Source organism: Pinus tabuliformis, chromosome 7 (genome assembly GCF_031772625.1).
Source record: "Pinus tabuliformis cultivar Carrire ecotype Pingquan chromosome 7, CPIR1, whole genome shotgun sequence".
NCBI classification, from domain to species: Eukaryota; Viridiplantae; Streptophyta; class Pinopsida; order Pinales; family Pinaceae; genus Pinus; species Pinus tabuliformis.
In genome coordinates, this window is record NC_142293.1 from 1,174,463,646 (window position 1) to 1,174,535,734 (window position 72,089).

Here is a 72,089-nt window from a genome sequence, read left to right on the forward strand (position 1 = left end):
TATCAGGAATGAGAAAAGGAATAGTACCAAACAAACGTTAAGGGGAATAAAATAATTTTGTTACGAACTAAAGTATATATTAATATATAAGTTGGATATGATTTAATGCCTACTATCATATATAAATTGTTATTGTTGAAGATTTCTTTATCTAAGTGAAAGGGAGGTACACATACAATGATAATTTATCTCCCAACTACTTTGTTATACAAAATATTTTATGGGCTTGGACAAGTTATTATCATTATATACGGTTCACTTGGCTTATAGTTAAGGAAATCATCTTTCAAAAAGGATATCTTTTATTCTAAATCCAAGAGCTATAAAAATAAATAATGCTACCGACAAAGTAGTTCGGATAAAAGGAGATGAGGGAGGAAACACAAAACAAATTTGTAGTAAATATTACACAGGCAATGGTGTGAGCTATAAGTTGTCGGAACAAAAAAAATAGATGTATATATTTTTATAACATCGAGTTGTTATCAAGAATTTTATTTGCAAGTGTTAAAAAGTCCTATAAGGATGTTACACCATAAATTTCCTACATAATACTTGTGTAGTTGGATTAAGTTGTGACATAAGTCTGGTAACAAAGAATATTGTATAAGATGCATAGCCTACGTAGAAGATGTACCTACTATATATAATATGGAAAGTGTAAAGATAAACTCTTTCATTCTTTACTTGGTGCGAACCTTAAATTATGTAGTATGGAAAGGAAAATGCAATATCATAAGAGTAAGAATAGAATAAATATTGAAGAACTAGTTGTTACAAACTACATGGAGTAACTACTATTTAATCATATCGAATGAGTAATGTAGTTCTATGATCATCAAAATTAGTAAATTATAAAATGTGTTTAATTGCTTAAGGGTAGAATTAAGAACATAATAGTGAAAGAATGTCAAAAAGAAGCTAAATAAATAAACACATATTTATAGTTATATGAAAGTAAGATACACAATTTTCGGTAATGATGTTGTGTGTGATTTTCTATTCGAGAAGGAGATATAGTGGAAGGGAAAATCGTTAGACCATCTCATTAAAAAAGGCTCAGGTAACTATTGTAGGCTAATAAGCTATATTAAAGTGGTACAAGAACCTCATAACAAATTGTTACATATAAACAAATTGTTCGATATGAAGTGTAGTTGAAATGAAATTATGTGTATAACAATAGGAATCCTCTACCACAAATTGGGATACTGTGAAAAAATAATATCCATGGGTAAATATACATAGTTATATATAGTTGTGTATGTGTGGAGAGAAATATAAGAATGAAAAAAATTAAATTATTAATAGAGAATATTTAGTATTCTTTTGTGCAAATAAATTCCAAAAGTAAGCTATGCACATATGCACTAGTGAATCATTCGAAACACATTACATACATGCAACTAGATGAGAAAGGTTGAACCGTGGAATTAGTAATGTGCTCTAGGTTGATCATAGAGAAACTCAAAAACTTAAATAGTTGAACAAAGGAACGATGGACCTGCATCAAAAATAAGTTAGTATTGAATGAGGTTTCTACCTAACAAAATAATCCATAATGTCATAATGATAAATTCAAAAGGAATTTTCAGAAGAATTAAGATTCAAACCTACTTGGATAATGGGGTATTGGTGGTGCCCTTGTAAATATATATCGATTACCAAGAAAAGAAGTTGGTAACCAAGAGAGTTGGTTGAAAAAAGGATAACTTAAGAATAGGTATGCATTCATATAGGTGAGAAACATAATAAACAAGTGATATGTCTATAAAATGTTATATAATATCCCAGTAAATTAAAGGAAAATTAGTCACAAAAATAACAATGCAAGTAAAGAAATTAGAGATTATCATATCGAAAGAATAACAATAATAATGATTCTAATTACTCGAGGGAATGAGGAAAATATGAAATAATCCGTGAATAGTTCATGAAGGATTCACAAAATGACATATATATGCATAAATGGGTAAGTGTGAAGTGGACTAAGTAAAAAATGAAGTGTTAAAACTTGTAATTGTTTAAAAATGAAATGGCATTACACCGTGAAATGGCCAGATAAATGTTTCATTGGTTAGGTATCGAGGATGAAACAAACATCAAAGTTGTATCGATTACATATTAGTATGGATAATTTGGCCATTTTGGTTATTTTATAGGTGTTGTGCATATACAAAACAATTAATCAGTTGATTGAACTCGCAGCTAACTAAATATTGATTGAATAATATGTTAGGATAAACATGTGGATGCTAAAAATATTCTTTGGAGCATGTCAATAGAAATGCAAAAAAGAAAATAGGCATGGGACAACCTAGGGATAATGCAAAAGTTTATGGTTAAATAATGCATCTATAACTATAAAAAAGAAATATTTAAACACAGATTTTTCTACTAGATGTATTTTTAAAATAAATATATGCACATGCGTAGATATAGATGTTAGAAGATACTCTAACATCATGAAGATAAATATATAAACATAATATGTGTTGAAGTAGCATATGTATGTAGGAATGTTAGGGAGCCACCCCCTTGGTATAAACCAAAATAAGATGCACAAAATCTTCATCAATAAGTAATGTAGGATAAACTAGAAAACTCAAAAGAGTGGGATCAAGGAAAATAGTGGAGGAAGTGCAAGAGGAATGTTATAGATCTATGGAGCTACATTTTTTTGTTTTAACCATGAAACTTGAATATCACAAGATACTTCTTATTACCCTATGTTCGTATTATCAATTCTATATTTTATGTTTCCTCATAATTTTGTGGTTTAGTAGTTGTGGCCATGAAGAACTATGAAAAAAGTGGAAAAAAAATTAGGATGCAATTCACTAAGTCTCATTGGAGTGGGAATTGATAGTAATATAATAACCATGAAAGGTGGTAGAGACAATAGGTTTTCCTACACTTTAGTTATGCATGATGAATTCATATTTCAGATTATGATAAAATATCTTGGAATGTTAACTAATATGACAAGTCACTAGTTGTGGCAAATAATCAATAGAAAGGTAAGTAATTGGATCTTGAACTTTTATTTCCATGAGGTAAATTACATTAAAGGAAATTGGGAATTTCATGTCTTTAAATTTTCCAGAAGAAACAATGGCTGTGAACATATTACTTGGAATACCTAGTATTTAAGCGTGCAATATGGGATTTATTATTATTAATGATATGCCATATCGGTGTTATTGAATTTGTTGTGTACATGCTAATAATTTTTTTGCGTTCAGGTCAATGATCCTTTCGATGGATGCATGAATGAAAATGGAAAGCACATATTTAGTGTGTATGGAAACATGCTATATAATGAGCATGAAATGAATACAAGAGTACATTTTACTTTGGAACTAAGCCATCACCCAAAGTAAGCACAATGGAAATAGTTTAGAACTGAAGAGGCTATATCGAAAAGGAGAAATGCATGGTGCATTTCCTTCCCATATTTATGAAATATGGAATTGAGGAAACGTTGAGGATGGAATTTACTTCAAGGGGGAGAATATTTAACACACCTGCGTATTTGTTTTTTAGATATGGATATTTTTATACTTTTAAATTTTTGTGGACTCAATGGCTATGTAAAGTTTGGAAACTAGGTGATGATGCAATTATATTATATTTTATGAAATTAATAAATAATATTTCTTGTGAATATTCAGGAAATAGAACTAGAGTATTAAATACTTCTTGAAAACTTATGGGAAATGTTGAAAAGTGTAATAGCAAAAGTGTCCTCAGACACATAATATTATTAATCAAAAAAATAAATTACATATTGTTTTTAGAAAGAGTTTACACCCGAACAACCAAAAACTCTTACAATGAGCTATTTATAAGCTCAATGTCCTAACTACCTCTAATTATGAATCACTTATGAAATAACAAGTGCCCACTTACAATAAAATCTATTCAAGAAACTTACTAAAAATTATCCTAAATGAGAGCGTAAGATACGACACATTTGTAGAGTCATATCTTTTACAACAATATACTATTTCTAAATGTCTCCATTAAATAATTAGATTAATAACTATTAATTTAATATCTTAAATTAATAATTATTTTATTATAACTTAATAACGTATGATAATATTTATTTTTGGATCATCTAAGATTCCCCCCTATGATCCAAAGATACATTACAACAGATACCAATTTCATCCCTAAAATTAGTAAATTTTATTCTGCCAAGCGATTCGTGAAAATGTCGGAGATCTGATCTTCTGAAGGACAATAAATTGGCTTGAGGACATATTTTGCAATGAGAGATATGATATGATGATACTCGGTGTCCACATGCTTCTTAATTGAATGAAAAACTGGGTTCGTGGAAAGCTTGAAGGCTGACTGGTTGTCAATGAATAATGACGTAGCTTCTGCCTGAAGAATACCCAAGTCTTGTGAAATTCTGTGCAACCAAACAATTTCACATGCTGAAATGTACTCTGCTTTTGTAGAAGAACTGACCATTGTAGCTTGTTTCTTAGAACTCGAAGGCATTTCTGCTGAAGCCATGTTCATTAAATAACCTAATGTTGATGCTCAACCATCAGTACTTCTAGTAAAGGCAACATCTGAAAATCAACCAAGTACAAAGTTTTTAGTCTTTGTGTAAAGAAGACAAAAATCCTCTGTTCCTTGGATATATCAAAGAACTCTTTTGGCTGCATTCTAGTGGTTGTCTTGTGGTTCCTGCATAAAACGTAAAAAGATACTGACAACATAAGACAAACCAGGGTGAGTTTTTGTCAAATAAATCAAGCTACCAATTAACTGTCTGTAAGTAGTGTTGTCCACCTTTCCCCCCCTTACAATTTTTAAAGTTTCAAGTTTTGCTTCATGGGGATAAGAATAGGCTTGCAATCTTGCATTCCAAATCGCTGAAGAAACTTCGTTGCATACTTACTCTGAGAAATGAAAATATGATGTGGACGTTGGAAGAATTCAACTCCAAGATAGTAGTGAAGTAATCCCAAATCTGTCATGTTAAAGCCTATATGTAACTCTATTTTCACCTCTGTAATATGATCATCATTGTTTCTAGTAATGATCAAATCATCTACATACATAAAAAGAATCACTAGATATTTACCCTGTTGTTGCACATACAAAGTATCATCAGATTCACTTTGTTGACAACCAACTTTCCTAAGGTATTCATCTGTTTTTGTATACCAAGTTCAGGGAGGTTGTTTTAACCCATATAACGCCTTGATCAATTCACAAACTTTATGTTCTTGCAACCACCAAATGAAGTTTGTAGTGGTCCACAAACATCACTTTGAACTAGTTGCAGTAGTCACTTTTCATGCCATGAACCTGTTGGAAAGCTTTCTCGACTTTGTTTTCCATAAATGCAAGCTTCACATTTTGCATTTTCCTTTTTGAAAGTTGGAATTCCCTTAACCATCCCTTTTTTTTGCAATTGATAAATACTATCAAAATTTAAATGTCTGTATCTTACATGCCATAATATTATAGGTGAAATCCCTGTAGTCACTGCCCCTACAAAGTCAGAATGCCTTGGAATAACTGTCCCTTTCATCTTTAACAATTTTCCATCTTCATAACCTATCATCATTGTTTGTCATCTCTGATTGACTAGATTAATCTTAACTATGCCATCTTTCATAATTACTTGATGTCTTGCTTGTCGAATCATGACTAAAGATAATAAATTTTTCTTAAAGGTTGGTACATACCATATATTTGAAATCATTTTCTCTCCAATGCCATGGAGAGAAACTTTAACTTCACCTTTTCCATAAGGAGTATGTTTTGTATCATCTGCAAGAAAAATGGAATTAAGTTGGCAATCTTGAAAATTCCGAAAGAAGTCACATCGACAAGTCATGTGCTGAGTTGCCCCTGAATCCAAGATCCAAGAATCTTCATAATCACTTTTATGATGGGATGAAAGTTGTACTCCTGGTGAAGAAGTAGACACATATTCTGAACTATCATCATCTTGATCATTTGGAAATTGTGTTGAGTGCTGATGAAACTTGGGGATTTTTTCAATAGAAGTTCAATAATCTTCAACATAATGGCAAAATTTCTTACACCTTCAGCACACACTTTGACTTAAGTCTCTTCCTCTTCTTGGAGAGCTCCTCTGCCTCTGTTTTGACTTCTATTTTGAGGTTGTCCTCTACCTTGATTATTATTTCCTCTTCCTTGTAAATAACCTCTTCCTTGTAAATAACCTCTTCCTTGACTATTTCCTCTGCCTTGAAAATTGCTCCAGCCTGAACTGTTGACAGTATTAAAGTTATTTCCTCTACTTTGGCTTTGACCTCTACTTTGTACATTATGTGTTGCTTGATTCTCATTGAAATCCCCTCCACCTTTGTTTCTAGAACTGTCAGTCGATGATTTACTAGTGTTGGCCTCTGTGAAAAAGACATCTTCATCAACTTTCTTTTTCTTCCCAAAGGTTTTATCATGTTGGGTCAACATTTCACCAAGCTCATCAAACTTCAGCTTCGCTAACTTTCCAATTAATTGTAGAGTTTCCAAAAGATGTGTGTAGGAAGAAGGAAGTCTAGCAATTAAAGTTGTGACGATAAAACTATCATATACTACTTGAAAAACAACAATAATGATTTCCTTCTTAATATTCTTAAGTCTGGAGATATATTCAAGAACATCACCCCCTTCAGCCAATTTTTTTTGCAACAATTTTAATTATAGATCAACTTTCTTTGATTCAGGCTGAGTATTAAAGAATTCTTTAAAAGTTCTCAAAGTAGACCATGCATCTATAGCATTTTCTATATGGACATACATTTCATCATTAACAAAAGATTTAATGAGAGCTAACGCTTTGGAATTCCTAACTTCCCACTTTTCTAGTACTGCTGCATCTGTGGGTTTATTTGGCTTAATATCACCATCACATATATCACGCCACAATTCATTATAAATGAGAGTGCTTTCGATGAGGCATTTCCATGTTTTGTAAGATTTTGTGCCTCCAAGTTTGCTAGAATCAGAAAAAAAAATTAACCAACTTTGACATTGTAGTGTTGAAGCTTCACACCAAGAATTAGGCTTAGCAAAAGTATAAAGATGGGCAACACAACATGCAACACACCACGGTAAAGAAAAAACGATCTATCGGGGCTTGGCCTTGAACCTCATATAGTCGTTGAAATAGAAGAAAAATGACTAAGCTTTGCACTTGGCTTTAGTCAATTTCTGAAATATTTATAAGGTAGCTTTCGAAATTTGACTTTTACAATGACTTGCAAATCCTGGTAAAAAAATTGTTAGCCCCACTCAAAGTAAAAAATTACTTTGAGTTACAATCTCATTCTTATCTCTCCAAAATAAAAAATTACAAATATAATCTTCTTGTTACTCCAAAAATATTATTTTACAAACAATAGAAAATTTCTTATCTCTCCAAATTACAAACAATAGAAAAATCCTTCTCTCCAGCAAAGACTTCTTCACTTCTTATATTCAACTTTAAACTTCCAAATAAAAAACTCTTAAAGAGGCTAGATTTTTTTTTTTTTTTTGTTTCAGGTTGTCCTCCACACTGGCTGCTGGCTAGCTCAATCTGGCTTCTTGCTAGCTTAGGTTGGCTTCTGCTGGCTTCATGCTGGCTTTGCTGTTATCCTTGCCTTCATATGCCTTAATTCTTTGCTCCATTGCACTTATATATTCCATTGCTACGCCAAGTGTTTCTTGCTTGCAAATTGGTGTCTCGGGCAATATGGATTGCAATAAATCCAGGTGCTTGTTGACCGCATCGGCTTGATCAAGAGAACCAGAAAAGGCATTGGAGAGATGCAGATAATCCTTGGCATCTACTTCATTCTCTGTAAGTCCACTCTTAGAGCTGCACACAAGCGAGCTTGCAGTGTCTTCTAGTAGATACAGATCTTTCTCAACAACAGTATTTGATTCCAGTCTTCTGCGTTTGGATTGCCTAATCTCAGCAACATCAAGGGAAATCAAAATTTTCAAATAGATCTTTTAATCATAACCAGATAGATCAACATATATTTAAAAATTAAATATCACAACCACGAAATCAGATAACCCTCATGTCTTAATGCGCCCTGCATAGGTAATCATTTTATCGGAATTCTCTATGATTCTACAGGTTTTAGCAATCGGGGATTGATTCATGCGAAGAATTTCTCAAGGGAGTTATTTTAGCAGCAATCCCAGATCAATTCCTGTGTAGAATTTCTCAGGGTGTTATTTTAGTAGATGCCATGGGCGCCAACAGTATGTCGGAGAAGTTGGTGCTTCTTGGTGACATGGGAGCTGGTAATTTTCCATGGTTTTGCGGTTTTTCAGAGGCCAATTTTTTTAATATCAGGAATCGACCATAGGACCAATGTTGTTCTTCTCTGAGACTTTAGTTTCAAATGAGACTATGATCAAGTTTGAGATATAGGACACTGCAGGGCAGAAAAGATATCATAGCTTGGCTCCCATGTATTATCATGGTGCAGCAGTAGCTACAGTTGTCTATGATGTCACAGGTTTGGATTCATTTAATCATGCAAAGAATACTGACAGGCCCAACTTGGTATAAGGAGTGACAATCATTTGCTCGTCAATTGAGTGGAGTTTTCCAAGACTTTGTTGAGATGGAATATCCTCCTCACATCAGTTGCATTACTAAATGTCTAATACCACAGTAAAGAAGAAGTGTCCTTAGACACATAATTTTATTAATCAGAAAAAGAAATTACATACTTCTTTTGGCAAGAGTTCACACCTGAAGAAGCAAACACTCTTGTAATGAGATATTTATAAGCTCAATGTCCTAACTACCTCTAGTTATGGATCACTTATGAAATAACAAGTGTCGACCTAAAATAAAAGTTATTCAAACAACTTACTAACAATTACCCTAAATTAGAGCCTAAGATACGACACATTTGTAGAGTCATATGTTTTATAACAATATACTAATTCTATATGTCTCCATTAAATAATTAAATATTCTAGACTAATAATTAACAATTTAATATATTAAATTAATAAGTATTATATTCTAACTTAATAACCTATGATAATATTTATTTTCGAATCATCTAACAAAGTGGTTAAAGTCCACATGTTGGACCTTCCATAAAACTCTCCTAAAAATCCATATGACAAAATAATTAAAAATATCAACATAGAGACGGAGAAAAATTATGTTAATCACATAATGGGAGACAAATATTAAGTGGAGTAAAAGTTGGAATAAATCAAAGCTGGAGGGAATAGCATGCTTTAAAGATAATAAAAATATTATTTTTTGAAATAGAAAAACTGAAAGAAAAACGCCTAGGAAAAAAGTTCGTAAACTTTAAATCAAGATACCACTAAAAATATGATGGGAATCAATCTACAAAATAAACCACTTAGAAATAAAAGAGGTGGTTGACTCCTAAAGGGAAGCATGACTTAGCTCGGAGAGGCTTGTTAAAGATATTTCATGGTTGGCTGGAACATGATCTATTCGCGAGTATTCCTCATGTGTTTTTCTTACGATTAGATTAAATTTTGTTCCTACTCTATGGATAATACTGAGGTATTTATTGTTATGGATAATACTGAGGTATTTATTGTTATGAATTGATTCAGTAGAAATATTGTTTAAGATTTTATGTAGAATTTACTATGAACTTCTATGGAACTCTTTTATGATATTAAAATGGTCTTATGCATGAACGAAGATATTCTAGATTTATATTATGTTTCGCAGTCATAATTAGTTATTCCTCCATGAGTTATGTGTTTGTATAAAGTTAACATCTATACAAATAAAATATGAAATTATTGACCAAGGAATAGTAAATAGATGATGTGCAAGTTCAATGATTTGTAAAATCAATAGATTCATGAAATTATCAAGCTATGACTATACTAATTGGAGTTTATAAATAATTTAGTTGTAATCCTAAGAAAAAACATATGTATTGATCATTTATTCCAATTGTATGTCTCACGATTTATTTTAATTGTGTGTTTCTTGACATTATAACGTACTTAATACTCTTAGATATAAACCAATTGATATAGTATATGTTATATGTTTATATAGTTCGATGCACATAAATCAAAGAGGATATTTGTTTCGTCTAAATGATTGAATGCATTAAATGGGAGATGATATCTAGAATAAGAGTGAATTATTTATGAAATTTGATACATGTACTATGTTTCAATGGAATAATTAATAGCTAAAGAAATAGACAAATTATTTCTATGAAAATGCATTCATGGATTATGCTCTTTTAATTGATGTAAACACTAAGTACAATTTAGCAATACTATTATCGTATTCAAGGTTTATGAGTAAAAAGATACAGATACAAACTAAGACATTTTAGAAAAAGAATATAGAGATGCTAAATGGTTTCTATCCATAAAAGAATTACAAATTTCTATTTGTAACTCTAACTGTGGGTTTGATTAAACACAATATATTTTTACATGCATGAAAGCATAGAATGAAAATGTTTTGTACTAGTTATGAAGATAGCTAGAAGAATCGAATCAAAATCTAATCTCTTTATAATCCTCAATAGCAAGTATCAAACTTATAATATGTATGCAAGGTGAAAAAGCGCGACAATCATGATTGTACAAGAAACATATCTTAAAGATAAAATGTAAGTTATTAGTAAGGAAATATTGATATCAAGAATAAGAGATAAATAAACACATAGTGAAAGTAAGACATCCCTTATTGAATATAAAGAAAAGGATAATAAAAGATTATTAAAATAATAAAGGTGGAGCTCGTAGCTCCAGAGGAACTATTTATTGTTTAAAGAAAAAACAACAATAATATTATTACTTTAATGCATATAAATATGTCACGAATAATACATATAAATATTTGAATACCAATCCATGAAGACAAAAAGGTTTACATGCCAGTAAGGCTTATAAGGTGTTGACTTTCCTAATTGTTATATAACGTAATGCAACTGTAAGGACAACTACACTATAAGAGAGACAACTAGTTCATAACAACTTTATTAATGAATTCTATTGAAATAAGAATGTAGAGGAGGAACATACAATAATTATCTATAACTATTATTTAATGGTAACCATCAGTATAATCAAACCATAATAACCAGTCTCTTTATGAAACAATCCAAAAGAGTATATAGATAGGAAAAGTAAATAATGAAAATGAACTGAATTACATATTTTGTATATATCAATTCAAATATATCTAGAAGTTTATTCCAGTATAAATGAGGCCCCATGTAATAACTTGAATAATACTTGATAAATAATAGATCCATAACTAGTATTACAACCCTATTAGGCTAAGCACAATAAAAACTATATAAATTTTATGAAATGATTGTTAGGATTATCTATTCATAGTTTATAAGTTTTAGATTACACATTCATAAGACGAGAGATTGTAGGATGCTGGCCTATAACATAGCGACACAAAATTCAAAGTGTTGAAAACGAGGTTAAACTCTAGTGAGAAATTATATATGTTTCAACCACAGCCATACATCCAACCATAAGTAATCGATTGGAGTTAGAAAATGTAAGTGGTGAAAGAAATAAATGGAAATTTACGTTGTGAAAATAACATAAAATAACTATACGATACCTTCCAGAAGAGAAATATAATTTTCACTCCAACCTTATTTACATCAAAGCACATGAGAGTTAGTGTAGTAAATATAGAAAATAATTTGAAAGAAACTATAGAAGTTTTTTAAAGTGATTTATTTAGTGCTTAGTTAGAAACCCAAGTGCTAACTCAAAGTCCAAACAGAAGAGAAAACTGGAAATGACCTCTTTAGAGTGTTTTTAGTGAAATGGGTCTAAACCCTCAATAGAAATTCATAATCAAGAAGTAGTGAATTTCTACATCGTAAAACACACGATCATAGAAGAGTCATGGCTAAATAAAACATAAATTTTACAAAACCCTCTCTTTATATACAAAAACTCGATTGGTTGAATGAAAGATATAAGTTAAGAAATGGGAATTTAAGCTTTCTCTCATCTAAGCCAACACGTGAAATATAACTTGGCCAAACATGAAATTGAGACAAGGGTTTGTGAGAACCCAAATAAAAGTTTCAACTGATGATATAAAATATAAATGTTTAACTCATATTGTCACAAAGATCCTAGAAAATTAACTATGTGGGATTATCCAAAACCACACAAGCAAAACTGAATTCAAATCCCTTATCCACCAAGAACTCACAACTCTAATCCAAAATCCATCATGGAAATATTAACATTTCCCATACTTTATAACCAAAACAAATTAGTGAAGCGTAATGGCATAGGATAAGTGATAAATGGAAATAAATAAATAATATTTACCAACACCACTGCACCTTGGTAAATAAGTTATAGGTGTAGCGAAGGCAAATTCACCATCAAAATCAAACATAAGAATTGATACCATGAAAATGTTGGTGTTATGATGTATGTGTTTGTCCTTGATGACAACTCACTTGTAATAGAACAGGTATATGGCAACTAGAAGAATCCAACGGTGAGTTTATAGGTGACAAAGTGATGGACCACAATACCAGAATGATGGGACAAAGGTTTACAAATTACAATAAAAAGTTTGATAAAGGTTAATATTTGAAGATCTATATGCGTGTTCATCAAGGCCAAGTCTCATATACACGCAAGTACAAAGAAGAAGAGTCACGTACATGTTGGCACACTAATTTAAAGATACCAAGGGTCCTTACGATAGTATTAGCCCAAAATATTTAGCATAGCAATGGTTACTTAATCTCGTCCAAGATTACCACCAAAACTAGTGTAATTTTGACTTTTGATATTGGTTAAGGCTCTAACTATATAAGGAGGTGAAGATCAAAGTGCCAAGTTTGCATGTTAAAGGGTTTTGATGAATACTTGAATATCAAGTATATTTGCACTGTAGGGGCCATAGTTTACACATAAATATGATATAATTACACACCAATGAATACAATGATGGATCAGGTTCATGAGACCTGAAATGACTTTCCATTGTATGATATGCTCATGTATTTCTTAGATATACCTATTGACAGATGTTTTTATCTCAAAATATTATGATCGCAGTGCTTCTGATGTTCTGAAGAGCTACACAATTTTAGGTCTAAATTTGTAGATTTGTATGCATGATGGTCTTGGTTAAGTTGCGTATACACGCAGGTTCGCTTCTTCAAAGTTGCGTACATAAATAAAGGGGTTTTGTTCATAGGAGAATGAGTGAAGGTTGTAGCCTTCCGCAGGTGGGTGCTTGCATACTGGCATGAGCCTACACCACTACAAGAATGTAATAAGTTTTGGATATTAATAACTTTGAAGACTAAGATGAAAACAATGGTGGTTTTCTCCCAAATTGGGTTTCCACCTTAAATCATGATGTTCATGTGCATTGCATATGTGTCATACTCTATTCTTTACTAACTGCACTTTCTTACTCCTTATCAAATGCCTAATAAATCTCTTACATTTTGGTTTTATATTAACAAATAGATAATTAGTTGTTTTATAGGTTTACTGAGAATACACTAGTTTCTTTTATAACAGTCATGTACATACGTTGGTTGGGTTCAACAAAATCGCTTAAATATTCCAGAAAAGAAAATGATTAATATGAGTTTCTAAAATAGACATCCATACCCCTTCCTAGTATTTTTCCCAACAATTGTTATCAGAGCAGGCCATTCAAGAGAAACTTGACCGTTTGAAGGAAGATCTCTGAAGATGAAAAATCAAGACAGAACGACATCTATCAGACCATGACTCTTCAAAAGAAATAATTTAATATATTGCAAGACAAGAACCAAATCCTATCTTTAGTCCCTTGGAGAAGATGTTTGGGAAATTATGGAAGGAGGATACCAATATCCAACCGTATTTCCCACAAATGCGGTAGAAAAGAAGACGTATGAAACCAATTCCAAAGTTGTCAATGCATTATTGGGAAGTCTAACAAAATAAAAATTTGTCAAATTGTGCAGTTAAAAAAAGAAAAATAAATATGGGACATAGTTTTTCAAAGCTATGAAAGTGATACAAAGGTAAAGTGTTTTGAACTCAAAACTCTCAGAATTCAATATGAAACTCTTAGAATGCATAATGATGAAAGTATTGCTATTTTCTTTCTACGTATAGATGATATTGTAAATTGTATGGAAAATATAGGTGAAGAAATAAAGGAAACCACTTTAGTAGAGAAAATATTAAGATCTCTAACTCCTAAATTCAAGTCAAAATTGTCTTCCATTTAAGAGAAGCAGGATCTACAGACTCTTATTATTGTTCAACTTCAAAAGTTAGAGGACTCAGAGAAGCCGCATTTAAAGTATCTACAAAATGAAAAGAAAAGGAAGAACACAAGGAATCAAGAATAATAAAAGGAACAACAACCACATGAGGTGGTATTCTAATGAAGAGAATGTGTGGTTCATGAACTTGACTAAAAAAAGACCATAATAAAAGGAACAACAACCATGAGAAATATATATATATTGAAAAGTGGCCAAGACCATTGTTACCTAGGCAAGGAAGTGGAAAAATGGTTATGACACATAATCTTGGGTCATCTAAGATTCTCTCAAATAAGAAAATCGAGTAGGCTCAAAGTTGTTTGTGATCTACCTAATAAAACCCTACCAGAAAGTACCATATGTAAGTCATGTGAATTCGATAAGAAAACCAATTCAATTCCAAAGAAGGATTAACAAGTAAGCCTCTTGAGATTATAGATAGTGATTTGTGTGGACCAGTAAAAAAGAAATCACCTTGTGGAGAACAATACTATAGATGTTTCATTGATGACATTTCTAGAATGTGCTAGATTAGTTTATTGAAACACAAAGATGAAGAATTTGATAAATTTAAAGTCTTCAAAGCATTAGTTTAAAGCGAATTAGATCTAAAAATTAAATGTGTTAGATTTGAATGAGGAGGAGATTAGATGTCAAATGAATTCTTTCATATCTATGAACAACATGGCATAAAAAGACAATTTTATGTAGCTAGAACTCCTAAACACAATGGCGTGGCTGAAAGAATGAATAGAATTGCTGAACAAATTGCTCATGCTATGCTTGATGAGTATGTAACTCCTAACACCTTCTGGGGTGAAGTTGCACATATCACAATAAATATTCTAAACAAGGCTCATGTTAATGTGAGTAGTGACAAAACTCCGTATGAACTTTAATATGGTAAGCCTTCCACTGTAAAGAATTCTAGAGTTTTTGGAAGAAAATGTTTCATAAAAAAAATGCTGAGAAACTTGGTAAGTTTAAAGCTAGATTAGATGAAGGAATACTTCTTGGTTAATCATCTACAAGAAAAGGATTGTTGATTCATAAAGCATGCACAAATCCCAAAAAGGTAAAATCAACAAAAGAGGATGATGACAATGAATGCTTTCCCACATCAAATCACAATGATATAGAAGAAGAAACTAATGAAGCAACATAATAAGAGACATCAGGCAAAGAAAAGGCTCTATCGAGGTGTGTTCAAAAGACACATACAGAAACTCAAATTCTTGAAGAAAAGGAATCTGGGGTACAAACAATAAGAACCCTTGTAGGGTCTCCTAGTTATGATAAAAATGTTATTGGGACAAAATGGTAATTCAAAAATAAGTTAAATGAAAATGGAGAGGTCATTAGGAACAAAGCTAGAGTTTATGCTCAACAAGAAGGTATACACTTTTACAAAACATTTTCACCAATAGCGAAACATGAAGCCATAAGAATGTTTTTTACATTTTCAATTTTTCTACATTTCAAAGTTAATCAAATGGATGTAAAATCTTCTTTCCTTAGTGGATATATAGAAGAAGAGGTATATATTGAAAAACCATAAGGATAAATTTTGGGTAATGATGAAAACCTTGTACGCAAACTCAAAAACGATTTATATGGGCTAAAACAAGATAAACATGCATGGTACTATCGTCTTGACAAATATCTTCAACAAAAAGGTTTCATAAAGGTATTCGCAGAGAAAGTGTGGTATACAAAAAATGAGGATGATAAACTACTAATTATTGTTGTTTATGTTGATAATATCATCTTTAGCAGTAATGAAGAATATATGAGTCAAAAATTTGCTTATGTTATTCAAAAATAATTTGAAATGTCTTTACTTGGGGAAATGACCAATTTTCTTTGTCTACAAGTGGGACAAGAAAAAGATGTCATCTTTCTCTAACAAGAAAAATATTTCAAGCAGATTTTGAAGAAGTATGGGATGGAATATTGCAAACTTGTATGTACTCCCATGATGACAAGATGTAGCCTCAATTCTAATGATGATTCTCTCGCATTAAACCAACTAGAGTATAGGTCTATGAATGTCAATATTATTTATCTAACAATTACTAGACTAGATATCATGCATGGAGTTGGGATTGTTGGACATTTCCAAGCCAATCGAAAGGAATCACATATTCAGGCAGTAAGGAGAATATTCAAATATATCCAAGAAACCCAAGACTTTGGTCTATGATATACTAAAGATGCATATTTATGCTTCATCTATACATAGATTCAAATTCAGCTGGAAATTTTGATGACCAGAAAATCACAAAGTGCATTTTACATGGGGCCCCGATTGGTATCTTGGTTGACAAAGAAACAAAGTTCCATTTTCCTATCTATAAGAGAAGAAGAATATCTGTCTATTGCATATTGTTGCAGTGAACTTCTCTGGATGATGTAAACATTACAAGAAATACAAATCAAATGTTATCTACCCATCTCCATCCTATGTGATAACACAAGTGCTATTAATATTTCGAAAATTCATTTATGCACTCCAAGACCAAGCATATTCCAATTATGTATCACTTTCTATAAGGACAACTGCTTGAGAAAAAGGGTAAGCTGAAGTATGTTCCCTCCAAAGAACAAGTTGTTGATATATTTACTAAACCTCTACTCATAGAACCATTTGAATATATGAGACAAAAAATCGGAGTTCTCTCTGCCTCATTTTGCTGTTAATAAAGTATACTGAGTCTACAGGTGAAAATTCATAAGGTTTCTTTATGTACACGAGTTTCATGAAGTATAGTTATGTATATACTTGAGTTTCTCTGTAGACATTCACATTTGTTTTTCTCTAATAAAAAAACTATGGGAGAGACTCAAGATCAACCTCTGACATGCTACTCACAACGATTATTTGAGTTTTCTTAGTCTGGTGTTGATGGGCAGAGTCTGCTGAAATGGTAGTAAATTATGTTTTTTGTCATTGATATTTATGTGATTGATTAAGATGCTTTGATCAATGAGTTGTTGACAATGAACAGGGAGCACAGGTTCAGGGGGGAGCATTAGCCTTGCAGAATATAATGCATTGTTATCACTATGGTTGCCGAGTTATGCTAATATTAAGATATTTTGGTCTCAGTTATTAATGTCATATTTGTCATTTGATGTTATGGAACCAGCTCACAAAAAATATATAGAAGATAGTTGAACGCCTTAGAATTCAACCTCTTCGAGGGGGCAACCTCCTTTACATTACAGAAATGAACAATTCTTGGACAATACAAATGGCAAGACCTCCTTTCTATATATAGGAGTCTAAGGGGTCATAATATAATCAAATCCGGCATAACAATAATAATGTAAGGCCACAATAATAACAATAGTGGGCTTCCATGGGGCACAATAATAGCAATATGGGGAATACATGGATACAACAATATAATAAGGGGGTTGTACTAATAACAATAAGGGGTTACACTAATAGTATACGGCCCTAACATGCCCCTCTCCTTCAAAAATTGTTGTCCTCGACGCTTGAGTAGTTATTGATGCTTCTGTATAAGATTCCTATTCTCCCATGTGGAATATTTGGCGCTTAAGTTCTCGCACCTGATGAGATACTCTGAAATTGATTGATTTCATAGTTGTCGGGTTCTTAGTTCTGTAAATGCTTTAGGTTCCAATATGCTTTTTCCTTCCTTGTCAAGTTCTGACAATATTGTTGCAACTGGGATATTCTACAACTTTTGAATGAGTGGCCACATTTCTTTGTCCTTCTTCCATTCATCCCTTGCTTCATTTATCCAATCTAGTTGGATAGCATAAATAGCACAAAACAATGCTTTGACATCCTCATCCTTTCTTGAGAGTGCATCTGCAACAAAAATTTTCTTCCCTTTTCTATAGATGATGTCAAATTCATAACCCAACATATTTGTGACCCACTTTTTCTGTTCTTCTAAAGATAATATTTGTTTTAAAAAGTATTTAAGACTATCATGATCCATTTTTACCTTGAAGTGTGTTCCCATTGGGTAAGGTCACCATTTCCTAAGTGCATGTAGTATTGCCAACATTTCCTTCTCATAAATAGCTTGCTTGAGATGTAACCGTAAAAATACCCAATCACCTACATCAAAACATCTTTCAATGTGGTGTTGATCTACCTATTTTTTCATTCAATTCTATGCCAAAGGGGTGTTATCCTTTAAAAGTTGGAGAACTTGTTGTTGATGCTCGATGTCATCTTTCACTACTTGAACCTTTTTCTTCTTGATATTTCCTTCTATCTTGAGAGTTTGAGGAGTGGTAATTTCTTCCAATGCTTTACGAGATATGGTCAGATTCATTTCTTGATGCTCGATGTGATCTTTCAATTCTTGAACATTTTTCTTCTAGATATGTCCTTCTATCTTGATAGTTTGAGGAGTAGTAATTTCGGTCAATGAAATACAAGATATGGTTGGATTAATTTATTCTTTATCGATGTGATCTTTCACTTCTTGAACCTTTTTCTTCTAGATATGTCCTTCTATCTTGAGAGTTTGAGTGGTAATTCTTCCCAATGCTTTACAAGATATGTTTGGATTCATTTCTTCTTTCTCTGGGGTTGGGTCTTGGCGTATATCCTCTTCTTTTGATGTTTCTTGATCCTTTTCTTTCTCCTCTTCATAGTCTATGTAAAATAATTTCTTCTCAGCACACTTATGACCTTTAGTGCATTTTCTATCACAATTGTAACAAATCCCTTTTTCTCTTTTTTCTTCCAATTTTTGTGGTGTGAGCCTTATAGGTTGTGGAAGGCTAGGAGAAGAAACACTTCCATAATTATAGTCATGAGTGGCGGGATTCCTTGTTTTCATAATTTCACTTTCAATTTTTCTTGCCAACTCAAATGCCTCCAATGAATCAGGTTCCCAAAAACGAACCTCATGTTGAACTTTATCCTTTAAAGTCCCTATGAATACATCAATCCTTTGCTTCTCTGGAATATAATTTACCCTTCTATTCAATTTTTGAAAGTCTTCAATGTGCTCTTCCATTGAACCCTTTTGTTTGAGATTTATCAATTGGCTAAAGAAGGAGTTTCTCTTTGTATCCTCATAATGTGCTATCATTTCCTCCGTGAAAATTGACCACGTGACAAGTGGTTTATGAGAACAAAGCCCTTTATACCATAAAAATTGATTCAGCTCTAAATAATTAGATGCAATACATACCTTTTGTAATAGTGGTACACTATGTAGATCAAAATATTTCTCCATTTGTAGTATCTCATTTACTAGATCCTTGCCATCAGACTTCCTCATCTCCCTTTTTCTTGATTTTAGGAGCTTGACCTTGAAATGACTGTAACTTTGTAATTTCAGATCTTTCAGTTCTGAAATCACGACCTGCAGTAGCCCTCTATGTCCTCTTTCCAATGCCACCAGTCTGATCCAAATTGGATTCTCCAAGGAAGTGTTATGCAAAATATCCCATGGTGACCTGATTATAGACTAGTTCAGTAGAGAAAACTTGTTCAACATGCTACGTGTCACTATTTTGACCTTTGGATCTAAAAAATGTACAAAAGAAACTACAGTTTGGCCTCTTTCTGTACCTTCTAATGAAATTTCAATTTGATGCCTGCAGAGAATGTTACGATGAGTTTCCCCAGGTCACTTGTTTGGAATGTAATTCAGGAGTCTACAAAAACACCAACTTCCTCAGATCATATCTCCACAAATATTGCATGAAAAGCTATAAACTTTAGAATCGAGGTTCAATGTGATTTTGTGTCAAATGGTTTTTTTTCACTTCTGAAACGCCATAGAAAAATGTTATAGCGAAAATTCCACGATGACCTATTTGGAGCAGTGAAACCCTAGAATCCAAAGCTCTGATACCAAATGTTATGGAACCAGCTCACAAAAAAAGATAGAGAAGATAGTTGAACGCCTTAGAATTTAGCCTCTTCGAGGGGGCAACCTCCTTTACATTACACAAATAAACAATTCCTGGATGACACAAATGACAAGACCTCCTTTCTATATATAAGAGTCTAGGGGGTCATAATATAATCAGAGTTGACATAACAATAATAATGTAAGGGCACAATAATAACAATATGGGGACTACATGGGTACAACAATATAATAAGGGGGTTGTACTAATAAAAATAAGGGGTTACACTAGTAGTATAGGGGCCTTGCATTTGATGTAAAGGACATGTGGAGACATATGATGTAATAATTATAATATTCTATCATGTATGGACGTTTTATGTCACGTCAAATATGTAATCCCACTCAGTTGGGTGGTAGTGTCAAAAATGTAATACCACTTGGTTGGGTCATTGTGTCCAATATGTATCCCCACTTGTTTGGGTGATTGATGTAACTATGAGTCCTTCGTGATAGGAAGGTCATAGTCAGTCGAGTTATAGATTCATGTTCTTCATTTGAAAATATTTCTAAATATTCAGCATGCTCAGCGGAGCATGGATAGTATAGGGAAAATCATATCTAAAGCGGGAGCTTTGGTCTGCCCTTTTCCCTTCATGTCAAAGGAGGAGAGTATATTGGTGTTTTAATAAAAGTTATATGATGTATCTAACACGTTTCTATAGGTTGAGGTGATCAACAACATGGTTTCCATCAAGTCGAGAGGGGCAGATTGTTGGAATTATGATCCCTGTGTTCTCCTTGATGGCAACTCAGTTATAACATAACACATATGGTAACTAGATGAATCGACAGGTCAGTTTAGAGATGACAGAGTGATGAAACAAAATAACATAATGATGGGAAAAAGGTTTATAGACCAGAATCATAAGTTTGAAAAAGGTGAATATTTGAAGATCTATATGCGGGTTCGTTAACGCTAGGTCATGTATACACACATGTACAAAGAAGAAAAGTCACGTAAATTCTAGAGCACTAATTTAAGAATACCATTGGCCCTTACCATGGTACTAGTCCACAATATTGAGCGCAGTAATAGTTACTTGATCCAGTCCAAGATTACCACCTACACTAGCGTAATTTTGACTCATGGTATTGGCTAAGGATCTAACTATATCAGGAGGTAAAGATAAAAGTGCTAAGTGTAGATGTGAAAGGGTTTTCAATGAACACTTCAATCTGAAGTATATTTGAATTATAAGGGCCATAATTGAAACACAGATCTGAAATAATTATGCACCGATGAATACAATGATGGATCAGGATCATGAGACCTGAAATGAATTTTTGTTGTATGATCTGCTCATGGAGTGACTAGATCTAAATATTGATGCATGGTTTTATCTCTGAATATTATGATCTGGGTCTTTGTGAAGTTATGAAGATATGCACAATCTTAGGTCAAAATTTCCAAATCTGTATGCACGTTGGTCTTGGTTAAGTCATGTATACATGAGGGTTTATTTCTTCAAAGTCACTTACATAAAGGAAGGGTTTATGTTCGTAAATGACTCATAAACCCAATCAATGCTGATTTATCTCCGCTGTATGTCAATCATTTCCTCATGTTTATTTCGGTTGAGTGATAATGTCTGAAGTAGAATTGATTGAATGACAAAGTTTAATTTGGTTACATGTTGATTAGGTGAAAATATTATTGATGTTGCAAACTGTTAAGCACTAGAGAAGGTATATAATTACCACTTATTTTGTCATATTTTCCTTAAATTCATAACTTCTTTACAGTATGAAATAAGTATATGGTGAAATATTATGATAAAGTTTAGAAGATTTATGTACAACGTAAGATGACTAATAATTACCCTTTTCCTATGCAGAAAAAGAAGAAAATAGAAGATCACCATTCCAAAGGAAAAGACAAGACAAAATTAAATGTTGTCCCTTTGACACAAAATTGCATCCAAACGAGGCAATCTAGATTGGAGCATATAAGCCAGGAAAAAGAAGAGGAGATACCAAATCAGTGCAAGAGAACAAGAAGATAACTAAGAGATAAAAATATGGCAAATCCCTCAGGATCGTTTGATCCTGAGGGATCGCTACCTTAACGATTATCTGTATCATTGATATTTCCGCTCGGCTGCTATAAGAAGGGACAACATTGTTAGCCCAGGGGACGGACTATTATTGTTTTTATGAAATTCACTATTGTAATTGAAACTTTGATCATTGAATCTCTTGAAAAGAGCGATTGATGTAACTATGTTTTGATCGTTAATATATAAACTCTGGTTGTTGTTTTGTCTTTGATTCTGGAGTAATCTTAAGCAGTGCATCCCTAGAGGCTAAGGGCTCAGCCCTAGTGGATCACTTGCTCCTGTACCATTATTTTCTCTTTCTAAGTAGCATGTGGTTTGTTCTCTCTTATTCGCTTTGTTCAGTAATCTATTGTTCTTTATCATTTCATATATTAGCTCTAGTATATTTCCTTCCTATTTGAATAGTAATGTTATTCTCTGCAACAGGAATGTTATACTATTCATTCTAAACTCATATCGTATTGTTGTTCCTTTAACGAACTGATATTATCATATAACATTGTTGTTCCTTCCAAATTTCCATTGTTGTTCGTTTATAGAGTAACAGTGTTGTGTATTTATAAATTGATATTATTGTTTATTTATCTATGGTTTACTTCCAAACGTGATTGTTGTTCATTTGGGATTGTTGTTCCACCGTGATCATAATTGTTGTTTCTTCATAAACGTGATTAATAACTATTGTATCGAAACTCAGATTACTTTTTCTTTCAATATAGAAGTGCTATGTGTAATATTCGATTTGGTTTGTTGTGAATTTAAATTTGATTCAGGTTTTTGTTCAACATTTCAATACTTCACTTTAGTTTGTTGTTCCATTTCCATTTACTATTTAAATCATTTTTGAGATAAAGATTGTTTCTCAATTCCTGTAGATTACGCTTATTGCCTCATCCATTTCTATAGATTAAAAATTTGTTGTTCAATCTTGTTAAATAGATTAGTTGCTGTTCCTTTTTCTGTTATTTGAATTATCAATGATTAGGTGTGAACAGAACGATCTAAAACTGTAGTGAACATTGACTATTGTGTCCAGTTCCTAGGTTGAAGATCTTTTCTTTAATTTCTTTTCAATTACATCAGTTTAAAAAGGGAAGAGTTGTCATTACTGAAACCTTGACTGATGAAGTACTGTAGTTTCATCATTGAGTGATTTAGTTACAAGCATTTCCAATTCTTGCCAATACATTTAGAAGTTTCTTTTTAGCATTTAGTTACTTTTGCAGAAGCACTATACTACTAGTATTACTCTGACAAATGACTGCCTCAAACTGAGTACTCTCTCTGAGATAAAAAATCATACCTAGATTGATAATTAATGTAGGGTAAATAGAGGTGAAAAAGACCCTTTTTACTGCTTGATATTTTTGGCGCCATTTCCAGGGAAGAGTGTAGCCATTTGTTTCTTTTCAGCGTAGTGTAAGTACCTGCTAGGAGAAAATTGGGTTTTAAAAATGGAAGGTAAGAACCTATGTACGGAGCATGTAATAGCCCTGCTCCCCTGCCTGCTTTCCTGCAGATTTATTGTTTTTTTGGGTAGAAATCAATATTTGATTTGTGTGCATGACTAAGCAGAAAAAGCATGAAAGGAATCCTAATCCAATACCCAAGTCTAATAAATCTAAGGGGTCGGTGACCCTTGGCCAATCGACCTTTATAGACGAAATCCTCAAAAAATAAAAATCTCAGCCTTCAGTAGCACCTAGAAAAGTTGCTTCTAGAAAACCTACTAGTTCCCTTTACGCCACAGGATCACCCCCCGTAGCCTTTGCTGAGGTGGATAGCCAAACTGAGGAGCAATATTTTCAATAAATTGATAATTTTGGCCCAAAATCATTGCAAGAAGGGAACCTTAGTAGTCTCCATGAAGGGGGAGGAGAAACAGGGAAAACTGAAGAACCAAGATCTCCTCTTGGAGTAATTCAGCCATTAAGTAACCCAAATAAGGGAAGTGCTACAAAAATCATTCGTAACGAAGTTGAAGAACCTCAAGAGACAAAATCCCTCCAGACATTAGGAACGCTCATCATCCCAAACGAAGGAAGTGCTGTTAAGGCCATTCTTGTTAAGGCCATCCTTGTTCCATCTAACCAACCTAAGAGTACCCTCCTAGAAATCCCGAAAGGTTGTTGGCACATATTTGACCAAATCGCACAGAACCAAGCAAACACTCAAACCTCCACACTACAATACCCCATTGTAGATACTGCAGTCAATGCACCTACGAAGGCAATTCCTCTGCAGCAGATCCATACATTTCATCGCCTAACATCGGAAGGAAATTCCTCTCCAGCAGATCTCTACATTTCATGGCCTAACATTGGAAGACCTAGATGCAGTTCTGTTTGAATTCGATGTGCTGTGTAGAGGATATGACTATACCACCAATCCCCAAAAGCCGAAACTATTTCCCTCTACATTGAAAGGAGCTACTTGACGATGGTTTATGGGGTTGGGTGGAGGTGCTATAAATGACTGGGAATAGATGAAAGGTGTTTCCTTGAAGAAATATCAAGATTATTGTAGATCCAGAGAGTTAAAAGATGAAATATTTCAGATGGTAGCTAGACGTAATGAAACACTTGAGGAATATGTTCAATATTCTAAGTCTAATCTTCAAAGATCTCCTTATGCATCATTACCCTTACCTGATAATGTATTAGAAACAACATTAACTAAAGGTATGAAGGAAGAATGGATTGAAACATTGAATATTATGGGAAAAGGAGACATTTATCAAGAATATTTTGCTAAAATTATTGATTTATGTATCAGGAGTTCACAAGGAAGCACAGGCTGAAACCAACGGAACATGACAGGTTTACAAGGGACAACAAGATCTCTGGAGAAGGAGTAACTCGCGCGGAAATTGGAAATTTATTACAAATTTTAAAAACTGATATATTGGGAACTCTGACAACGCAGCTCGACATTATGCAAGCAAAATAGAAACAAGCAGAGGCAGAGAAAAATATAGCAATATTCTGTCCTAAACGCAAAATGAAACACAGCCACAAAGAGTGCCCATTAGATTCAGTTCAAGTTTGCATCATTTGTACAAAAGACCACTCTATAGAAAGTTGTCCCTCACTTCCTCATTTGAAAGCAGTATACAAAGAAGCGGAAGAAGAACCAGAACTGGTGTACCTACTTAATAAGTGCCATCAATGGTAGCCATGATAATCATGTATGTTCCCTGATCCAGCTTCTTCTTTCTAGCCTTCACAATATCATGCTCAGTAATATAATGCAATGTGACTAAATCAACATCCCTTGTGAAATTGGTCACAATAACCATTTCCTTCACCATATTCGTGGCTGAATCAAGCAAGCCAATCTAATTGGCAAAATTTTCCCTATGCCCCCCCATATTGGCAAAACAATGCATATCTAGCACAATGGTCCCCTCCTACTTCGCAGAGCCAAGCCTGGCAGACAAGCTGGCAAAGACCGATGAATTAGCCAATAGGAACCATTCCGTTCCCTCAACCTACATTTCCAGCACTGCAACAAAACCCCCAATCCAACTTAAGACCACAACTCTCGGCCCGACCCAACCCAACCCAAACCAAAATAATAGATCGGTCCAATCTATTCAAATAATTGAAACACCAAACCTAGAAACCGTTCTAAGGGAGTGCAATGATCTTCAATTAAGATCTAGGCACATTATAGAGACCAAGAGAGATAAAAGTGTTCAAGTTGAAAATCAGTTACCTATAGAACAACCATTACAAGAGGAAGATGTGGCTAAAAAATAGACTCATGACCAAGCAAGCACATCTTCTCCCCCATTCCCATAACGATTAATTATAACACGACCTATAGAACATCCTGATTTTCATATTCTGGGAGAACTTAAGAACCTGTACATAAAAATCCCACTCCTCCAAGCCATCCAAGACATCCCAATATATGCGAATAGCATCAAAGAGCTATGTATAAAAAAACCAAGGAGGAGAATAAAAAATAACCCAACAGTCCAAGTAGTTAGCAACTTATTTGACCTGTTATCGGGTAGAGAAGCACCTGTCAAATATGAAGACCCAGGAAATCCAATAGTGATAGTACAAATCAATGGAAAAACCTTTTCAAATGCATTAGCTGATTTAGGGGCTGCAATTAATATATTAACAACCACCACTTCTCAAAAACTGGGCATTACATTAGTAGAACCGACCTCCACTTTATTAAAACTGGTTGACCGATCGGTGGCTAGGCCAGAAGGCACACTACATGATGTCATGGTATCCATTGATTCCTGGGAATATCCTACTAACTTTCTGATAATAAACCGCAAAAACCAACTTGATGGACACCCATTAATTTTATGCAGACCTTGGCTTGCAGCCGCTGATGCTTACCTTGGCTACCGACAAGGTAGTATGACCATAACTAGATGGAGTAATATCAAGAATCTAGCCTTATACCCTCCAGCCCAGCCAAGTGTCATAATAATAAAAACTAACAAACATCCTGTATCATACCTTACCGAAAATATTATATTTCCTTTAACTATAGAAGACGCCCTCGATTTCAAAGATCAAATAGAGGATGATGTTATTAACAACTTTATTAACCAAGATGAAACTAGATCCCACATACAATGTCACATGATAGAGGCAGCATTTAATAATGAATTGGAAGAAGATCCTCTCATAGACACTCATGATCAGATAATGCCTACTACCTCTGTTTCAAATAGAAAAATTGTGGAGATTGAGCAAGGAAAAACTTTAAACATCAATAGTAACCTGATTCCTGAACAAGAAGAGAAGTTGATCCAACCAATGAGGAAATACAAGGAAGCATTTGCATGGGATTACCCGGACATGAAGGGAATTGATCCCTAGTTATGTACGCACCACATTTATATAGAAAATGATGCAAGACATGTTCGCCAACCCCAAAGAAGACTTAACCCTCATTTAAAAGACATTTTGAAAGCTGAACTACAAAAACTTTTAGATGTAAACTTTATTTATCCTATCTCTGACAGCAAATGGGTCTCTCCACTTGTAGTGGTGCCAAAGAAGAAAGGAAAGTGGAGGATTTGTGTAGATTACAGAGAAATAAATAAAGCAACCCAGTAAGACCACTTTCCCATTCTATTCATTGACCATGTATTAGATACATTAGCAGGAAAGAGATTCTTTTCTTTCTTGGATGGCTTTAGTGGATACAATCGGATTCAGATTGCCCTTGAAGACCAAGACAAAACTACTTTTACCTGTCCTTGGGGAATGTTTTCCTACAAAGTTTTACCCTTTGGCCTATGCAATGCCCTTGCCACATTACAAAGGGATATCCTCAACATCTTTTTAGATTTAATAAACGAAGGGCTCAAAGTATGCATTGATGATTTCACACCATACAAAGATGATTTCGACCCAGCACTAGACACATTGGAAAATGTGTTGCAACGATGTATCACTACCAGGCTCTGCCTGAGCCATGAAAAATGTTATATGATGATGATTGAAGGCCTCATCCTAGGTCATTATATCTCAGTAGCTGGAATACCGGTAGATTCAACCAAAATTCAAATAATCTTGTTAATAACTACTTCTACCAGACAGACAGAGGTATGCAGTATTCTTGGATTTTCTGGTTATTATAAGAGATTTATAGAACATTTTTCTCACATTGTTGCACCTCTATACGCACTAATAGGGAATGTTGACTTTGTTTGGACAGATAAATGTGACCATGCTTTTGAGGATCTGAAAAAGCTTGTGGCAACAGCCCCACTACTTAGAGGTCCAAATTGGGACCTGCCATTTCAAATTTCATCAGATGCTTCAGACATAGCTATTGGAGCAGTCCTTGGGTAAGAAGAAGAAAAAAAACCATATGCAATCTATTATATTAGCAAGAATTTATCTCCTGCTGAGTTGACATATACTGTTACTGAAAAGTAATTTTTAGCTGTAATACATTTTGTAAATAAATTTAGGCATAACATCACTTGATATCCTGTTGTTTTATATACAGGTCGCTCTGAAATATTTAGCAAATAAACCAATTACAAATGTTAGAGTAACAATATGGCTAATTTTATTGTAGGAATTCGACATCACAATAAAAGACTGACCTAGAAAAGAAAACGTTGTAGCTAACTTTCTCTCACGAATGCCCAAACCAGTCGATGCAGCAGCAGTCGAAGATCAATTTCCTTATGAACATTTGTTCGTTGTTACGATCAAAACACCTTGGTATGCTCATGTTGTGAATTATTTAGCAGTAGGCAAATTACCAAAACATCTGACTCCCAATGAACGAAAGCAGATTGTCCAGCGTAGTACCTGATTTTCTTGGATTATCGGTGAAATATTTCATACAGGAGCAGATATGCACATTAGAAGATGCATCCGTGAAGATGAAATTTTTGACATTTTGAAAGCCTGTCATGACAGACCGTGTGGCATAGCTTTCACAGATCGAAGAACTAGTCACAAAGTTTTGGAAAAAGGGTATTATTGGCCCACAATCTTCAAAGATGCAAAGAAATTTGTTCAAGCTTGTGATAGTTGTCAAAGAGCAGGATACCCTAGATAGTCCGATGAAATTCCTCTGAACCCACAATTAGTCATTGAAACATTCGAGCATTGGGCGCTCGATTTTTTTGGTCCGATCAATCCATCATCAAACCAGAAAACACATATTTTGGTAGCAATAGAATATGTCACCAAATGGGTTGAAGCAGAGGCATTGCCAAGAGCTGGATTTCATCATCCACTTCTTGGTCAACATATTTGTGCGATATGGCCTCCCAAGAGACATAATCATGCATGGAGGACCACAGTTTGCTGGTAATAAAGCTGCTGCGACACTAAAAAACTATCATATTCAGCATAAAATTACCTCTTCATACCACCCACAGGCAAATGGCCAAGTAGAAAGCAAGAATAAAGTAATAGAAGCAATACTGACAAAATCCATTGTCTCACATAGATGTGATTGGGCTACAAGATTACTGGAAGCCTTGTGGGCATATAGAACAACATGGAGAAGCACTACTGGTTATTTTCCTTATCATCTAGTATTTGGAAAGGAACCCATATCTCCAATAGAATTTGAAATACAGACCTTGAGAACAACACAAGAAGTCGGTCTAGATTTAAACGAGGCCCAGATTAATAGACTACAGCAGATTAACAAGCTGGATGAAATCAATATCTCTGCTCTTCAACATATGTTATAGACATTTTTGGGCACTACAACCCCAAGCATGAAATTTCCATAAAACAAGGGCTCCTAAGTCCCTAAAAGTGTTGTTCTAACCCCTAAGGGAACAAGGTCAACTGATTACAGCTTCTCCCAGAAGTTCTCCATGAAAAATTTCTCAGAACTCGTCAAAACATGATCATTTCAGCTGCTCCATAGGCAAAGTGCGCTGCATCTCACCTAAATACACTGTGTGGGTGCGTTGCATTTCAAAAAGCCTTTCTATGGGGTGCGATGGGTGAGAAGTGACAAATGGAAGTGTCATTCCGCGAGGTGGAGGGGCATGGAAACTTCCAGAAACTTCTCTTGTGACACTTGCCTCTCTGAATTTGACCAAGGATGAGTAAGAGATCATCAATCTCCAAGTGGAAGCAAGAACTATCAGAGGGAAGACACTAATAAAATCACAAGCTGGCTCATCTCCCTTACAGATATTTATATATGGATCCCACATCCCAGAGATCCAGAGGCTAGAATTTTGCATACTGTAAGGAATTGTTGTTGGTTTTGTGAGACAACATCAGATTGTTGGGTGATCTAAGCTTTGTATGAGATGAAGAGGGGCTTCCTTGCTGAGAGGATGATGCTGGGTCAGAAGAACTGGTTGTAACTCAATTGGTTCTTTCTTGTTTATCAATAAAAGCTATTCAAGTTTTCCTCCATACTCTTGTGTCATTTATGTTTTATGCATCTGTATGGTCAATTTACATTTGATCCTAGATTTTTTATGATTATAGATCCATGTTCTTGTATAGTGCTATGCTATTATGATCTTACAGGTACTCTGTGAAGCTGGGCGTAGAAGGGAGCAAGTAACGAAAGACTATCAAGAGAGAGAGGAATCGCACTAGGAGATTAGTGCAAGACAGAGGTTGGTCTTCTTTGTTCTTCTCTCATCTATATTTCATAAAGGAAAAATGAAAGTAGCTTTACTTTGTTTGTTTCTAAGGTAGCTACCACACCTTAGTGGGATAAGCAATTCTGTGTAGACACTTTTCCCTGTAACAAAATGGCGACTCCACTGGGGAAGAATTAGTTTGTTTGTTTATCTTCCTTGTTGTCTATTTTATAAACTTACAGATGGAGCCTGAGGTCGAGCCAGGTAGCTTTCAAACTGCATTTGCTATGCAAAAGCAAAGTAGATAAATGTCACTTCAGTCAATCTCCAGGATTTGTTTATAACTTAAAAAACCGATTCACAAACTCTCTGATTGCCCCTTGTGGTAGCTCTTAGAACTTCCTTAGATCTACCCCTGATTGTTGCATTAATGATTACCATTTACTCGGCCGAAACCCATGAAATGAACTACAAACTGTGACCCGGAACCCAGGCAAAGTCTCGTCTCTTGTCCAGCGCGGGCACTGTTCTGTGAATCTGAAATTCAGCGCACTGCTCGAGTGTAGTAGGTGCGCTGCATTTCAAATTCCCTGTGTTACAAGTGCACTAATCAGACTAGGCATTGTTCAGTTTTGGTTTCTTTGATTCATTCTTTCCAGTTCTATTCATGAATTTTGCTACCTGTAATCAGTACATCTCTATTTGAAACCCCTTTTCCTTGCTGTTATTCCGCCTCCGTTGTACAAAAGAACTGTAAATGATTTTGTGTATTTGTTGAGACATTTTCAGTTCTCCTTTGCAAAATGTAACGTAATCATACTGTCGTCCTCTGATTTGAAAGTGTCGCAAGTGTCGTCTTCAGTCATAGGAAAGAGTTTGGTTGCTGTAGATAGTCGATTATCCTGTTACTATTGTATTTGGTCTGAATTTGTAATTTTTCTTGTGTCGAAAGCAAGTATTCATTTCCAAATCGTAAAGTGTTGTGATTGTGTCCATTTCTAATTTCGAAAAGAAACTTGTTAGTAGTTTTCGCTTCAAAAGTAATTCAGATTTGTGCATTAGCTTTCTTTTTACCATTCACATACTAAGAAAGCCGAAAACAAATACATGCATGTGCATTTGCATTTAGACAGTTTGATTGGTTTGATTTAAGACTGTGCATTTAGTGTGTGCTCTTTGCTCTTTTTGAAAGAATATTGTCTCTCTTTCCTTAGTAGCTAGGATTTTCATTGCACAAAGAAGATAAAAGATTGTTTATCATCTTAGATTGCATTTTAGGAATTATACATCTACATCTCGCAGTGAACCTGAAAGGCAAATTTCTTAAACAAGATCAACTAGAAAATAAATTCAATGAATCTAACAACACTTTGGAACCTAATGCACAACATTTAGAAGTCTAGGCTAGAGACGTATTCCGGCATCGTAAAGCCTGGTAACTGTTGTTCTCACTGATGGTTGGGTGATTCCTCCACTTTGAGACAATAAGTACCAGTACGGACTTGTGCTCCCACGTACCGTTGAGTATATTTTGGGAGACCACAATAGGATTAATCCTTTTTCCATAGGAAGCTGTGTCTGCCACCCTATCGATTGGAATGCACTAAACACAGCATTCAGGAAGATTGACTGCCATACCGTAAAAAGTATTCTGCAGTTTTATGATTGGTTTGGTAATCCCTCTACCTAGATTTCCAGAGTAGTCCCTTTCATTCATTTTCAGACTCCTGAACAGAAAAGGTCCATCTCAGCACTTGTCACTTCAGGCTCATTACAAATCGAAGGCGACTAGAGTCATCTTTTGTTTTTTCTCGACTCTTAAAAATTGAAAAAAGAAGTTGTGTCAAAGCATCTAAAATTCATCTAATTCGGAAACATACTTCCCCTTGATTTTTAGTTGATCGAGTAATCCGCAATCGTGGAAGAAAGTTAATTGAAACCCGTCATTCGCGGATGCTTACGAGTCAACTGTCTTTGTCTCCGGAATCGAAACAAGTATGGACAAATCGAACTCGTTTAACCGGTTCCAAATCTCCTGGTAAAGTTAGAACAAGTGTTCCAACAACATCAAAGACTCCGGTTACTCCAAACATTTGTGGTATCCCTGCCTTTACAGAAGAAGTTCAGCAGCCACAGAGGGATGGTAGTACTGATCCTAGTTTGAGGGTGAACACTTGTATCGTTGAACTAGTTTCATCTACAACTGGTTCGGAGAGTGTTGCTTCCCAAACATCTGTCGCTGCAGATTCCATACCTTCTTCGGCACCAGAAATATTCTGCGGACCTGATAGTCTACCCCTTCCACCTGGTCTGATTGCTATAGAAGAGATTGTGGAATATCCTCCATCTAGTACTCCATCGCAATTTGGAGTCGTGATCACTCTATATCCTTCTTCATCAGAAATTAGTCTACCACTAGCGGAAGCTCCTGTAGAATCACTAGGTAATCTTTTGGATAGACTAGAAATGTCTGAACAACCGTCAACATCTAGGACTGTGTCGTCTGGCACAGTGACGGCAGAACTTCCTGTTATCACTCCAACAATGTTCGCCGGTATACCATCTGTCCCAACTAGCTCTCAATCGCTAGAAGGAGCCCACTCAGGGGCCATTTCGACAGTATGGTCTATTCCTGTTTGTTCATCCAGAATAATATCCGGAAACTCTTATGTTGAGTCTCAACAAATTGATCCATTTGGAGGTCAATTTGGGCAGTCCGGCCCTCAAGGGAAAACCATTCCCTTAAGTGTCGGATTACCACCATATGGGGGGCAGTATACCCTTTCATTATCCCCTCCGGGAGGACAACCATACGAGAGTTCACAAGAAACTTCGGGTTATGCTGGAATTACGTCAAGCGGTTGGGTATTGATACTACCTCAACAACCAAGAGTTGTATATTCGATGCAACAATGCTTACGTATGTCAAGTATACCAACTACACCAGCTATTGTGACGGTGTCGCAAGTTCAAGTGCTGCCTGTTGTATGCCAACCTCAGGTTTCTCAGGTTGTAATGCAACAACCTCTTGACCCTACAACTCAACCACAATCGCCGACTGGTGGAATGACACAAGTTCAAATGGGTACAATTACCCCTCATCTTGGTCAAACAGTTAGTATCGGGCAACAACACATGGCTTCACAACCATGGCTAATGCAATACCAACAACCGCAGTTCCAACAAGTATACCAAGGTTCTGAGCAACAAATCTTTGTGAATAGTGGGAAACCGTATATTGAAAACGGTCAAAATCAACCATTCTACAATGGTCATGCCCACCAACCTTACCAAAGTTACCAGCATCAAATGCATTATGCTGGTATGCAAAGACCAACTGCTCAGGCAATCCCATCTTATGCTGGGTATGCTTCACCTAACCTGAATCAATAGTTACCCTTCATGGCAACTTTAGTGTTACCTGATTTAAATCGGTTAACAAACGATCCAATCGCTTACGCCCCTTGGTGGCCAGCAATTCCACATAAACTTTCATCAGATATTCCTAAATTTAATGGAAATCCGGGTGAAGATCCATCAAATCATGTGATGGCCTCTCATCTGTGGTGTTCATCAAACACCCTAAATGATGATTCGATTAGGCTTCGCCTTTTTCAGAGGATGTTAACTGGTCCGGCAGCAAAATGGTATATCGAATTGCCTATAGCTTCATTCAACAACTTTAGTACCCTAGCCACAACCTTTTTAACCCATTTTCAGTTACCGATAAGGTACGAAACGAGAACGGAACTTCTTACCAATTTCAAACAAACCACGGCCACTCATATATCTGATCATATACATGAGTGGCAACGTCATCATAAAATGGTGAAAACGTATGTTCCCGATCAACTTTTAGCTGAATGGTTTAATAAGTCATTATTGCCTTCCATCACGGAAGATGTGGCAAAAGCGGGGGTCGTCACCGAAGAGCAAGTTATTGCTCGTGCGCAATATTTGGACTTGATTTACACTCAGTCCGGCATGCTCTACGATAAAATACCTGACACTCCTAGACCAGAATTCTCAGTTCCTCCTCCTCCTAAATCAAACAATGACTCTCATGCCGGCAATGCCGTGATTGGCGCAACAGACACGAAATCGACAAAGGCTACATCTAAAAAGGCCCGTAAGATTTCCGGTCAAAATGCAAAAGAGGAACTTCTTGCCTCGGAAGTAAATGGTGTATGGACAGATAAGGGCAAAGAAACCAAGCAACCAGGGGGCAAGAAAAAAGGAAAACGGAAGAAGAAGAAACAGGAAGAATCATCACCTGAAAAATCTTCTGCAAACCCTCCTGGAAATAGGAAACTAAAAAATCCATGCTTTATATGCGATGAGGATCATTGGACTGCAGATTGTCCACACAAAGCTGAGCTTAAAAAATTCTTCAAGAATTCAAAAACCTTTGCAGTATTAACTGATCCATTTCCGAATCCAGGAACAAATCCGGTTGATAGTGGAAATTCTTCCCCGTGTCAAGTGCTGATGTTGTCGGTTTCCAAACGGCAAAATGATGCTTTGATATCGACAAGAAACACAGATTATGGGAATCCACAACTGTCAAACAACAAGGATAAAGGTCAACCAAGTAGTTCGACAACAACTTCGACAGAAGTTGCGCCACCCATCATTCTCGAGTTGACAATAAAACTGCCAAAGGGAGTAGTACACAAGTCGACGTTTAATCCCCGTGCTAGAGCGGCACAGCATTATAATATAGTGGAAGATTTGGCCCAATCGCCATCCGCTATGTCGACTCTTGAGGTACTACAAAATTACCCATCCCAAAAGCAAGCCTTATTATCAACCATTGGTGGGATAGACCCAAAGGATTCCAATCTTGTATCCTTCGATCATAAAGGATACAATCCTCAGTTACAACCTCAACTAGCTTTCCTCATTCAAGTGAAAGCCCTCAACAAAACTGTTCATCAAACAATTATTGATGAGGGGGCATCTACATGTATTATGTCGATGAGTTGCTGGAAAAATTTAGGATCTCCAACCTTGTCGCGATCTTCGACAACATTAAAAGCATTTGACGGACGAACATATACCCCATATGGTATTCTAAGTAACTTGAAGGTTGAACTAGGAGGGAAAAAAGTAGAAATAGATGCTGAGGTAATCGATGGAAATCTCGATTACAACATCCTATTGGGAAGACCATGGATATATGCTATGGCTGTTGTTGTGTCAACCTATTTTAGGAAGATTGCATTTCCCTTTCAAGGAGGGATTACAATCATCAATCAACAAAGCTTCCTCCCCAATGGTTCTCAAGTTACAGGAAGCATTCGATACAAGCTTTATAATCAAGCTTGTCCAAAAGACAACTACCCCACACCCTTCATCGACTAGATAATTGATGAATGCGCCGGATGTGAAATCTTTTCATTCATGGATGGATTCTCCGGGTATAATCAAATAAATATCCGCCCACAGGACCAGTAAAAGACTGCATTTACTTGTCTGTGGGGCACATTCGCATATCGAAAATTACCCTTTGGTTTAAAGAACGCAGGGGCAACATTTCATAGGGCAATGAATTATGCCTTCCATGACATCAAAAACATCGTTCAACCATACCTCGAAGACCTACCGACTCATTCACGAAAGCAGACTGATCATCCGCAGCATTTAAGAGAAATATTTCTACGTTGCCAACACTACAAGATATGATTCAATCCACACAAATGTGTATTTTGTGTCAGTTCTAGTCGTTTACTTGGTTTTGTAGTCTCGAAAGATGGGATTCGTCTCGACCCATGTAAGGTTCAGGCAATCATAAATTTGCATCCACCTTCAAATTTGCTTCAGATTCAGAAACTCCAAGGGATTCAAACTTTCTGAGGAGGTTCATTCCAAATTACGTCGAACTTGCTAAAGGTTATACATGTCTTTTGAAAAAGGAAGTACCTTTTGTTTGGGATCAAGTTGTGCAAGCTTCCTTTGATTCTTTAAAAGAATCCATAATGAAAGCATCATTAATGTACGCTCCTGATTATAAAAAATACTTTAACCTGTATCTGGCTGCAGCGGATACAATCATCGCAATGGTTTTATTTCAAGAAGACAATGGAATTGAGCATCCTATATATTATTTAAGTAAGAACTTAAATGATACAGAAAGAAAATATTCTTACGTTGAAAATCTAGCGTTCGCAGCTGTTCAAGCGATACAGAGATTTCGACACTATGTCCTCTTTCGAAAAACTACCATTTTGTCAGATTGCAACCCCATGACTTATATTGTCGCGACAGTTGCTGGGGGGAAAATATTCAAAATGGATAGCAATTCTACAAGAGTTTGATCTGAAATTTGTAAAATCCAAGTCAAAGAAAGCTTTGGTTTTCGCAGAATTATTATGTGATCTCCCATCGTCGTCCAACAATGAAACATCCCAAGAAACGATCCTGGACGAAAATTTGTTTCTGATATCTTCAAGCAATATATGGTATGGGGATATAATCATTTATCTCCAAACCCAAAAATATAGGCCAAATACCTCTTGCTCCGAACAAAAACGTATTCGATACCAAGCAAAAGACTACATGATCGTCGGTGATACACTTACCGTCGTGGTATCGATACAGTTCTAAGAAGGTACCTCACTCATGAGGAGGCCGAAAGAGTCCTGAATGATTGCCATTTAGGTGCATGTGGGGGGCATCAATCCGGTTATGATACAGCGCAAAAATTTTTACGAGAAGGATACTTCTGGCCAACAATGTTCAAAGATTACATAAACGCAGTCAGAAGTTGGCATACTTGTCAAATTTTCGATAGCAAAACTAGAAGACCACCCGCACCTTTGCTGCCAATAGTTGTTGTCGGGTCACTCTCAAAATGGGGCATCGATTTCATGACATGTAACCCCGCCTCGACCAGGGGGCATGGGTATATCATAGTCGCAGTTGACTATTTTACCAAATGGGCTGAGGCGATGCCTACATTAGATAATACTGGTGAAACAACTGCCCTCTTCTTTTTCAATCATGTAGTCGCCAGACTCGGCATCCCACAAGCTATAGTCACAGATCATGGATCACATTTTTGCAATCACATGATGGTCGAATTAGCTGCCAAACTAGGGTTGTTTCACAATAGCTCTACTCCATATCACCCGCAAGCCAATGGACAAGTTGAAGCAATCAACAAGGTCTTGAAGCGCATGGTGTAAAGGATGATTAGAGTTCACAAAAGAAGTTTGCACCTAATCTTGTACTCAACCTTGTGGGCTTACCGAACATCGGTAAGGAATACCACCGCGTTTACACCTTTCCAACTGGTATATGGCCTGGTAGCAGTATTTCCAATCTAGTGTGAAATCTCGTCCCTCAAACTCGCAATTGACCTTCTCCCTGGAACTTCAGAAGAGGAGGCTCGTTTCTTGGAGCTAATCCAATTGGATGAAACCTGTCGTGATGCCACTTTGGCTAACGAAGCCCATAAGAAACGAGTCAAGGCGTAGTTCGACAAGAATGTCAAACCCCGTGTCTTCTCAGAAGGTGACTTGGTCTTGCTTTATGACCAAGAATCTGATAAATTGGGGGCAGGTAAATTCAAGTCTTTATGGATGGGCCCCTATATTGTTAAGCGAGTGTTAGCAAAAGGATCCTACGAGTTAATGGATTATGACGGGATTCCACCGGCACAACCTCGTAACGGGTTGTACCTCAAGCGTTACTATGCGTGATTTAGTATAGTAACCTGTATGCTTTTGTTATGTTTTTGTTTTCGCTGAAGTGTTTATTTTGGTCAAGTAATCCAACTTTTACATTTATTGCAGATGTCGAACCTATTGGAGTCATGTGTTGGATATGCCGACGGAGCGAGTTGTAGTTCGTGGAACCTATCTTCCGCTGCCTGGGCCATTTTTGATCCAAGTGGCGAGTTAGTAAGTTTCAGAGGGGTATGTATTGGTCGATCAACGAATAACATCGCTGAATATAGCGTGTTGATAGAACTTCTCTCTGATTCCATCACACATGGTATACGCTGATTGATTGTCAGGCTAGACTCACAACTCGTCATACTACAACTCACTCGTATCTACTCTATCCGAAATCTAGCTATTTATTGCACGTTCCTAAGGGTTAGGATTTTGGAAAGGCAATTTGATTTTATTCAGTATCAGCATATTTCCAGAACCTTAAACACATTAAATGACTCATTGGAAAATTGTGTGTTAGATAGACATTTTCAACATTTATAAAAATAAGCATACCATCAATATTTGCATTTGGATCATCTAACTTAACCAAAATAAAAATTCAAAAATAAAAAATATATATATAATTGTTTATGGTTTACACATAATGTTCTGTAACCAAGACAAAATTGGTCAAATGACCCAAAACTCAAAACGCTAGGGGGCACCCTAGTCTAATGGTGCTCGTGATAGCAAGTCACAGCCTGTGCGATCATGCGTAAGAGCCGAGTCCATCATCTTGGCACACCAGTAGTATGGCGCTGCAACCTCAAGGGCAGCTCGTTAGTCCTCACATCTGGAATACCAAGAGTGAGGCCCTCAAGCTATTCCTGTAATGCTGTGAGAGTCTCGGCCACATCGAGGTCACGAAGGATAGCCCTGCCAACAACCTCTCCTGTTGGGGCGGTAGCTGGCACTCTCAGGCGTACTACTGGCCGAACGGGACCAACATCTGCATGAACACATGAGTTTGATTAAGTCTTGACAGAATAAAGCACAAGGACATTATAAAAGAAAAACGATAAATAGGGATATGGTCAAAGAATTTACCAATGGCGCCCCATTGTTCGCCAGCCGGCAGTACTAAATCTGGATCACCCCGAAAGTCCATACCGGCATATGGATACTCGGAATAAACCATCTCCTGACGATCAAACCACCCAAAGAAGGTATCAGAAAAGGAAATATGAGACTGACCAGCATGCCTAGACATATGGTCGACCCATCTCTGCATACGTGGTTCAGTCGGTGAAGGTAAATCGAGTGCAATATATTACAGCTACATCAGTGGTATCTTTTCCAAGGCAAAGGCAGTCAAGTTAGAACCATAACATAAGTTCTTCAACCTCCCACTCTTCCCCTTGGTCAACTGTTCTTTCATCACAAGAAGCATTGCGTTGCACCAGTTGAACACCTTCAGTTGGAGACTTTCCAAGGCATACTGCATATAAGATCGGTTGGCTACATGAAGAGCCGCAGCACCAGCCATCCTACCAAAAGTGAACATAATAGTCCTGAGGGACCTGTCAGTGACATCACGGATGATTATCCTGTTGTCCTTACTTGGCTGATATCCCTCTCTGCAATACCGGTGAACATAATATCTCACAGATTCACCTCCTCGGGCCGAACCTGATAAAGAGATGGGGGCACTCGGCCTCGACAAGCCAGTCAAGAAACAGATGTCCACTACGGTCAAGGGGATGGATCTGCCCCTAGTCTTGAACACCTGGTTGGTCGGATCCCAAGCATCGAGAAAATACTGCAGCAAGTTGATTTTTTGTCTCATGCTAGAAATGCGGAAAAACTTCAGCAAGCCACAGTTCCGCAGTGCGTTTACTGTAACTGGATCATGTAAAGAAAGCATGTCCTCTTCTTCATGCTCACATTCTCGCCATGTAATAATCATCTTGCTCCAAAAATCTCTAAAAACAAACAAGAGAAGAGTTAGATCCTGATTTTGGTAAGAAACAGGCAAAATTTCCATAAAAAACTATGCATAAAATTCCTTCCTTGCGCCCATCGCACCTACAGTAGTGCTCTGGGTGTGTTGCATGTCAGATGGCCAGTAGACAGGCCAAAATCCAATGCGCCTTTCGATACACAAAGGGTGCGCTGAAGCCAAAGCGAGTTTTTCAAACCCCAGAGGCTGAAAAAAACTAGGAATCAAGCACAGAATGCAAAATGGGAAGCATGAAATGAAAGAGCTCAAGTCTAGCTCCTACCTGGTCCAGACGGTGCCGAGAATCGTCCACAGAATCTCCCGAAATCAGCTAATGAAAATCAAGGGGGGAAAGCACCTCCAAAGCTCCAACAAACCAAAGTTCAAATGAAATGGTAAAATGAGAGGTAAGAGCACTTTTACATTACTTTTTACGTAATTCGAGTAAAATATTAGTGTTCTAACTCATTTTTCAAACATGTATTGTTCATTTCTAGCTAGTTTGATGAAGCAATTAAAAATGCAGTACAATCTTTGAAAGAAAAAAACTATTTATGGTAAAGTCAAGAAATGACCGTTGCATCGAGCAATTTTAGCACATAGTTCAAGCTCGTTAAAAAGTAAACATAAGCCATGAGCAAATGTTTTCCCCCGCATTTAAGCTCATTAAGAAATGAACTATTTCCCGATAAATAACCATCGTGAATGTAGTACTTCAGCCTTTAAAAGCCTTGGTCGTGTTCTCATCGTCACCTCCACTCTGTATTGGCCGATCATTCACCTCCATTTGATTGTTTACCCCTTTTGAGGAATAGCTGTGAAGAGTGATCTCACTAGCCATCCTTGTAACACTGCCGTGATTGGAAAATTCCAAACCTTACCTGGAATCAACTGCTACGCAATTTTATCACTCGTTCCTCAAAAGATGAGTCTCCTTAAAGCTCTTTTCAACTGACTCATAAAATATGAAAAGATCACCAAGCCATTGGCCTGTCCAGCTCGTTAAAGGGACCGAAAGTGCTATCCCTCCTTTAGATTTTAATCTTTTCGGACCTGAGGGATTATTACACAAAAAGATCGAGCACTTGTTTTGTTCGGCTCGTTAAGAGTATCGAAAATTCATCCCTTCTGTATTGTTTTATACTTTTTCTAACTTAAGGGATTAGATGACGAAAAAAGAATTTTGGAGTTTCCTTTACGTTCCTTTTTAGACTCTCTAAAATTGAAAAGGATCGAGTTATCTTTGTCGTTAAGCTCGTTAAAACTTAATAGCGACAAACTTGTCCATAACAGACAAGAACGAGTTTCACTATCGCTAGGCTCATTAAAACATAGCGATGGGTTTGACCGAAGGGAAAATTATAGAACAAGCATATGTTATCCTCCTCAAGCTTGACAAAAATAAATAGGTACTGGTCAGGAATGACTGGGGAAAAATTGGGAAGAAAGCTTGAAGAAGCTTTGTTGGTAGCAAGTCGCTCTTGAACATGACACTTTCACTCTGCATCCATGTCGGGTTGGGTTGTTTCATTCACCGGTCACATCACCATGGTCCCATCACACCATCCACATTTGGGGTTAATGCTACCAGTCCATCACGTCAGTGTCACCGATATGTTCAAGAGAAGTCATTCAAGGAATTCACCTGTGTCTCACCCGCTACAATACATTTACACTCCATTCTTTCATGACCGCCACCCTGAACCTTATGTCATCAAATTGTTTTCACCTCCACTAAAATCATTTGCTCCGTTTCATGTCATTGATGTGGGATTCATTAAGGCCCTCCTATGATGGATCGCTTCTTGTCGACATTAGCTCATTATCCAAGAAGTCGATCTAGGAACACCCCGTTCAGTACTTTGAAGCTGGCATGCCTCAATGGCAAGTTTCTCACTTCCGGCAACAGGTTTACATCAATGACCTTCGACCAAAATATTTTGCATAGTGTTCGATGCCAAGTCCTTTATTCACACCACGTGAATTGTACTGCAGTACCTTGAAGGTCATTATCATTATCGGTGATTCCTCTTGCGCCTATTAACAGCTCACATCATTGGATGGTAATCAGGCGATGTCTTTCCATGTTTGACTCCAGAACATCTCTCACATGGATAGAATTATACTTCGAGTGAAGATTGAACGAGATTGAAGACCCCGAATCTAGTTTCATCCATCTGGGCTGCGATATATATTCAGGGAAATAAAGACATCAAATGTACATCATTGCTGCACAGATAATCATCCAATCAAAGGGATGATGACTCTACCAGAATCATTAGTATACACTCAGATGATTGTCTGTCCTATGTACATGAAAATTAATTTATAAAGCTAAGCATGGGAACGCCCGCCTCAGCTAGATCATGAAAATATTATGAAGATAATGTATCGTATTGTATCTTATTACAGGTCTCCTCCCAGCTTGAAAGAACTCCGGATCCTCATAATAAAGAATTTCACCCGACATCAAAAGATTAACGACCTCATGCTTTAGGGGGCAACTGTTATAGACATTTTTGGGCACTACAACCCCAAGCATGAAATGTCCATAAACCAAGGGCTCCTAAGTCCCTAAAAGTGTTGTTCTAACCCCTAAAGGAACAAGGTCAACTCATTATAGCTTCTCCCAGAAGTTCTCCATGAAAAACTGCTCAGAACTGGACAAAACATGATCATTTCAGCTGCTCCATAGGTAAAGTGCATTGCATCTCACCTAAATACACTATGTGGGCATGCTGCATTTCAAAAAGCCCTTCTATGGGGTGCGATGGGTGAGAAGTGACAAATGGCAGTGTCATTACACGAGGTGGAGAGGCATGGAAACTTCCAGAAACTTCTCTTGTGACACTTGCCTCTCTGAATTCGACCAAGGATGAGTAAGAGATCATCAATCTCCAAGTGGAAGCAAGAACTATCAGAGGGAAGACACTAATAAAATCACAAGGTGACTCATCTCCCTTACAGATATCTATATATGGATCCCTCATCCCAGAGATCCAGAGGCTGGAACTTTTCATATTGTAAGGAATTGTTGTTCGTTTCTTGAGAGAACATCAGATTGTTGGGTGATATAAGCTTTGTATGAGGTGAAGAGGGGCTTCCTTGCTGAGAGGATGATGCTAGGTCAGAACAACTGCTTGTAACTCCCTTGGCTCTTTCTTGTTTATCAATAAAAGTTATTCAAGTTTTCCTCCATACTCTTTTGTCATTTATGTTTTATGCATTTGTATGGTCAATTTACATCTGATCCTAGATTGTTTATGATTATAGATCCATGTTCTTGTATAGTGCTATGTTACTATGATCTTACAGGTACTCTATGAATCTGGGCGTACGAGGGAGCAAGTAGCGAAAGACTATCAAGAGAGAGAGGAGTCGCACTAGGAGATTAGCGCAAGATAGAGGTTGGTCTTCTTTGTTCTTCTCTCATCTATACTTTATAAAGGAAAAATGAAAGTAGCTTTACTTTGTTTGTTTCTAAGGTAGCTACCACACCTTAGTGGGATAAGCAGTTCTATATAGACACTTTTCCCTGTAACAACATACCGCATTGATCCAACAACAGAGAGCCAAATGGCATGATGCCCTCATAAAAAAGAAAGTATTCCGCGAAGGAGATTGGGCACTCCTATATGATTCCAGGTTTTAGGATTTTCCAGTGAAACTTCAGACTTGCTGCCTTGGACCATGCACAATCTAGAAGGTACATGATAATGGCACCATTACTTTAGCCACCATCGATGGATCTGGACATATGTTTAAGGAAAACGACCACCGAGTTCAATTGTACCACAAACCACTTACTCAAGAATCCTTCTACTAGCAACTCCGTGAAGACTCAGACATGCAGATTCTGGTTGAGAAAGAGAACTCTTCCTCACCTTTGGTTCATTAAATGATTTGATTGCTTTCAAATGTTGTACATAATTCTTTTCTTTTGTTTTTGTAAATTACTTTCTCTACAGAATTTTGCATTTCTGCCACTTTTGCATTTTGTTGTTCCTTTCAGATGGAACAACATGTTCACCATCCTACTGTTCCTTTTTGAAGGAACAACACTTCTGCATTTTGCTGTTCCTTTTGGATGGAACAACATTTTCACCATTTTGCTGTTCCTTTTCGAAGGAATAGCACTTCTACATTTTGCTGTTCCTTTTCGAAGGAACAATAGTTCCACCATTTTGTTGTTCCTTTTCGAAGGAACAACACTTCTACATTTTGCTATTCCTTTTTGAAGGAACAGTAGTTCCACTATTTTACTGTTCCTTTTCAAAGGAACAACACTTTTGCATTCTACTGTTCCGTTCTGAAGGAACAACATTTCCACCGTTTTGCTGTTTCTTTCCAAAGGAACAACACATTCATGTTTTGTTGTTCGTTTTCGAAGGAACAACACTTTCACGTTTTGTTGTCCCTTTTCCAAGGAACATCATTTCTACATTTTTGATGTTCATTTCCAAAGGAATAACACTTCTACCTTTCTGTTGCTCCTTTCCAAAGGAATAGCACTTTTATGTTTTGTTGTTCCCTTCCGAAGGAACAACACTTCTACATTTTTGTTGTTCCTTTCTGAAGGAACAACACTTTTGTTTTCCACTGTTCCTTTCCGAAGGAACAACACTTTCATTTTCTGTTATTCCTTTCCAAAGGAACAATACTTTCATTTTTCTAGTGTTCCCTTCCAAAGGAACAACATTTTCACATTTTTTGTTTGCACTTGTTTTCTTTGCTATTCCAACTAAGGGACAACTACTGTTCCTCTTAATGAACAATAGTTTTGAGCATGTTTGTTGTTCTATCTTGAGAACAACATTTTTAGAGTGTGTTTTCTTCTTTGTGTGTTTTACCATTTAGACCGTTTTTGTGAGTCATGGTCATCTAATGCACATCTATACATTTATGCAACAATACAAGAACTATAGGATACTAAAATCAGCAAATTACATAAAAATTGTTATCTTTAGAAGAAATTGCTTTGAATTGATGAGAGAAAAGAGGGAAGGACACAACTATTGATCACCTTGCTATTATTATTTTACTAACACTGATATGATTGATTATTTTTATCATGATGGTTCTTCCTAAACCCCCATAATTCTCTTTTATCATTATTATTGAATAAAAATAAGGGAATATTTTTCTCTATTGAGATGTTAAGACTTCTTCCACCATCCCTACTATTAAGGAGTGTTTAACCACCCTTTGTATATAAATAGGAAAAGTCCTATATAAAAGAAAAAAGAAGAAAAAGAAAAATGTTTATATGATTGCTAACATGATTTGTAAGATGAAGGATAGGGGGTCTCATCAAGAGCCAGCCTACCATGATCATAAGGAAGAAAGTGAAGTGGCATTCCCACTATGGCCACCACACAAGGGATATGATCCAAGAGGCACATCAGAAAATAAAAATTCCTTGGTATAGGAGGTCTCATCATGAGCCGGCCTGCCCACCTTTCACTCCCTCCTGATGAATGGCATTGTGATTCATCTGGTTACCAAGCCAGCATAATGGTCTCCATTCTGACATTGCACAGCACTTTCCTAGGCATACACAAAGGATTATGGTTCCAAGGGTGAAATAAACAACTTTTTGAAGGTTATGGACACCTATGGGCAACAGAGCTCTATTGATGGTATTGAAGTCATATTTCTTATACACCAATAGTAATTATAAAACCCTTCTTCTTATATCTTTATCAATGGTTCAAATGAGATTATGTATATAACCCTTACGAACCTTTGATACATGAAAATTAATTACAAATCAATTATGATGGTAAAAGACAATAATGACCACATAGGACCTTTTATGCATGTTAACTGTCCTATCCTCCAATTCTTGCATCATATCACGACATTTCTTAAGCGATTCTATTATATTCCTCGATTTTAGAAATCCGCTCGTCATTGTAAACATGGAATTTTTGTATACACTATTCCTTTATGATCTATACTATGGCAGTTTAGCATGCTACTCCTACATTTAACAGACGAAGATGGCCTATCATATTATGGGGGGGGGGGCGCCCAGGTGATCCCCATAATTCATTGGCATACGTGTTAGCTTATTATTCAGAATAATTAATTACTCGGGAATAGCAAAGCTTAATGGTATTTTGTTTCCCAATATGCGGGGCTTACTGTTCTGAAGTTATTTCCGTGTTTTGCTCTACAAAAATTAGCAATAAGTTTGAAATTTGAATAGCTTGTTGTTCCATCATCTTCTCTGTGTTTGCTAACGGTGAGCTAAAAATTTGAACAACATGCTGTTCCATTACTATCTCTATGTTTTTTATAGTGTGCTAAGCATGGGAGGAAGATCAATTCGTAGTCAGCCACAAGTGTTGATGGTCTCCAATGCTGCACAAGAGATCCTAGTGAGGGCATGATGGCTATTTTATCTTAACCGTCTACAACAATTTAAGGAGACGGTGGCAACTGAGTTTCTACAGAACTTGCATGAAAATTATTCCATGGTGAGAGGGAGACAGATAGAAGTCACTGAGGACATAATTGCAGAAGTTTTGGGACTGCTAGCCATTGGACCTGTGTGGACACTGAAAAAGTTGAGACTGTGAGATGCCATAAAAATCTTCCAGGATGAAGGACAGAGCCTGACTGTAAAAGGGAAGGGAGTTTTACCGGCAACCTTGGGAGAGCCATGGGTGGAATTGGCGAGAATTATCCAGAGCTACATCACTTGTGACGACAGGAAAGATGTGGTAAGACCATGCCATCTTGAACTTTTAGTCGTGTTAAAGAAAAAGTGCGCTCTGAATTTTCATGTGTTTTTGAATTCTTTATTACAGGATGTTGCTCGAAGTATGAAGAAATCTCGCCATTTACAGTCAGTAGTAAACCACCATTGGTTAATACGACTGATAGTCAACCATAGTCTTGCCCAACAATAGAGCAGTTGAGAAGAACTAATTTTTGCAATAGATGGTGGACTGGCTTTGTCAGCCCCAAAAGGAAAACATTTTGCCAGTACATCAAGCAGACCACTGAAACGAAGGAAATCTGTTAGATTGGCAAGGATGAGGGGAATACTGAGAAATTGCCAGGAAAATAGTAGTCAACCTGTGGAGGTACATGATTCAAGAGACGAACAACCCCAACAATTGGAAGGTGGAGAGAATGAAAAATAATTGGAGGAAAATGATGAAGGAGGACCAGAGGAAGAGACTAAGCAATACGGTCAGGAGGAAGGGGAAGTAGAGCAACGCAGTGGAAGCCTACTGTGAAACCCACTGTAAGAAGATGAGCTGGCCTAGATTCTGGCTAATATGGGTGAATATGTCGAAGCTCAAAGCCCACTTAACCCCCACACCGAAGAAGGACTGCAGGAGCACTCTGCCCATGATAAAAGTGCACTCGAGCAACTGTGTGATGAGGAAGAAGGACCGCAGGAGCACTCTTCCCATGGTAAAAGTGCATCCAAAGAACTTTGTGACGAAGAGGAAGGAGAAGAGGATCACTATACTCATAATGAGAGTGTATCTGGGGAGAAGAATGACAAGAATGAAGAAGGGGAACAATCTATTCCTATTCAGAATACACCAGAAGAATTCCTCGATGAAGAAGGGGTACAAGAAGAGGTTACCCAGGAAGTAGCAGAGCAAGCTAGGGTTTCTACCCCTGAACAACCTGATCAGAATAGCACTAAAGAAGCACCCCAAGAATAAAATAAGGAAATTGGCCAAGACGAAGGCACAACACTTGAGGTACAAATCCCAGGCCCTAGTAAACGAATGGTTGTTCCTTCCAAGAAAACAGAGGAAATTAAAAGATTGTGAAAGGAACAACAGAGACTACTTAACGTGATTAAGCAACTTCGACAATAGATAAGGGTTTTTAAAATGGCGAAGAAGTCAAAAGGAACCTCTGTGGTAAAGCATGCAACCACTTAGACAAAACCCCTTAAGAAAAAGATCAAGAGGACTCCAGTCCAACCTATCATTCAAAACCGAAAGGGACAACATCTATCTGTTGTCCATGTCGAAGTACAAACAGAGAACATATCTGCCTATGATAAGGAAATTCAGACAGAGGCACCATCCTCTAAGGAAACTCGGACCATAAAGATGAGATGTTGTGATAAGAAGATCCAAGTAGATCTCCCGCCTACAACTATTATGTTAGATAATTACCTGAGGACAATAACTCTACAAAAGGATTTGGCACAATCCCAACAAACAATAGAGAAACTTATAGAGCACACTGTCCCTCGAGAAAAATATGAGAAATTACAACAGTAGTTGAGGAAAGTTAACATATCTGAAAGCCAAGCCTTTGAAGGATGGCAAAAGGCAGAAGAAAGAGTCAAAAAGGTAACTCATAGACTAGACATAGTCACCAAACAAATGGATACCTTATGCTCTATGTATATACTGACGTTCTAGTGTGTAGGGCACCTGCTAGGAACTATGCTTTGTATTTAATGGAAGGATATTTACAATTGAAAATTAAAGTTGTCAAAGCAGGAGTACCTATAGAGATAAAAGCCATTGACGACTTCATAAATTGTTGTAAGCATTACAAGGTGAAAGTTCAACGATTGTTATGTGAATTATATTTTCACAATCTTGTATTAGATGGAGAAACAGATCAGAACCCTAGCCCTTTTCTGGGTGATATCCAACTACAGGTATTCATTTATTTTGCTGTTAATCAAATAAAGTGGCTTAAAGCCTACAATTTCTTTCAAAGACGGGAGAATGCATTAGACTTATGGGTGAGAGGTGAACCTAGAGACCCACAACAATTATGAAATAAACATAGGAGCCTAATGAGAACTCAAGGAGTGATCAAGGCATTGGGACCTATCCACACAATAGTCATCCGGCAAGGGCTAGAACACTTATTTACTATCAAAGACCTCACCATAGCAGCAGCCAAATTTCAATACCAGACTTCTAATTTGAACATCCAAAACTGAGAACCATTCGATTATGAGAGCTTTAAGCTAGCTGCTGACCGCTTGGGTATCTATGGTGACCTCATTTTGAGAGAAGGCTCATCTTGGTTAGGCTCTAGGTTTAGAAGTCTAATTATTTGGCACCCTAAACCAGGATATCAAGCCTTATATGAAATGCCTAAACGTCAGACAGGACATTTTTTTGAATTCCTAGCCAGCCATCATGGTTGTAGACCACCTCATGAGATCCCTTCTCCACCCTATTCCCTGACTACCTTGCACGTCAATTAAAATGTTTTCATGAGGGCATGAAATAGGGTAAGCAGGGGGGTGTGTTGAGCACTAGAGAAGGTACGTAATTACCACTTATTTTGTCATCTTTTCCTTAAATTCATAACTTCTTTACACTATGAAATAAGTATATGGTGAAATATTATGATAAAGTTTAGAAGATTTGTGTGCAATGTAAAATGACTAACAATTACCCTTTTCCTATGCAGAGAAAGAAGAAAAAGGAAGATCGCCATTCCAAAGGAAAAGAAAAGATGAAATTAACTACTATCCCTTTGACAGGGAACTGCATACAAACAAGGCAATCTACATTGGAGCATATAAGCCAGGAAAAGGAAGGGGAGATACCAAATAGGCACAAGAGAACAAGAAGATAACTGAGAGCTAACAAGATGGCGAATCCCTCACGATCCTTTGATCCTGAGGGATCGCTACCTTAACGATTATCTGCATCATTGATATTTCTTGTCAGCTGTTGTAAGAAGGGACAACATTGATAGGCTAGGGGACGAACTATTGGTGTTTTTATGAAATTCACTATTGTAACAGAAACTTTGATCATCGAATCTCTTTAAAAGAGAAATTTTTGTAACTTTGTTTTGATGCTTAATATTTAAACTCTGGTTGTTGTTCCGTCTATGATTTTGGAGTAATCTTAGGCAATGCGTCCCTGGAGGCTAAGGGCCCAGCCCTGGTGGATCACTTGCTCCTGTACCATTATTTTCTGATTCTAAGTCACGTGTGGTTTGATTTCTCTTATTCGCTTTGTTCAGTAATCTGTTGTTCTTTATTATTTCATGTATTAGCTCTGGTATATTTCCTTCCTATTTGAATAGTAATGTTATTCTCTACAACAGGAATGTTATGCTATTCATTCTAAACTTATATCGCATTGTCATTCCTTTAACGAACTGATATTATCATATAACATTGTTGTTCCTTCCAGATTTCCATTGTTGTTCGTTTACAGAGTAACAGTGTTGTGTATTTATAAATCAGTATTATTGTCTATTTATCTATGGTTTACTTCCAAACATGATTGCTATTCATTTGGGATTGTTGTTCCACCGTGATCACAATTGTTGTTTCTTCATAACCGTGATTAATAATTGTTGTACCGAAACTCAGATTACTGTTTCTTTCAATATAGAAGTGTTGTGTGTAATATTTGATTTGGTTTGTTGTGCATTTACATTTGATTCAGGTTGTTATTCAATATTTCAATACTTCACTTTAGTTTGTTGTTCCATTTCCGTTTACTATTTAAATTGTTTTTGAGATAAAGATTGTTGCTTAATTCCTGTAGATTACACTTACTGCCTCATTCATTTTTGTAGATTAAAGATTTGTTGTTCAATCTTGTTAAATAGATTAGTTGTTGTTCCTTTTTCTATTATTTGAATTATCATTGCTTTGGTGTGAACAGAATAATCTGAAACTGTAGTGAACATTGACTATTGTGTCCAGTTCCCAGGTTGATGATATTTTCTTTGATTTCTTTTCAATTACATCAGTTTACAAAGGGAAGAGTTATTATTACTGAACCCTTGACTGATGAAGTATTGTAGTTTCTTCATTGAATGATTTAGTTACAAGCATTTCCAGTTCTTTCCATTACATTTAGAAGTTTGTTTTCAGCATTTAGTTACTTTTGCAGAAGCACTATACTACTAGCATTACTTTGACAAATGACCGCCTCAAACTATGCACACACTTTGAAATAACAAATCGTACTTGGATTGATAATTAATGTAGGGTAAATAGAGGTGAAAAGGACCCTTTTTACTACACGACACAAACTATATGAGGATTATGTAAGATAATATAATATTTCAGAATAACGCTGGCCATCTCTGTGCCTGATTCAGAATTACAACTTTTTAGCATATGGAGATCTGTACGCGGGTTACTCTATAGAGAAGCATGTACACACAAGGGTTGCCTTAGATGAAGTAGCACATATATTTTCGCATATGATCATGGTTTGAGTTGATTTTGTGTGTTGATGCAGTATTCTGAGTTCAGTTTTATGTTTTGGTTACAATTATCTCACTGTTATATTTGAATTAAGTGTATATTTTCTTCAGTTGATCTACAGGATGTGATGTATTAAAGCAAGTGGATCCAATGTGAAAATTTATGAAGTGTGGTCTACGGGTGTTGTTGAGGGTTGGAACCTTTAGTGAGGATGTTGAAGCTTCTTACCAATAGTAGCTTGTAGTTAGTTCTAGGGTTCGAAGCTTCGTTATGGTAGGAGTCAGAGAACAAATGAAGGTTGTAGCCTTCAACAGGTGGGCATCTGTGTACTAGCATGATTCTGTGCCAGTACAAGAATTTAAGAAGTTTTAATACTCAGACAACAATAGCGGTGGTTTTCTCTCACATGGAATTTCCACCGTAAATACTGGTGTTCATGTGTGTTTATTATGTGTGATACTTTATAATGTTCTTACCGCACCTGATTACTTCTTATAAAATGCCTCATAAATGTCTTACATTCTGGTTTAATTTTAATAAATAAAAAATTAGTTTTTTTACAAGTTTACTAAGAATATGCTAGTTTAGTTTATAACAGTCGCGTACATATGTGAGTTGGATTCAGTAAATTCACGTACATATTTCACAAAAAAAAATTATTATTGTGATTTTTTAAAATGCTCATTCACGCCCCTCTCAGTACTTTTCCCAACAGAAAACCATTAGATCGGTTCTCTATCAAATGTCAAAACCAAAGGAAAGTCGAATGGACGAGGGAGGCTTAGGGTATATGGCTGGGTTTTGTTCCAACAAAATATCAGCTCTTCTATGACCTAAAGTTAATACCCACTATTAAAACCACCAGGTACAAATGTCACATGATAATCACATGGGAAGCAAGTGCCTAGGCCATGCTAAAGTTTCCAAGTGTTCATCACATGTGAACACTAAATCAAGAGTAGGTCTAATTATTTGACATGTGCACCATAATTCAAGCGTTCAAATTGGAAATGAAACATGAATAATCAATGGGATACAAGTTCGAATGAATATGAGAGATAGAACAAAATGATTAAATGGTATGTGGCTCTAGACTATGTTCTATTTTTAGTTCAAATGTGTAATATGTATCAGTCCCCATATGGATATTATGATTACCAAGATATATATCTGAATTCCAATATTGATATAATTAAAATGAAACATTAAGTGTGGATAATGATATTATGAGAATGGAAACTAATTTTAAACAATGAAATACTTATACAAGTAAACATTCCAAACTACCTTATTCCACTATTGCAGTTATATGAAAAGTTAAACTAGAGCATCTAAGATTAGCAATGTTGTAAGTACACTAAATATTGCATGAAAATAAAAAAGTTAGGTGTGGAAATTAGGTATGTTGCACTTAACTTCATCACACTATATGGTTCACTTTGTATAACATGTAACATATATTTCCTATACTACACATGGATATCATTTCTAATCCTCGCAATCCCTCATCATAGAGACTTAGGCTTTCGCATGTATTATAACCATGCTTTATATTTAAAATCATATACTAGATTTTAGGTTGCCTCCTTCCCCTATACATATTATGTCATTATTTTAATTTATTTTTTTTCCTTATGCTTTGGTGCAGAAATGTACATCTCCTATCACATGTGGTCCCACATGTCCATGTGCTCTAAGTCACATGAAATAATCACTAGGCATATACACACCTACCCCCACATGTTCCTCAGGTTCACTCACTTATATCTTTGAATATAGTCCAAAGGGGGTGATGAATTACACTATTTTGGCTATAGATAATTAGAACTTTTTTTTATATTTTTTCTCATTGCATCCTTTGGTCATTGTGGCTCTGATTCTATTGAGCAGCTATGGTTTTTAATTGTTCCTTTCCAGCTAATACGTTAAACCAAGAGTTGCTTTATTGCATTTGCATCAAGTTGGATTCCCTTGTTAGAGTGGTTTGAGTTACAATCACCCAAATAAGGTATGAAAATAGATCTTATATTTAAGGGTTTTTCTTGTCATGTCATGCACATTTCTATCTTCTTGTTTTGTTGACCTTTTTGGTTTAACAAGCCAATTTACATCTTATGCAGGTCATGTTACTCAATAATTTTGTTATCGCAGGTCTGAGACCCCACCTCTCTTTTCCTTCTTTTTTCACTCTACTTTTTTGTATTTATGCTATTCGTGACTGTAGGTAGCTTCCTTGAAGCACCCTTTGTTGTAGAGTAAAGTTTTTACCCATTACATTTTCACTTTAGGTTTATTATAATTGTTAATTGGAATGCATTATCACTATTTTTCTTCCATCATACATTTTAGAAAGGAAATGATGACCTCCAATGCCATTTCTCCTTTGCAAGGTTTCTCACATGCTTGAGGTAATTCCTTCCTTCATCTTCAGGGCTTGGTTTTGAAACCTAAGAGTATATTTGTTTAGATTTAGTCTAGTTCCTATGATGGATTTTTTCTTTTGTTCGATGGGATTTTAATTATTTGTCATTGGTTTTTCTTTTTATTTCATATTACATAAGGCCATGCTAATAAATTTTTACTCATAGGTCAGAGCCTAAATTCTAGCGTAGAATGGATGATTTTTGGCCCAAAATACCACCTAGAGTTTTGCTACCTTTTAAGGGTTTTACAAAGTTCATATTGTTACAAGGTTATTTTTCATGTCTATTAGGTATTTATGATATATTATTCTTTTTTCCTAATTCTATACATCTATTCTACGTGTAAGCTAGATGGTCCTTGAAGCAACCCTTTGCAACTATTAAAATTCTCTCCTACTCATGTTTCTCTTATTAGCTTAGTTATATCTTTTTTGCCAATATCATTAACTATATTAATATACTAATAGCTTCTATGTTACTCTATGATAAATATTCCTAATCCCTAGAATATATTTTGAGCATTTCCTAGAGTTATGTCATATTTTTCTCTATTAAAAGGAATACCCATAATTCTTCTCAAACCTTTCTCTATAGGATGGACGTCCTCTGCATTTTTGGTATAGTTTTACATTTTTATTTGATCTTCCTCTAAGATCCTATGTATGTGTAATTTAAAGGAATTTGGGTAAATGTTGGGACATGGCTTGTCAATTGGGGTTCTCTGACGGACCTTAGTAGCCCCCTTTTTTGAATGAATTTCAAGTTGGTTGTTGTTAGTCACTCCAATGCAATGTGATCACAATATTTTATATTGTTAATGCAAGGAATTTGAAAATTTTCAATATTGAACCAATTGCACGTGAATTTGTTTTCACGATATTTAATGTCGGAGCTACATTAAAATTTGTAACTGTATGGCCAACAATGTCATAGCCCTTACAAACTTTGTATTAAAATATAACTCTTTTCCTAGCTTAATATTTATTATTATTCTATGATTTTTTTCCATCCTTTGAAAGTTCACATTCATAAACAGTAGGTTCATTCATTTTTCAATTATGTGTATATATTTTCCAAATATATTTTGACCCCCTCGATTCTAACTAATTCTATCCACAACGTATTAAAACTCAAGTATTATTCCATGCTTTTGGAATTTATGATTACGTCCAAATTGGTCCTCTTAATACAATTCAAGATGTATTTACATTGTGCAAAGGCCTCGCTGCGCTTTCTAATATTTTCCTCAGTAATTTCACCTTATAAAGCATTTTAAAGCAGTTGAAATTGTTTTTAAAACATTTTAAAGCATCTCAAATTATTTTTAAAGCATTGTGCATTGTAAATTGTTTTTAAAGTATTTTAAGTGGTTCTTAAAGCATTTTAATGCATTTTAAATTGTTTTTAAAGCGTTTTAAAGCATTTTACATTGTTTTTAAGGCAATTTAAAGCATTTTAAATTGTTCTTAAAGCATTTTAAATGGTTTTTAAAGTATTTAAAATTGTTTATAAAACATTTCAAATTATTTTTAATGCATTTTAAATTCTTTTTAATGTATTTTAAAACCATTTTAAATTGTTTTCAAAGCATTCTAAAAACACTTTAAAGCATTTTAAAAGCATTTAAAAGTATTTTAAAGCATTTTCAATTGTTTTTAAAGCATTTTGATGATGATCATGATGATGGTTATCATCCACTCAGACCAAACTTTGGTCTATTGGACCTAAAGAAACGAATTATTTATTTCGATTTAAGATTTAAGTCCTATGCTCAAAAAGCTTGGAGAGAAGCGTCCCGAGCTCACTGTAATTTTGACAACGTAAAAGGCTAGGAAGGTAAGTATTGCAACAAAGATTTTAAAACTGAGTTCTAATGTGGTTGTACGTGGGGCACTCTAAGAGGAAGTGATTTTCATCCTTGACATTCATATTCTCATAGAGATGGCAGAACCTTTCCATCCATGGTGTTTTAGGAACTGCCCAATGACTTGTTTCACTATGGATCTCATGAGAGTTCATTCTAATCTTGCCCATGTTAATTTTCTTCTTTGAGCTAGTTAAAAGAGAGATACTTCTGATCTTGTAGGGTGGGGTTGATGACTTCCTTATAATATCTTAATTTTCTTTTAGATGCTAAATCTTTCTCACACCACATTTTTTCTTTGAACTTAGAAGACAAAATTTATAGTCCTGATGATGAACCACAGACGATGGTTTGAAATTTTGATACATAAAACAGTAAAATGTGATGAATCTCGAGGAGAGAACCACAAAAAATTAAGATCGCAGAAGTGTCAAATCTATTATTAATATTTTTAATGTTATTAATGTTTTGCAATGCAACATTCTCGTCGATCTCCCAATGGTTTAAAAAGGCCCTAGTGTCTTTATGCCAACCTCGTTTGAGACTTAGGTGGTTTTGGATGGAATTTAAAGGTAGCTTAGGAAGTCTATGGTCTCCTATGCTATTGAGTTTGTGTTTGTACAAGAGAAGCCTAGTCATAGCTAGGCTCTCGATAGGTGAAAGACCCACTTCTATAAGGAGAATAGTATAGGGTGTGTCGCTTTCAATTTTGAGCTTATATGATATAAAACACTTCTAGATTTGCTCAATATTTCTCCAGGATTCTCTAGAGATGCTACAACCCCAAACCTCACATCCATATAAAATAACTGGAGTGACTAAAGTTTCAAAGAGGAACTTCTTTCTATCCGACATTATGAGGTTTGTCGTTTTACAATTATTTTCAAGACCAAAATAAGACTTCCATCCCCCATTAATGCTTTTCTCAATGCTATAGTTCTAGTTGAGCTTGCGATGAATATCAATTCCTAGGTACTTGTAGGAAGACACTTCCTCCAAGTTACTATTGTCATACATAAAATTAACATAAGTGTCCTTCTTGGATTTGATAGTCATAACTTTTGTTTTTTCAGTGTTAAAAATCATACCGATCGTAGAGCAGAAATCCTTAAGTATAAGTTTCTTATCAAGATCAGATGGGCACCTTGCGAGAGGAACACTATCATCAGCGTAGAGAAGAAGGATGATGACTATCCATGCTAAGATCATGCCAGCACATCGTGCTTCCTCTAAACAACCCTCTAGCTTGTCGATGTAAATGCCAAATAAGGTATTATCAATGTAAATGCTTTTAAAAGCATTCTAAATTGTTTTTAAAGCATTTTAAACTGTTCTAAAAGGATTTTAAAGCATTTTGAATTGTTTTTAACTCATTTTAAATTGTTTTTAATGAATTTTAAATTATTTTTAAAGCATTTTAAATTCTTTTTGAAGAATTTTAAGACATTTTTAAACCATTTTAAAAACATTTTAGAGTATTTTAAATCATTTTAAATTGGTTTTATACAATTTCCAATTGTTTTGAAAGCATTTTAAAGCGTTTTAAATGTATTTTAAAGCATTTTAAGATTCTGTTCTAGCATTTTAAAGCATTTTAAAAACATTTTAAATGCATTTTAAAAATATTTTGAAATTATTTTAAAGTATTTTAAATCATTTTTTTTGGTGGACATTGTCTGTACAATTATTTTCATTGGGTGTTGATGTCCTTTAAATAAGCTTGAAGGATTTTTTTATTCCTTGACTAAAATTAAGAATAAGATGGTGTTCATGCTATGCAAGACTCATTTATGATTATCTCGACCGTGAGATTAAGCCTCACCTTTAAAATTAGACCTTTTCGACCATTGTATTTCCGAGCTAGCAAGGTCATATGGGAGGTTTATGTAGGGGATCTCAATGTTCGAGTCCTTATCACTAAATTAAATGTCATAGTATTTGTTTGGTTTTACTTTTAATAATATAAATAACAACAATTACCTCAATTGTTATTCAAAATGGTTTGATAGATAACATGACTATGAGCATAATATAATCATTTATTTATTTTCCTTCACGATGGAGAAATGTTATTATTATTCCTACTTTAACATACCATATCCATTCAATCACTAGTTCTTACACTTCTATTACATGAATAGTCCACGTACACTAAAGTGTTTCACTTCAATACTATCCTCCACGCAATTCATTAATTAGTAATTATGTTCATGTATTATTATCAGCAATTTGACATGAATTAGACTTTGGTTCCTTATTTCAATTTCACCTTGTGCTTCCTCCCATATCCTCGTTAAAAAAATTGGCTTCATTGAGTTTTCTTATTTTTCATGCATTAAATTAGTTGTGATAGTAATAATTATACTTTAGGGAAATTATTACATTAAATGAATATTTGAAATTATAATCTTAAATTAATTTTTTGCATAATAAATACGCTGAGTTATAATAATAATTGTAATAATCAATATTTTAGGTAAACAGATATTAAAAAAAAAATCCAATAAAATATAAATAATTAAAAATTAATAAATAAAAACAAAACATGAATTAAATAGAATATTAATTTTTAATTAAACAAAAACCAAAACCTTATCTCACTTCTCATCCTTACCATTCTTTTGCCTCCTTAAAAGCATTAAATTTTGAAGTGTTAAAAAGGAAAGGAAGTATGGGTTATGAACCCAAAGCACTCTTTAATACCCATTTTAAATACGCCATGTGGAGACTTAAACTATGAATGATGGTCTGAGACTATTAAATTATAAAGAAGCGAGATCAATTTTCAAATTGGATGTAGGTAGTACAGTGTATGACTCTTCCATTTCATCCATCTCATGCTTCCCGGGTCCATATTTATTATATCATAAGCTATCTCTTAATGGCTCGGGTGAAAAGTTCCTAATACAATGGCTACTAGGCTACCTTCTTCATAGACACGCCCAGCAGGTTTCCTGTCTTCTTAACTAGCTTACTTTCTCAGAGTCGGAGCATACCCTGACGGTGAGGCCTGAAACTGGGTGCAAGGGCATACCAGCAAGAGAGAAACGATCAGAGAAAAAGGACACTTTAAAAAGGAAAGGAAGTATGTGTTATGAACCCAGAGCAGTCTTTAATAACCATTTTAACTATGAATGATCGTTTGAGTCTACTTAAATTATAAAGAAAGGTGAGTGGGTATGAGGAATACCCTTTTAAAAATTGACTATCAACTACCCATCGTGTTGTTCAACATGATTAACTTTTGATCAGATTTTCACCTGATATCCACTCAAACTGTGCGATTAAAAAGTTCTAACGACCCACATTTAATCGAGCCTTACTTAATGGGACTTTTATCTCTCTCTTTGTGAGCCCAAGAGAAGTGTTAAATGTTTTGAAGAAGAATTTCAAATAAAGTTTAATACATACATACATATATTAAAATTATTATATATAAGACATGTATTACGTTAAAATTCATTTATATTATATATGTATTCTTTAATATATACATATATAAAATATGTTATTTGAAACTTAAATTTATGCATTATATTTTATAGATTATATATATTATTGAGATTTCATACAAGATTATACTATATAAGTTGTTTAGAAAATTATTTGATATTTATGATAAGTAGAAATTTTAAATTTATAACTAACATTTAAGATATATATATAGATTTCAGATTTCATTCATTTAAACTCAGTTTTTATTTTTAACGGTTGAATGAAGAAATTGTGCAAGAATGAATTTATCATGGGAGGAGCATTGAGATTTCATGGCAGTTTTTTTTAAAAATGCAAACATTTAACATTTAAAAGGGAAACTATATTAAATTTAATATTTTGAATCTTCTCTTGCATTTATGGAAAGTAAGTTCATGTTAAATACATCATTTATGACATAATGTTTTATATACTAGGTTTTTTTGGTTGGATGTCACCTAAGGTCCTAAGGTAAAAAATAAATTTCATTAATAATGTATTTGAGATAATGAGGAGAACATTACCAAAAGTAAGGTGATGTTTTAATTTCATGTTTTATATTTGAGAATTAATTTATATATTTTATTTTAATGCAATAGATATTATTGAATTGATTTATAACGTGGGGGATTTGAGAGGAAATTCATTTAAATCTAATATGTATTAGAAAATAGTTATTCTTAATGTAATTTCATTTGGGAAGTTAGGAGACTTAAAATGAAACGAACTTCGAGACATTTAACAGGAGATGTAGAAGATTGTTCAAAAAAAGAGAGAGGGTGGTAGCTTTGGGGAATAAGACTTTAACTATTACAACCATCTAGTACATGATGCAAATGGTCTCCTTCATTCTAACATGGAGATTTGATTAATGATATTATAGTTGTTTTCTTTTATTTTCTTCCCTTGTGTTCTATTTTAATTTCAATTTCATGGATGGGTTCATTGTTCGAGAATTGTGGCTTAACTTGATTATGCATTATTATTAAAGACATTAAATGATTTTAGATACCTTGAAATACTTGATATATAGGGTTTTAGAATCATATTTTCACTTTATATTTTCACTTTATTGGTGCAGATTTAATCCCATGAATACATAATATTTAGGGTTATGTGCATTCTAAATCCAAAAGCCATAAACACCAATTCTATAAATTTTATTTGGTTTTTTATTTTATTACTGTTTTCACTATTTTTGCTCACCAGCAATCATGAAATTATTTTCCATTACTTGAATTTTTCAAATTGTCTAATGTTTCACACATTATATTTAATTTAAAATCTCTCCAATATTTCTTATTTTAAATTGTTAAGTTAGATTATTCTAATTGCTACTTAGGTTAAATAATAATAATACTTAATGTTATGTTATTTAAACCACATAGGTTAATTAGATTATTTACCACCACTATGCTTTAATTTCTTTCTTTTCTATAATTTTAATTTTATTTCTCACTAACCTTTGTGAATTATGATATATATTAATTTACCTCATTTGCCATTAATGAAGTTTTAATTCTATAGGTTTTCATGAGTTATGTACCTACAATATTTTTTTCCAAAAAAAACCATGATTTTATTTAAAGCACTCTACGTTGAATAATTTTCTGTATTTCTTTGTTTAATTAGAAAATATATTTAATTCGCACTATTTTAAAATGACAATTAAATTTTGATTATCATTATCGAATACCCCCTACTGTGAAAGGTAGGCTAACTCTTGTCACCTAGAGTAGGAGGATCTAGGATCCTGAGTGATGTGGTCTGAGGTTTTCCTGAATTACTGGGAAAATTTGAGTACCAACATATACACTCAAAATAACCTTTAGCATTAACGTGAATAAAATTTCACAATATCATTATTTACTTCTTCTTCAAGTCAAACATAGTTTCCCTTCACAGTTGTTATAACTTTCACCATAAGTAATTCATAATAGCCATTAACAATTAAATCTCATGGGCCTGAGTAAATCCATAGCTGGGAAATAGTCTTTTGTAATTAAATCATTCCATATTGAATGAAAGAGTATACAAAGAATTCAAACACGAATAAGGACATATCTAGCCAACAATATTTCTCTCACAACGATATGGGAAAAGGAATGTTCCTCGCAACTGATTTGAACTACTAGTGACTTCCATCACACTCATGCTTCTTGATTCCCTCTTGACTGCCCCACAACCAAATTTTCTCCTAGAATTTCCACTCATTAATATATTTTAATTCTTGTCCAAGAATATTTTTAGCATTTTCTTTCTTGTAAGTTCATCCTAACTTTTTTTGTGTGATTTTTCTTTTTAAATATAGCAAAAATATCTTCTTTTTACACAACTTAGAATTTCTCTCGAGCTATGCTTATGTTAAGATTTTTCCTTCATAAGAATCCCTTATTGTTATTATGCTCATCCATTTACCCAACATAAAATTTCTCTCCAATAAACTGTATCTTTGTATGTAACATAATATTTCTCTCCCATTATGCCAATTCCCTTGTGGCAATCTTTATCCTCGGAATTTTGGTAGAAATTGGCAAGGGGAATTTAGGAAGGTGCACCATTTGGGCTAACCACTTAAAAAACTACTAGACAAGAATGAATAGCACACTAATCGTGTGTTATTTTCTATATCATTTCCAAAATAAATAAGATAATTACTCATCATAAAATTATTTACATAAATAGTTCTGCTTAAGCTATGTCCCCATGACCAAATAGTAAAATAGTAATCATGTCTATAAAAGTAGTTAGACTAGGGGAATCATATATTACCATCCTTGAAATAAAAACCATCCTTAGTTTTCCCTCAATTTCAACACTACTAAATATGTGAAGGAAACTCCTCCCACATATATTTCTTATCTCTAAGATAATCTTGTGAGGGTTGAAGTGCTTCCCTTGCACTTTAATCTGGGAAATCACTAAATTATGGAGTAAAATTAGCTGATGTTTGAAATTCTCATTTTTTTCCAACATACTGTCATCCATCCGAAAAAGGTGTTATAAATTTACATTCATGAACTCAATAAGTGTCGACAAAATTTACCTAACAAGGGTCATCAACATGCACCAGACAAGGGTCATCAATGTTGTATCTTTGTAGATAACTCTAGGTTGGGGAACTCTGCCAAAGAATCTAAGGGTTTTAATTGAGTTGGATGACTCATGCATTGAAACCTTAACACTTTTATAATCCAATTATTTCTGAGAAGTTCAAAGGGTTGATTTTCATTCATAACAACATAAAACATTTTAATTGATATTAAAAGTGGAAAGGAAGCATCTATGCGATAATCAAACTTTTATATTGTATACTTAATTAATCAAATACAGTTGATGCATGTAGAGGAATTATACAACCAAACAATATATATTCAAGAAAATACGGAAGGTAACAATTTAAAGATGGAGAGGAACTAATTTAAAGAGATTATTCAATTAGTATATCTCCATAAACATGGTAAATTTGCAGCGATCTATCGTGGAAGTTAATAATTAACTCTACCTTACCCTAAATCCTATGTTACCTTGAACATATGATGCAAAACATAGATGAACAAACCAAAAATTATCACATGAGTACAAATTATATTAAGAGTTAACTCATAATCCTTTGGTTATCTCCAAAAAAAAAATCAAAAGAGTACGATAATGAGTCTGACCTTAATACTAGTCAACTTGACATCAATACTAACACACCAAGCGCCATCAATCAATCATACAATGTCAATTGTACAAAAATCTCCCCCTTTGGCGTTGATGGCAACAACATAATCTCCCCCTGAAACCAAGCATGGTCTTGTTCACTTTTGTTCTTCTCGGATACACCAGTAATGTTCTCCCACTTTGGCTTGGCAATGCATGCTCTTGAAAAATCACCCTAAACCATTGCAACCTACACTTCAATTTATCCCACATGCTAGGTAGCTACAACACACATTATAATTGAGTCATTTGGGAGGAGGAGTCACAACCCCTACCTATTTCATGGGAAATTCAAAGGTTTCTCTTTCTATTTCCTTAGTAAATATGTCTGCAAGCTCGTATTTAATGGCCACATATTAAAGTTAAACACCACTAGCTGCAACATGTTATCTTATGAAATGGAACTTGATAGGAATATTCTTGGTATTTGAATGCATGATAGGATTGTTAGTGATACTGATGCAACTATTAATATCACACATGATTGGAATGGGATAAGTTAACTCTATCCTAATTTCCTTCAAGGTCTTCTTCATCCATAGAATTTGTGAGCAAGAATTGGCAACTACAATATACTCTTCTTCAACAGTTGATAAAGAAATGGAGTCTTGATTTTGTCTTAGTCAGGACACTAAGCAGTTTCCAAAAAATAATGTTCGGTCAGAGGTACTCTTCTTGTCATCAATATTTCCTACCCAATCGGCAAAAGTATAAGTCTTTAGCTTAAACTTTCTACTTTTAGCATACCACAATCCGTAATCAGTTATTCCTTGAAGATATTTTAAAATTCTTTTGGCAATGATGACTTGACATTCATGAGGGGAAGATTAAAATATGGCGACAACACCCACTCCTTGCATGATATATGATATAGAGGCTATGATGTACAACAAGATTCATATCCTTAATTCACTTAGTTTGGTTTACTAGCAGCATCTCATTTTCTTTGCAAAAATTGTAGCCTATAACCATAGTAGTACTAACTAGCTTGTAGTTTTCCTACCCAAACTTCTTCACAGTTTCTTGTATGTACTTGGATTTGGAGATAAATACCCTATTTTTTGACAAAGATATTTGCAATCCAAAGAATAAGGAAAATTCCTTATTCATCGACATCTCAAACTCTATTTTCATGCATTTTATGAATTGATGTCCCAATTATTCTAGATCACTACCAAATATTATGTCGTCCACATACACTACTACAATTAGTGGATGATCATCTTGAGAGTTTATGTATAAATAGTTGTCTACAGTACCTTTCATTAAGCTTTTCTGTTGAAGTTATCGATTGAGTCTTGCATACCGGGCTCTAGGAGCGTGTTTGAGCCTATATAAGGGCTTCTTTAGTTTGCACACAAACCCTTCATTTTTAGTGACTGTGAATCCTTCAACCTCCTTAATATAAACCTCTTCTTTGATATCTCCATCGAGAAATGGAAACTTCACATCCATTCGATAGAGGTTGATGGTTTTATGACTTGAAAAAGAAATAAACATTTTGAGAGCTGATAGTATAGCTATTGGTGAAAATAATTCCTCGTAATCTAACCCCTGTATCAAGGCATACCTTTTGTAGACCAAACATGCCGTGTTCCTAATTACTTGACCGTTGTCATTTATATTTTTTTTTAAGACCATTTTTTTTCCTATGACATTTTTCTATTTGGTTCTTAGAAGAATATTCAAAGTGTTATTCTTCTCTATTTGGTCAAGTTATTGATTCATAGCTCTCACCGAGGACTTGGCCTCACTTGCCTCACTAAGATTTTTAGGCTCAAGCTAAGATAGAATTCCAACATTTGCGCAACGTGAAATTCTAACAAATTTCCTCCCAATCTAAACACCAAGTCTTTTATGTCCAATAATTTGACTCTCACAATGTTCTTTCTGTACATATCATTAAGGTGTTTTTGACCTTAGAGTTGTGCTTCTTTCCATGTGTTCATTATCTAAATTTCTTTCTTCATTATTTGACGGCCTGATGGATAAACTCTCTTCTCCATATGATTTGATGTTTCCTTTGGAGATCTCTGGTTGTGGAGCTATTTCATATACTAATACATCAATGAAATCCTTACACCTCTTTGTCCATTTGTTGTAACACTTGTATCCTTTACTTCAATAAGAGTACGAGAGTAACATACCTTCATCAACACATGAATTAAACTTTTCAGGATTTTTATCATTCCTTTTGATAAAGAATTTTCTCCTAAACACCTTGTAATGATTCACTAATGGAAGTATTCCCTTCCACATCTCATAGGGATTTTTATCACTATTAGGCCTGAGTTGTGTTATGTTTGATAGGTACACTACTACTTGTGTTACTTCTCCCCATAAGATGCGTTGTACATCTGCTTCATCCATAATAGTTGTGGCCATTTCATGGATTGTTATGTTCTTTCTCTCAACTACTCCATTTGCTTGTGGAGTTCTAGCCACAAAATACTGCCTATTGATGCCATTCTCTACAAAAAATTCTTCAAACTCTCTTAAAGTGTATTATCCTCCTATGTCTAATCTTAAGAATTTGATCTTTATATATTTCTCATTTTCTACTTGAGCTTTAAATTTTTTTAGATGTTTAGATGCTTCTGACGTTTCTTTTAAGAGTACGATCCAAGTGGACCTGGTTAAATAATCAATGAGTAACATCAAATACATTTCTCCTCTTAGGCTTCTTTCTCTAGTTGGGCAACATATATTTGTGTGAATTAGCTCCATTAGTCTAGATGAATATAACACTTTTTTCTTGGGACGAGTCGTAATATTCTTACCAAATTGACATGAATTATTTATTGAATTATGAGGACTTGAAAGTCTTGGGAAACATCTCATAGCTCCCATCTTGTTGAGTCTTATCAGATTCTCAAAATTCATATGACCAAGTCTCCTATGCATTAACCATTCTTCAGTTATATTTCTCAAATAGTAGTTTACTCTGGAGCCATCAAACACATATACAATATTGTGAGTTCAGACTATTTTTCCTACCAACTTTCCATTTTTCTCATTTTAGACCTCACAGTCCTCTGATCGAAATGTCACATTTGTTGGCATTATAATACAGGTTTTTTCATTGATGGCAACTCACTTAGGTGAAATATCAGAGTACAGCATGTCAACAGCAAAGAACTACAAATCAGACTACAGAAAGAGAGGTATATGTAGGTTCACCTTGACCGAGCTGCGTATACATGCAGGTTCACTGAACACAAGTACTGTATACATACACACACACTTTCACATAAGGAAAAGCACGCATATCTTGGAAAACTAAGTTTTTGGTCCGAGGTATTTGGTCCAAGGTAATTTGACCCAAGGTATTCATCCAAGGTATTTGTTCTGAGGTATTGACCCTAGTTATTTGGTCCAAGGTATTGGTCCTATGTGGTTTTGGTCCATGGTATTGAGAATGGCCTAAAACTATATAAGGCAGAGAAGTTCATTAGGCCAAGTTTGTGCAAGTATCGAATATCTGATGAAGTGTGAGATCTAGTATGCAAGTTATTGGCTTATGGTGCTACGCTTGATCTGAACCAAGGATGAACCTTAGCATTGTTGAGCGATAAGATCTAAAGATGGATCGAGATCTGAAGGCTTGAGATGAATTATCATTATGTGGTTTGATCATGTATAGTCTAGATCTTAATACTAACGCATGTGTTATTCTGTAAATATTATGATTTGGGTATAACTAAAGTCTGGAGTAGCTACAAAATTATGAATTAATATTTGCAAATGTGTACGCTGGTTGGCTTTGATAAAAGCACGTATACACGTTGGTTCTAGACATGGAAGTAGAGTATACCTTATGAAGAATGTCTTAGTTATTTTTGTGTGCTGTTGTAGAGTTTTGGGTTCTGGTGACTGTATGCTAGTGACAATATTCTGAATGATCATATTGACTGTGATTTGCTACAGTGACAACAAGTTGTGAAAGTGATTGATTGATTCAGTTGTGGTTGATTCAGAGAGTGATGATTTAGTTTCAGTGATTGGTTGATGTAGATTAATTTGATGATTGTATTGCAGTTATGATGTTGTTGATGGATCTAGTATGAAAATTTATGAAACCTGGTCCTTGGAGAAGAAAGAAGGTCATAGCTTTCTGTAGGTCACCGCCTACGTACTAGTAAATATATCAGCTAGTACAAGAGCTAGGGGGTTGTAGCTCCCTTCTAGTAGAAGATGGAGAATGAGAGAATGTTGTAACCTTCTGTAGGTAGAAGCCTGCATACTGGTATGAATCTGCAGTAGTACAAGATTATAAACCTATTTTGTTATTATTAGAAGAAGATAGAGACAACAACAACAGGTGGTCGTTGCCCACATTGGGTTTCCACCTTATATCTTGGTGTTCATGTGTGTTTCTTTATTATGCTTTTACTACACTATCTAGTAAATCTCTAGTATACTGGTTAAAGTTCAATGCATGATAAATTGGCTAAATCAAAAGTTCTCTGCATATAGACTAGTTACCTTACGTACAGTCACGTGTACACATTGGTTCACTTAGCTAAAGTAGCGTATATAAATATGTTTTGGAAATGAAAATTATTGATCTGATAATACTGATTCAACCCCCATCTCAATATTATTTCCAACAATTGGTATCAGAGCAGGTCCTTTAGAGGAAGCTTGATCACTTGAAGGGAGATCCATCATCATGAGTAATCAAGAAAGCGTGGGATCCATCAAATCACCAATCTTTGATTGGAGAAACTTTGTTTGTTGGAAAGTAAGAACCACAGCCTATCTACAATCACTTGGAATAGATGTCTAGGAAATTGTGGAAGCAGGATATACATTTCCACCAACAATTCCTACAAAAACGGCAGGTAAAAAGAAATATGAAACCAATGCAAGGACTGTCAATACTTTATTGGGAAGTCTGTCACAATCAGAGTTTTTCAAATTCATGCAACTCAAATCAGCCAAAGAAATATGGGACAAAATTGTTCTGAGCTACAAAGGAGACTCTCCGGTAAAACATGCTAAACTTCAAACTGTCAGAATTCAGTATAAAACTCTTAAGATGCACAGTGATGAAAGTATAACTAGTTACTTATTACGTATAGATGAGGTTCCTAATTGTATGAAGAATCTAGGTGAATATATAAAGGAAGTTACCTTAGCTACTAAAGTTTTTAGATCGTTGACTGCTAAGTTTGAATCAAAAGTGTCTGCCATAGAAGAAAAACAGGATTTACAGACTATCACTATGAGACAACTGCACGAAATCTTAACTGCCTTTGAGATGAGAAAAGGAGGTCCATAATATATGAGATAAGCTACATTTAAAGCTTCAGCAAGAGGAAAGGATGAACACAATGAATACAGACATATTGAAGAAGAAGAAGATGCGGTAAACATTGTCAAGAAGCTTCAACGGGTTTCCAGAAGATTTAGAGGTAAGCTACCATTCAAATGCTTTGCCTGTCGCAGAGTCGGTCATTATGTTGCCAAATGTCCTCATAAAGATAAATATGAAAAAGGGAAGGAATATGCAAAATGGAATAGAAGACAAGCTGTAAATAAAAAGAGTTACTATACTCATGAAGATAGCAATGGTTTATCAAATAGTGATGAAGATGAAAATAGTAATGACTATAGAATTGTAATGGCTTATGATGATGATAATGTTTGGAATGCTTTAGAAGAGGATGACCTTAATGAAGAAATGTCTAAACTCAAAATATGTTTATAAGAAAGGAATATGATTATAGATACCTTTACATACCAACTTTTTGAAAAAGAAAAACACAATGAAAAACTAGAATGTGAAATTGTGGGTCTAAGAAAGGATCTTCAGAAAATGAAATTTCTCAATCTTAGATTTTCTGAGGGATCAGAAACCTTGAATGAAATTATCAAATTGCAGCATTCTCCTCTGATAAAGACAACTATTGGATATACTGAAGAAGCATATCAATCACAGAAGTCGTGAACCTACACTAAAAGCTATCGTGATGCAGCAAAGACTAGTGAACAATATGATAGCCATCAACAAAGGCATAAAGTAGATCACCAGGTAAATCAGACTCAATTTACTCCAATTATGAATAGAATCCACAGACAACCTCAGGTAAATCATACTTAATTTTCTCCAAAGATCAATATCAATAGAAACTACAATCACCAGGTCAATAGATTCGATAATTGCAGGAACTTCTTTAATGGTCAATGTTTTTCATGTCATAATTTTGGACACAAAGTTGCTCAATGTGTTGCTTACAAAACCATCATCACTAGAGACGCATGAAATCTAAGGAATGTAAGAGGGGTCAAGAAAAGTTCCTATAATAACTTTTCTCTTCTTGAAAGTGAAATAGAATGCTCAATGTGTAACAACTTTGGTCATGAAGAATCTGAATGCAGGAGAAAATTTCGGCAAATATCTCAAAAGGAGAAAACTCGATTAAACCCAAAGATATGGAGAATGAAAGAATATCAAATAGAAAGATGTGGTATAGCCTTGTATGTAGAAGGACAAGAAAATTAGTGGTACATTGACAATGGATGTTCAAAACGCATGACAGGTGACAAAGAAAAGCTTCAATCATATACTCCCTTAGAAAAGGAAGAGAATGTATCATTTGGAAATGACACTCCTGCAATCATAAAAGGTAAAGGCAATGTTCTCTTGAAAGGAAAGGTTAAATTTGGAAATGTTGTGTATGTAGACAGTTTAAAGCATAACTTGTTGAGTGTCAGTCAAATGTGTGATCAAGGAAATGAAGTAGTGTTTCGATCAAATCGATGCATTTCTCGTGAGCTTGATATAGGAGATACTATGATCAAATTTACAAGAACTCCAAACAACTTATACATACTCAATGGAGGAGAACAACAATGCTATCTAAGCAAAAGTGATGAAAGCTAGATGTGGCATAGAAGATTGGCACATCTAAGCTTTTCACAAATAAGAAAAGCATGTAGATTCAAGGTTGTTCGTGATCATCTAGATACCAGCATCCCTAAAAATACAATATGTGAACCATGTCAATTAGGTAATAAAACCAGATCTCACTTCATTGAAAAGTAAGGGTTAGCTACTAAGCCTCTTGAATTTGTTCATACTAATTTATGTGGACCATCAAGGAAAAAGTCACCTCGTCGAGAAGAATAGTTTATTTTCTTCATTGATAATTTTTCCATAATGTGTTTGATAGGTCTTCTAAAGAATAAAGATGAAGCATTTGAAAAGTTCCAAGCCTTCAAAGCTTTGGTTGAAAATGAATCAGATCGAAAAATCAAATGTCACTGATCTGATTGAGGAGGGGAATTTACCTTCGATGAATTATTTGACTTTTGTGAACATGGAATAAAAAGGAAATTCTCCACCACAAGGACTACTTAGTAAAATGGAGTGGTAGAAAGAATGAATAGAACTGTTGAACAAATGACTTGAGCTATACTAGATGAATCTGGAACTCCTACAACCTTCTGACGTGAAGCTACATTCACCGCCGTAACTATTCTCAACCAAGCAAATGTTCGGGTAAACGACACTCAAACTCCACATGAACTTTGGTATGGTAAGACCCCTACTGTAAAATACTTTAAAATTTTTGGAAGAAAATGTTATATCGAAAGGACTGATGAAAGAATTGGTAAGTTTGAGCCCAGAGTAGATGAAGGTATTCTTCATGGTTACTCTTCCCAAAGTAAAGGATATAAATTTTATAATAAAAGACTTGGAAAAATTCTTGAAAATATTGATGTTGTAGTTGATGAAGCATGCAAAAATCCAAAACATATAAAAATAGAATATTATGACAATGAAGAAGATGGGGATTATTTTCCCACATCATATCACAATGATCTTGAAGAAGAAACCAATGAAGCACTAGAAGAAGAGATAATGGTAGAAGAAAGGACTCCATCCAGGTATGTTCAAAAAAATCATCCAGAAACTCAAATTTTAGGAGAAAAAGAGGCAGGTGTACAGACAAGAAGAACTATTACAGAAACCTCAAGTTATCTAGCATTACTATCCTCCAACGAACCTTAAAATGTAAATCAAGCATGCAAAGATGAATGTTGGGTCAAGGCCATGAATGAAGAACTTGAGCAAATTGAAAAGAAGAATACTTGGGAATTAGTTGCTAGACCTCATGATAAAAATATTATAGGAAGTAAATCAATATTCAAAAACGAGGTAAATGAAAGTGGAGAAATCATTAGAAACAAGGCCAAACTTGTTTGTAAAGGGTATGCTCAAAAAGAAGGTATATATTTTGAAGAAATTTTTGCACCTATTGCTAGAATTGAAGCCATAAGGATGTTTCTTGCTCTTTTTGGATTTCAGAAATTCAAAGTACACCAAATGGATATTAAATTTGGTTTCCTTAATGGAGATTTAGAAGAATAAGGTTATATTGAACAACTAGAAGGATTCATTCTTGGAAATGATATAAAACTTGTATGCAGACTTAAAAAGGCTCTGTATGGTCTGGAATAGGCTCCAAGGGTCTGATATTACCACCTTGACAAATATCTACACAAACAGGGCTTTTCAAAAGGGTCAGCAGATAACAAACTATATACAAAGATTGACACTCATAAATTGCTAATTATTGTTGTTTATGTTGATGATATCATCTTTGGTAACAATGAAGAATCCATGAGTCAAAATTTTGCTTCAGTAATGCAGAAAGAATTTGAAATGTCCTTGCTTGGTGAACTTACCTATTTTCTTGGTCTACAAGTTCAAAGAAATAAAGATGGCATTTTTCGTTCACAAACCAAATATCTCAAACAGAACTTGAAAAGGTACGACATGGAAGATTCTAAACCTGTATGTACCCCAATGGTAACAGGATGTAGTCTCAGTTCAAATGATGAATCAACAATAGTACATCAACCTACTTACAGATACATGATTGGTAGTCTGCTTTATTTAATAGGTACTCGACCTGACATCATGCATGGAGTAGGAATAGTTGGAAGATTCCAAGAAAATCCAAAGGAATCACACCTTCAGGCAGTCAAAAGAATTTTCAAATATCTTCAATGAACACAAAACTTTGGTTTATGGTATCCTAGAGATATAGATCTTACTCTTCATGCATATACAGATGCAGATTTGGAAGGAAGTGTTGATGATAGAAAAAGCACTAGTGGTGGTGCATTTTATATGGGTTTCAGGTTATTGTCTTGGTTCAGCAAGAAACAATGTTCAATTGTGTTATCTACAGCTGAAAAAGAATATGTGGCTTCTGCATCTTGCTGCACACAACTAATTTGGATAATGCATACCTTGCAAGACATACAGATCACATGTACTCCACCCATCTCCATTCTATGTGATAATACAGATGCCATCAGTATTTCAAAGAATCCATTCATGCGCTCCAAGACCAAGCACACACCCATCAAATACCATTTTCTACATGAACAAGTGTTTGAACA